Source organism: Dermacentor silvarum, chromosome 6 (assembly GCF_013339745.2).
Source record: "Dermacentor silvarum isolate Dsil-2018 chromosome 6, BIME_Dsil_1.4, whole genome shotgun sequence".
Classification (NCBI taxonomy): Eukaryota; Metazoa; Arthropoda; class Arachnida; order Ixodida; family Ixodidae; genus Dermacentor; species Dermacentor silvarum.
This window is the reverse complement of record NC_051159.1, coordinates 77,751,303-77,812,250: the sequence shown is the minus strand read 5'-3', so window position 1 is coordinate 77,812,250 and position 60,948 is coordinate 77,751,303. Positions and strand designations below refer to the sequence as shown.

At 47.5% G+C, this 60,948-nt stretch overlaps 3 protein-coding genes across 5 annotated transcripts in view; all 3 read left to right on the top strand.

The window, feature by feature from the left end:
- Nucleotides 1–768: 768 nt before the first annotated feature.
- On the top strand, nt 769–22,290 carry LOC119455624 (uncharacterized). Its single transcript, XM_037717043.2, has 6 exons — nt 769–1,035; nt 5,510–5,601; nt 10,979–11,148; nt 15,079–15,137; nt 17,450–17,515; nt 22,123–22,290. Exons 2-6 carry the CDS (start codon nt 5,512–5,514, stop codon nt 22,245–22,247), a joined length of 510 nt encoding a protein of 169 aa, XP_037572971.1. The 5' UTR covers nt 769–1,035; nt 5,510–5,511; the 3' UTR covers nt 22,248–22,290.
- Nucleotides 22,291–27,978: 5,688 nt separating this feature from the next.
- On the top strand, nt 27,979–30,627 carry LOC119455074 (larval/pupal cuticle protein H1C-like). Its single transcript, XM_037716582.2, has 3 exons — nt 27,979–28,491; nt 29,049–30,061; nt 30,418–30,627. The coding sequence occupies exons 1-3, from the start codon at nt 28,489–28,491 to the stop codon at nt 30,587–30,589; spliced, it is 1,188 nt and encodes a 395-aa protein (XP_037572510.1). The 5' UTR covers nt 27,979–28,488; the 3' UTR covers nt 30,590–30,627.
- A 28,490-nt stretch (nt 30,628–59,117) lies between these two features.
- The window catches only part of LOC119455623 (uncharacterized), a 66,181-nt gene continuing 64,350 nt past the window's right edge, over nt 59,118–60,948 (top strand). For all 3 annotated transcript variants that reach the window (XM_049668914.1, XM_049668913.1, XM_037717041.2), the window contains exons 1-2: nt 59,118–59,289; nt 60,621–60,679. In XM_049668914.1, coding sequence (XP_049524871.1) covers nt 59,138–59,289; nt 60,621–60,679 — 211 coding nt within the window. In that variant the 5' untranslated portion in view covers nt 59,118–59,137. The remainder of the gene's footprint in view (nt 59,290–60,620; nt 60,680–60,948) is intronic.

The window sequence follows — 60,948 nt, the reverse complement described above, 5'->3', positions numbered from 1 at the left end:
TTCGTAGTTCAAATCAAACATGTAGCTCTCGCCTCACGTAAACAATAAAATGGCATGGAATGCGGTTATAATATTATATCTGCGGGCACCCAGAAGTTTCTTCTAAAGATGCTTTCTTTTGTCAGCGCTGCTGTGTGTTTAAAATGCTGGGCACGTATTTACAAAAAAAAAAAAAAGATCTTATGCTAAAACTGTTCCTAAGAACAGGTGTCAGCCAACCGCGATGTCGGACACACTAGCCGCTGCAGCTGGCCAATGATAAAGGGCACTTTTGAGCGAGAAGTTTTGTGAATTTCACAAAGCTTCTCGTCCCCTATTCACAAAGCGTAATTACGTTAGTTAAGTTCGGAAGAAAGAAAACGGGCCAATAGCGACAGCGAACGTACTATTATCGAAGGCAGCGGACCAGTCAGGGAAAGTTCTGACGAACGAAAAGCTTCGCGAATCGGGTCCTTCGTTCGTAAGTGCGCTTTGTCATTGGCCGGCCGCCTGCACTAATTCGCTGGAATTTGCTCTTAGGAAAAATTATAGCGCAAGAACGTTTTTTGTGAATGCGGGCGGTAATAAGCTTTAACAGCCAAGCGGGAACGTTGATGGCAGCCATTTGTTTGCTGGCAGCGTAGCGTCCGAGTAAATGCGGTATAACCTCCACTGTCGTTCTAACCGCCCCTAGTAGACTTCTTATAGAGGTGATAAACAAATGCAAACAGCGGGAGGGTAGCGGGCCCGCCGTCATTGTAGCGTGCATGAAATCTCTCTCGCGCTCAAGAAGGTGCGGCCTTGGTCCGGTGTCGGCCGGGGCCGCTTCCCGGAAAAATATGCACCCCGCCTCGCCCGTGTCCCTTCTCCATCCAAAATATGTGCGTGCGCGTTGTATGTACCCACGAGAAACGCCATCCGTCAGGCGAGAACAAGAAAAACGAAATGGACACCGCGGTGATAAGCGTCCGTGGCTGGTGAATGCGACTCGCCAGTCCGAAACCGACGCGCACGCCGTAAGGTCGACGCTTGCTTGAGCGCGAGAACTTCCTCCAGGTGAGTCCTTGCTTTGCTTATTGGCCAGGGGAACGTGGCCGTATAATAGCCGTAACGGTAAGCGAAGACGTCGACCTAAAATGTGTGAAATGGTGCTTAGCAGTGCAATGAATTAAACATCAGAGTTACCCTCAGGGCAAGCTGTAGTTATGTCGTTTAAAGCACGAGTAGATGTTGCTTAGTAGGAGCGGTGAATGCATGCCCATGAGGACGGAACACACAGAAAAAGAGTGACAGGCATGAAAACTCCTCCCCATGCAGTGAGTTTGCAATGCAGGTTAGAGGACAGCATGTGGCCTATGACTCATCCAGAAGCTCCTGTTTATGCAGATGCGGCCTTAGAGCATAAAACGTTAGGTCATCTGTTTTGTCGCGAGTAAGTAGAGTTCTTGTACAGGACGTGACGGCGTCTAGAACACGCTGGCGTTTTCAGTAAAAGTACCAAAGTCGATGAAAAAGAAAATGAGTTGAGGTCTGCAGAGACTTAGACGAATTGATGAGACTCACGAATTTTCAACTTGCGGTGGGTGTGGTTGTCCCAGGACATAGGTAAATCGTCGGAACTGTTGATTTTGTGTTTGCCTGTGTTATCTGGGGTTGGCGGAGCGAGTCAAGCTGCCAAAATGTAGCTTTTCTTCGTATTTATTATCACTAAGGTGCATTTTATTGTGTTCCCGATGTGGTAAATAAGCCGAATCAAAGTCGAATTCGGAGAGCCCATTGTTTTGCAGTGATCCTGTATTGGGTGCTAAGATGGTGCTGATTAAATATTCTTGATTGTATGATTCCGAGACCATGATAATCCAACATCTTTTGCAAAAATGCACCATGATTTGCGTGACTAGACAGCGACATAGATGACTGCTCAGGAGGGAAAGTGCGCCACGACTGTACATGCTTCACAGCTCCACAGATGATGGCCCTCGTTTAAATGGCTAGTTTGTAGCGCCACTCTTGGACACCACGATAAGATTTACGCTATATCAGATTCATCACTATAGTCACATTGGTTCAAGCTACTCTCTGTTTTTCGAACGATTTGGACAGATTTTACGTTCAGAGTTGTTGCAATGCCACATTACCCCGCATGCTAGGTGCCATAAGGCATTCTGGCTTGCAAGAGGCAGCGAAACTCTATGCTACCCCGACCTCTGTTAGAATAATGTGGAGCACCCATGACATGTTTTCCATTTAAAGAAAGGTAACGGGCTATATTATCTTACAAGCATAGGAAGGAAAGGCTGATACTACGCACTTCCTTGGCGAGCATGTTTAGGACATTTCGTGATAATTTGAGAGTTTCACTACAGAGGAGCAAAGCGTTGATCATCTTTAGTGCACGTTGAAGTGCAGGTAGGAAGATCTTTAGAAAGACTGCGTAGCAAAGAAAAAAAATATAATATCAGAATATTTAGAACGTGGCTGAGAACCTGCCTTAGGCAGTCACTTTTGATTTGCTTGGTGTGTTCGGTGATCCACCGATGAATCAAGCTCGCATTGTGTAAGCTACTGTAAGGAACTTGGTGAAAAACCACGGAAAACTCACTTGTGCGTTAAAAGCAGAAATGGCGCATAAGTTAACGTACCGGGTCATCTGCGCGCCTAGTTCATTACTCCCTTGGTCAAGAGTTTTATATTTGGAGAAGATGGAGAAATAATGGAGAAGATGGTAGACTGTCGACTGGAATGGTGGTGTGAATAAACAAGTGTGCTTTCGAACTACATGACAGGCTTTCGACAAAAACGGTGTACAATGGATGCGCAGTATTAGACATTGTCACATGCCTTGAACATGAAAGTATGTGTAGAAATGTGATAATCGCAGTATTCTTAGACATTCAGCGAGCATTCGAAACTATAAGTCACATACACGTTCTTGCTGGTATGTTAGAGCTTGGTCTACACATCCTAACACTGCGGTAGATATCAAATTTCTTAAGCGAAAGAAATATATTTATGGTCTAAAGGACAATTGAAGGAGGGAGTAGTTATCACAGCATCCCGCAAGGCATTCCCTAGGGAACTGTTCTCAGTACGTTTTTATTCAACTGCGTCATGGCAGCCGTACCACAAAAACTACCTTCTGGCCTGCAGTACTTTCTGTACACAGATGAGATTTGCATATGGGCCTAAGGATCTCCTACAGAAGACATTAAAACAACGCTGCAAGAGGGTCTTGATATAATCAACATCTTTTTAAGATAAAGAGACCTGAGTATCTTATGCGCAAAGAATGCCGTACTTCCTTTCACTAGACGACAGCTGAATAATTTCAAACTTATGCTTGAAGGGCAAGCTTTGATATTCGTGAAAGAGCATAAATATCTTGGCGTTCTTCATGACCGCCAGTTGTCCCGGACATCACACGTCCACACAATTGAAAAGCAGACGAATACTCTCATAAACGTACTTCGCCGATTCACGGGCACAGCAGGGGGGGGGGGGGGGTGATCAGTATCTTCACTATTGCAAGTGTGTAACGCACTCATAAAGCAATAAATTGCTTATTCGACACCTATTCTTCATGGTCTATGGGAAAATCCCAAGGAAACGTCTTCAACGTATACTGGGAAGGGGGCTGAGAGTGTGTATTGGGGTCCCGTCCCCCAGGCTATATCAAGTTCTCTAGTAATTGCTAGAGCTCGTCACCCACCATTTTCAGTCATACGAATGGTTGAAACATGCCGACATGTTTATCGCATCGTAATTCAACACCAGAAGCATTCATTAAACCTAGCGCTTAGAGAACGAAAGAAAAGCAAAATTCACAATGTTGCGGAAGAACATAGAGCATTATTACCAAGATTTGAATTATGTAAAGTGGATTTTAGTTACCATATCATTGAAGCTTAACCAGTCCTAAAATAGAATTATCGATCGAGGGGATTATATCTAAGACGGACATGTTCATAGTAGCCGCACAGCAACTGGCACTATTCCCAATTTACTCATTATATCCGCACTGCATACACATGCATACAGACGGTTCATGTCATAAAAAGTTACAGGCCTGCGCGGCACACGCAGCACAGTCACAGCGTAAGCTGGTTGAGCGGCGCATTAGTAGCTCCAATTTCGGCACCACGCACAACAGGGTCTTCGCGGCAAAGTGTCTTCTCCTCGATTTTTACGAGAACGATCTGAACTGTCCGCCCGGCGTCGACGGCGAGCTGCGTCTTGTAATGCTCTCTGCACAGCAGTCTGCTGAGCCCGATGATGCCTGGTTGTAGCCGCGCACGTAGCTCTACGATTCTCTTCTTCAGCAGCGGTTCGTACCTTGCGAGGAGACGCCATAACGTGTACCGAAGAGGTACCCGGAATACGTGGCGCACATCTAACATCGGGATAGCGTTGATTGCAGTGCCTCGTCTGAATCGCATCGCGTCTGAATTGCATCTCGTCGCACGCGGCGGCTGCAGGCACGTTAACTAGATGGCGCCACCATACTGTCGGAGGCTCGGGTCATCTGCGCCTGCACGCCTAGGCAGGCGCACAGGCGCAGAGGCACAGGGCGCGTATAAAGGGAACATTTCTTTTGCCTGACAGCAAGCGCTTGCGTGGCTCAGTAGTAAAGTATCCGACTGCCGCGCAGCGGGACTGGGTTCGATCCCGGTGGAGAGCGGGTACTTTTTCGATATTTGATAGACCCATGTAAAAATCTATCAATTGGGTGAAATCTAAGAGAAAACAGAAGATTACAAACATCTGCGGCTTGGTAATGCATTTACACGACACTTTTTATACCGGATAAAACGTGCATCTAGTCCGCAGTGTTCTTGTGGCCCTCCAGATGAAGATGTACATCATCTCTACCTTGATTGCACAAGGTAATTTGTTTCTTTTAGATAGAAGACCATTTACTCAAGAAATTACTTGGTTCATGGCCAACAGCAGAACTTCAGAAACGAGCACTTCTTGCTGTGAAAACGTTTTTTTGAAGTCACAAACATTTTGGGGAAATATTAAATTTCAGTCTAACCTAACAAGCTAAATGAGTGAAAAAATTGTGTTCAAAATTGATTCATGTGGTCATCGTGTTTTTTTTTTTTGCACTATCTGTAATTACTTGTGTTCCGTTTTTTGGGGTGTATTTACTTGTGTTCTGGCCATTCAAAATATTTGACTTTACATATGCACTTGTGTACTGCTCATACATAAAACTTCGTGATTTATGGACTGTTGGACTGGATTGTATGTATACATCTGGTGTTCTACTGAGTGCGATATTTTGTGAAATTATTCAGTCTTTTTGCGCATATTTGTTTCTCTCGCTAAGTTCCTTCGCTAAGGAGGAGCCGGTGCCACCATAAAGGCGCCAACCTCTCCTATTAATCATTTTAATTAAAAAAAGCGGTGAAGGGTTCTAAAATTTAGGCTCTTACATTCGCAACTGGCTTGGTGTGGCTACAGTAGAAACAAGCGCTGCGTTTTTGTCGCTATTCGCACATTGTTTTCTTTTTGACCCCATTTGCAGCCATGGCTTCGACGAAACCCTACTTCTGTGCCCTGATCGTACTACTGGGAGCAAGCGGCGTGTTCTGCTCGCCCTTGAAGGATTTCTTTGAGGTACGCTACCAGACTGGTACGCTAACAGTGCTACACAAACGAACAGCCTTCGTATCAGACAAGCTTTCGGCTGACCAACGGGCATAAAAAGACGACCTGAAGTCCAGAAGCCGTGATTGCGTAAATATTGCTTCAGGACCACTCGAGCTAGTGCGTTTTGATCGAACGGCCGCAATCGTCGCATCGAATGAGTACGCAAATGACACAACTTCTCTGCTTTAATAGGTACCAAGTTTTTTTCATACCCCTTCCATGTGTTACAATTTAAATTTAAGTCTGGAATTTTACGTGCCAGAACTACGATTTGATTATGAGGTAAACATTGTTGGGATTTCAAGTTTTTGTGGGTTTCTTAATCGCAAGCGTTGACGTTCGGCCTTGTTGGTAAGACATAGTACTTAGAACTGTTCAAGCGCACTGATAACGAAAAGAAGTGTCTGTCCTATTGCTTGTCCTCGTTGTCAATGGGCCTAAACAATTCTCTCTAAATTTTGGGTCACACTTGTGCGTAAGTGCTGATTTCAAGGCATCCCAAAAATTTCACCTGCTATCCATACAACCCCTGGTTAGCTCACTGAGTGTGCTTTGATCGTGGATGAAAGAGAAAGGATGGAGTCAGTGATGGCAGTCCGACGCAAAACACTTGCTCAGATTACGCAAAGAGCTATACGGGGTAGAGAGAGCTATACGCAGTAGGGATAGTAGTTTTATCGGCTGCATAAACTTGGACACATTCGCTTACTAACTGAATTAACAAGCGATGGTGTCAGCGCGCACAAGCAAACATGAATAGATCACACTCGATGACCGCAGAAAACCACTGTGAAAACGCTGGCATGCGCAAGCGCCGCAGCTAGCGAAGGTTCGTGCGGTCTATCGCTTCAACGGAAACTGAGCGGCGAAAGCACAGCGCACACAAAGGTCAACTAGCGCCGTGTGGAGATCGCTTTCAAGATACGGTGAGCGCGACAGCCCGCACCGACGCAAAGTACAAGTGCGTATTTGTTGACAGAGTAGAAGCTGCCCCCCCCCCCCCCCCTTCCTCCCGCGCTGCCTTGCCGCTTTCCTTCTTTCGCGTGGGAGATTGAGTCGCCAGTTCCCCTTGCGCCCGGTTGCCCCTTGCGCCCGGGCCGCAGCACAGCGTCGCCCCCCCCCCCCCCTCCCTCCCACCCATAGCCCCACGGCTTTCGTGCGGCGGAAAAGTGGCGTTTGCTCTCCGCCGTGCGTTCGCTCTCCGTGAAAGCACGCGTCCGCCGCGCGCTTTCACTCGCACATACAGCGCGCGGCGGCGACGATTTTATCGCCCTTGGACTTCATACGGGACCTCACGGTGGCGACGCCGACGGCGACGCCGACGGCAGAAATCCGCTTGAAGTGTCCAAATAATTCCTATCGCAATAAAAGTTGGGCGTAGTGCGCCGTGGGTCTGCCATTCAGCGCTACAAGCGTAAAAGCTCATGCGTGACATTAGCGAAGACCAGGAAGTTGTCTATGCAAAGAAGGTAAAAGGGTATATATATATATATATATATATATATATATATATATATATATATATATTGTGAGACGACGCCCGGGACGAAGGCAGAGCTCTTGTATTGTCACACAGCGCGAGACAGCCCACGAACACCAACCCGACAAAATGATGATGATTATGAGGGTGGGTATATACACATGAAGACGATGATGAACTGCACAGTTAGCGCTCACACTAACCCCCCCTCACGAAAGCGGCCGGTAAGGCAGCGAGTCAAATCGGTGGAAACGCCGAAGATACGACTGCAGGCGAGAGACGTGAACAATTTCAGTGCTGCGGCAATGGCGGTCAGTAACCGAGGTAACAGGAGCTACGCGATAGTTCACGGCAGATGTTCTTTCAAGCACGGTATATGGGCGGCGATACCTGTGAAGAAATTTTTCACAGAGCCCGGGCACTCGAACAGGTGCCCACAGGAGCACTTCGTCGCCTGGGCGGAACGAAATGACACGACGGGTTGCATCACAACGGACTTTCCTCTTGTCCTGAATGGTCGCGGTGTGGGCGCGCGCAATTTCGCGGCAGTGGGCGACGCGGGCGGCGAACTGCTCTGGTATAGATGTGGATAGAACAGAAGGCCTGAAGAGAAAGGTGGTGTCCAAAACAAAAGACGGTGCACGGCCGTACACGAGGAAAAAGGGGCTGTAGTTTGTCGTGCGTTGAACGGCAGTATTATATGCAAACGTGACGAAAGTAAGTATAGTGTCCCAGTTTGGGTGGTCGGTTTTCACATACATGGAGATCATGTCGGACTGAGTTCGATGGAAACGCTCGGTAAGACCATTGGTCTGGGGATGGTACGCAGAGGTGGTCTTATGGATGGATTTTGAGGCTTGCAATATATATATATATATATATATATATATATATATATATATAATTTGCACTTTTTTTCAGAATATTGTTGTAAATGCAGATGATACCTCGCACATCGGCATACAAACACGACTGGTGCATAGCTTACATCGTGCCACGTATAGTGTGGGTCATCTTGCATGGCTGTTTCTGCTGCGAGAAGAGCTCCCGCATAAGAATAAAAGCACTTCCTGAAATGTTTCTGGATTCTGTCATTCGATGTTTGTCGGCGTTGTTGTTGCTACTTTTGTTGTTGCGAACATGTCAGCGAAAGACGATGTGGGTCACGGGCCGAATTCACACGGCTTTTTTGTTTGTAAATGTTGCTTTCTATTGGCTGGTCTCCTTCGCTAGTAATGGACCCGACGTTACGATTGGCTGGAATTTGCTCTTAAAGGGGTTGAGATACCAAAATTTGAGGCTAGAGAAAGCATGCTGTAGGCTTCCTCTGTATGCAAGGACACTCAACATGAAGTGTTGAACACAGCAAACGTTTAAAATATGTCTTGATTTGTTTCCGAAGAGTGCCTAAGTGCTAGTTCTCATGATTGAGACCAATCGCTGGCGCGATTGACTCCGACGTCACTGTGTTGGAAGCGTAACGAAAGTTTTAGTGACGTCTTATCACATTAGTGAGGTACAATTAGCGGAGACCCACAGCCCCGGGCAAGCCTTGAGAGCCTCGAGTCTAAGTGCAGTGAGCCGCATCGGACGCAGACGTAGAGTCGGAATCGGATCTGCCGCAGCTATCCATGGTAACTGTCGGTGTCGTTTTGTTGGCCTGCGCTGGTACAGAATGTATGTGTGAGAGCAGACGATGCAGCAGTGCGTGCGTCACAGCTTTGTGGTCCCACGTGACCAAGCTTCCTAGACAGTGACGCCACTGTACGACTCAGCGCCCAGATACCGAAAGCGAAAATCGTTCACATAAAGAATGCTATATTAAATTATTTGCCGAGAATATAAGAATGTTAGAGCGTGTATCATGCTTCCTGTAGCAATAAGAAACGTTTGAAACAAAGAACGCGCAAGCCACAAACTTGATGTCTCAATCCCTTTAAGGAACTATTTTAGTGGAATAACATTTTTGCGTGTACCGGCACACGCGATGTATTGGACACTCAGGTATCACGTGTGGAGTTAGTACGTGTAATAAGAGAACGTCTATTTCATTGTTTACATCTTCCAGATAAATTTCTTGGCTGTTTACAAACCGGGCAACAACTTTATATTTTTAGCATGATTAGCTAATACGTACCATGATATGCCAACACAGACATACATCAAGTATAGGTCATGCGATGCGGCTGTAGTCTTCGGGCGATCTAGCGGACGTTACATCGACCATTCACTCTGTTCATTCAGTGATACGCTTTCTATTTTCTCAGTAATTGATAACCTTCGGGGCTTATAGATGGTCACACTTTAGCCCCCATATTCTATGACGTCCCTCCACTAGCCCTCTCCTTCGACTCGAGGAAGTGGATGGCAGCGCCGCCCTTCGACAGAAGTGGTCACTGCTATTCATTAACGCTCCACGCAATTCTTGCAAAGCGTACCGTCTTTTTCAGTCGAGGGGCGGTGCTGTGCCCAACTTGTGTGAGTGGAGGAAGAGGTTCGAATGGTGGATCGTTAGAGAATACCGGGGTACGATACTTATGTAAAGAGACTTGTAACCGTTGAAGGACGGTGTACAAGGATTGTTTAGCCAGTACATCTTTTATGAGGTCATCTTTGCGCAGTACCAGCTGACGCGCAGCACACTGCACTGGGCCAAGTGCTCACGAATAATTCTGCACCTATTGACGCTTATGAACAACCGCAAGTTCAAAGAAGTCTCTCATTATGCCAGCATGTTATATTATTGCGATAGCAATTATATGGACACTCAAAAGCAGATTTCTGCCGTCGGCGTCGCCGTCGCCGTCGCCGTCGCCGTGAGGTTCCGTATGACGTCAATGGAGATGAAATCGTCGCCGCGCGCCGCCGAACGCTGTATGTGCGAGTGAAAGAGCGCGAGGGACGCGCGCTTTCACGGGGAGTGAACGCACGGCGGAGAACAAACGCGCATTCTGCGCTGTGCTCCCTTAAGGGCTGCAGAAGTAGGCGTCTCTTTCCTCCTCTACAATCACTATATATGTAGAGTAAACGTACCTTCTTCCGACCCGCGAAAGGCTGTGGGGGAGGGGGGTGAGGGGCAGGGAAGGGAGGCGACATTTAGCTGCGGCACCAAGTGCCTATTTATATCAGAGGCTCCGGCAACAGTCACCAACGCCGCACTCATTTTGAGCGAACGCGGGCAAAACGCCGGCGGCGTCGACAACAGTTCTGCGTGTTGCCGGTGCTGCTGCATGTCCAAGTTTATACAGCTGATAAAGCTGCTATCATTGCTCCGTATAGCTCTCTTCAAATTTGCTATCGCAATTGATGCTTCGCCTTTCAGGTGAAACTGCGACAACTTTTTTTTTTTATGCCGGATATATGCTCTTTTATCACAACCTGGTAGGAAAACCCTAGGTTGCAGAGGGTGAAACCAATCAGTATTGTTTTTAGAACATTTTCTTGGGCGAGTTGGTTCATAGGTGAGCAGAAAAACAGAAGCGCGAAAGAAACAAAGACGAGATGAGAACACTATACTGGAGCTTACTTTTAACTGAGGTTGACTGAAGCTATGGTATTTATAGGTACAGCACGAGACCAGCATGGACTATCACATTCATGATAACGCTGTCAAATATCAAAGGCACCATGACCCCCCCCCCCCCAACGAGTTTCTTCGGTAAACCTCAGTTGGAAGTAAGCGCCAGTCCTGTGTACTCGTATAGTCCTTATTTATTTCGCGCTTCTGTTTTTCTTATCAGTATACGTAGTTAAATTAGTAATCAGTTCAATCAATGCCTGCGCCTTGTTCAAGTGTCATAATTGATGCCACATCTTGTTTTATGCTGCCGCTTTTTCTCCCACGTCTTGCTATAACGGGCGCAGAGTGTACGCAAGGATCCGCTGACCACGTACCAGTGCTATCGCAACGGCAGCAGTCTGGAGGACCCATCGGCCATCAAGCTGAGCGTCTCGTGGAGCGGTAGTGGCCTTCCCGACCACAAGGTCGACTGCATCGTCTCCTTCAGCTTGCCCGGTAGCGAAGGCAAGAAGACGTGAGTTCACGCCTTCCTGTCTGACAAGCATTCAAGGGGCGTGTGTTGTTGCAACACAGAAAGAAACGCTAGACTCGCCCACTGAAGCCGTTTCTCTGAGGCACAGTTCTGGCAATATAGAAGTGAATGGCTTCCGTCGGTTGCAAAAATTTCAAATGAAGTGAAGCGCATCTTTGTCTACTATCACGCTGGAATAAAACGCGGACACAGGAAAATGAACTTAAGCTAAAAGTAACTTTTGACATTTATTCACACAGACATACTATTGGCGTTCGAGAGCTCTTAGCGACCGGGTAAACTCAATGATCACTCGTTCCACTTTCAATTATTTTAAGTAATCAAGCGTGTAAAGTGGTTTTCTCTACTTCTTATTGTTCGCGTGTCATTCCAGAAGGATAGTAGGTATTTGGACATGTCTGCAGCGCCATTAATTAAGTATGGACTGGCTGCGTCAGTAAAAGGAAGCTAATAGTCGGGAGCGCGAACTAAGGACGCGCAAGCATGCACATGCCGCACTCGAGCACCTGCACGCATGCGCGCGATACTGAAACCATAGAAAGTCTAGCATAATCAAGGCACTAATATTACTGATGTATAATCCAGGCTTCGGACTAGTTCGTCAGAGATTTGTTAACATTGCTAAAAGTGCATCGACATGCGAAGATTACAACATAAAACCCATCTAATCGGTGCCCAAGACACTATCAGCATGAAAAGTTTATTTTCTAGGTCATCGATAACCAACTTCTGCCCTGCTCATCGCCGTGGCTGTCTTCCTTTACGTCACGAAGATGTATTTCCTTCTATTGCACTCGCCATAAAAAAATTATTATCACACCATCATTTTGTTTGTTTGCTTAGGTTGAAGTGGCAGAGACCAGCAAGTTTATAATTGCATGCTTGCCATTTCACGCTTTCATCGCTCCCTCTTCATCATCGAGATACTTACTCCAATATTCTAGAGTGTTCCTCCATTCAACACTCCTACTTGACACAATGAATGAATGGATGGATAGCTGCGCATACCCTTTGAAACGGGATAGTGGCAGATACCAGCAAGTTTATTATTTTAACAGCGAAGCTGTTTAGGCCAACCGTAATTTGTGGCTCGTATCAAGAAACTATCAAGAAATAAAAGAAAATAAAATTTCGCGCCGAGGCGGGATTCGAACCTGCGAACCCATGATCCCAAGGCGAGCGTCGTAACCACTACGATTTACAGCCACTTTTTTTTTCTTTATTACATGGGAGCAGACTCTTCAGCAACACAAGAAACAAGGCGCTACAGGTACATAATCAAAAGTCAGGCAAGCATGTGCACGCGTCCAATAAAGGCATCCAGTCCGGCGCTGTTTCTTGAGCAGCGTACACACTACGAACGTAGGAATATGTGTGGCAGGCGCTGAACCACCGCGAAGCACTCGGTCGTTTTTTTCGGAAATCTTCTGCCTAGGATATACAGCCATGCTTGTAGATCATGCATTTATGCGAACCATATGATTGCCTTCGAGCGTCGTCGTCTTCATTCCACAGCTGGAGTATTCTTGACGCCAAGAATACTCCAGCCATTTTTCTCCATTGTCCACCCATCGTAGATTCGTTTAACTTTGTTTGTTATTCTTAAAGTCCAAGGCCTCCGGCAGACCAACTACATCTTCATTTACCTCTGGATGGATACTGCGACATCGTTGCAAAATATACCACCTATGGTTTCCGCGCTATTTTTCACACACCGCGAATGTATAGTCGCCATCGGTAAATTTTTCTCCGTTAACAACATACTCAGAGATACTACAGCATCTGCGACTTGAGAGGCAGACACTGCCGGGGCCCGCTAAGGGTCTTAATAAATCAGAAGAGTCTCACCTCCATCGGCTACAAACTATGTCATTTAATAATCCATCTAGGCTTCACGCCATAGTGCAAATTTTGTGGCGCAGTGCAAATTTTGTGGGCGAAAGGCCGACTTATACAATATGGTATGGACTTGTCATAAAAATAGCAGTATTGCCATAATAAATCAGATAACGTGGAAGGACTGGGAGGCGGCCCTGTCTAGCTCGGACCTCGAGGAGCAACGAGCCCTTATCGAAATAGCACGCGCAGCGGCTTTTGCCAACGGTGTCCCGGACTAGGGACCTCACCATGTCTTTCCGTAACCCAAGGTTTTCTTTCTTATTTTCTATAAAAGTTTTTATCGTCATCATCCTATAAAACCGTGTTCTCAAGTACCCTAATTTGGCTTCAAACAGTAGTGCACTGCCCATTTGCACTGTTCTAAACTTTTCTGTTTTAATTCTTTGCTTTTTATCATATTTCTACCACTGGGTTCTTCCCCATTGCACAAATATAGGATGCGGCTTCTGCCGCTCCAACTATACGTTTAACTTCCTATTCCTTGCCACAATCCATGCCGTTAACGACATATTTACTCGCATGGTTCTTGTTTTCACGTTGTTTCAGTCGACGTTGTCATTATATAGGTATGCACATTAAAGTAGATGGCAGACATTAAGTGGATGGGTGATAGTTAACTTCATTGACGTGGTCACAGCGCTTCACTGATACTTCAGAAGAAATATTTATAGAAAATTTTGCAGCCATAGCCCTAATGCACCAAGCTTTTTGTTCGTAAGAACTGCTTGTTATTGGCTAGTCGCCAGTCGTAATTATATGGTTGCTATTGTGATTGGTCAGCTCCGGTTTTTACGAATCGCTCTATAGCGTACGAACTGCTTTGCAAATACCACCCCAGGTGAGTCCCGGCGTCGCGGCACTGGTGTGAAAGTGTCTTTTCAAGCAGCTCCTTGACGTAGGAGTCACAGAGCAAGACAGCAGCGCAGCAACTTCTCAAGTCGAGAGACGACTCTGTGGAGCCGATGAAAAGCTCCAATTCGCAGTCTGTTTGTGAATACGATGGCAAGCACAGCGACGGCTTTGTGGGCTGATCGCTTGTCTCGGAATCGAAAAGTCGTGGATTTGAATTTTGGCATGGATGACTGCAGCATATTTTAGATTTGCGCGTTTACATCGTGATCGACGACGCACCGCGGCGATGCATGCATGCGCTATGCAGCTTCGCAACCCTTTAGCCCGCCACCCTCACCCTCTTCCTCGAAACGCGGGCCCTATATACAAAGAAGTTGTTACGCTAGAAATCTTCATAAGCACATATGCCAGCCAAGTGTGATGTTGAACATATTAGCGAAGCCGCCATCCCCACGAAAAAAAAAAAAATGCTTGCGAAGGGTAACCTTGGTTGAATTAGGCGCCGTGTTCCAAAGAGACATACAACGGAAATCATAGACCTTCTAGCCCGATGCAGAAGTAGACACTCAGGAATTGGTTACGAAGTCGCCTATCCGCGCATTTAAGTGCGGCAATCCTGCAACAACTTGTCACCCAGTGTGTGTGAGACTTATCCCAATTATTTGAACGTCCTTTTAGCCCGCCGGCCGGTTGCTCTTTATTGGCTTCGGCGTGCCTTGACGCCTCATGCGGGACGGCGTTTTGCCTGCGGTCTTGTTTTACATTCCATATTCATGAGGATAAGCGACGAACGCGCCTGCACAAGAGAAGTAATTAAACTCAGTTTATTACGAATAACATTTTGAAACACGTTGCTTGTTGCAAACGTCTCGTCATGTGGGTTGCTTCTAGGATATTCATTCTGAACAATTTATGAACTCGGAAAGGTATCGTTATATAGGTAATGAAAAGTTGTTGAATGTATTGTTATTGATAAACCACGTCAGCATGAAAAAAAAGAAAAAAAAGAAAAAAGAAAGGGAAAGGCAATGTAATGTATTATATCGTACTTGCTGCGAAGCGGACAACGCGAACAGCGTTATGAAAATTTTATAAGCCATCTGTTTTGAGAGTGAAGTGCATTACGTCAACACTGTACACCATTTATTTCTATTCCCGCAGGTTTCACGTATCGGCGGAGTACGTGCCACAAAAAGACTACGTCATACTAACCGCAGGTGGTAAGTCAGTTTTGCGCTTACACGCAGTGGCTCTATGTTCTCTAATGTTGCTGCGAATTTTCGCCGTATCTACAGTGCTGGTGATCCTGCTTCCAGTGCTAGCTAAAAAGAGAAAACTGCCTCGAGCGTCCAGTCGCGCGGCAATTTTAGGTGTATTCGCGGGCTTCTTTCACGCTTCTTTCATAAAAGCACTTTTATGTCGCACGTATTGAGCAACAGAAAGCTGTATCGGGAGTTCTTGACGTTGCTCTACAATTTTCTCATTGACACTTTTTATGTAATTGTAATATTTGAGAAGTTGAATAAATTATTAAGCCTAATTATTGAATTAGGCGGAATGAAAAAAAAAGTAAGAGGATTTCCAAGCGACCGCAAACAACAGTAACGTCCAGCAACGTAGCATTTGCATATTTTTAAAGTTTGATCCATGATAAGTGAAAGACCCTGTATACATTAGCACTGATGTGCGTGACCTCAGTGCTGTCTCAGTGCTAAGACAGCGTGGCCCCGATGTAATCAGGAAGGGGGGTACACTGAATTCTCTTAGGCCGTTTGTGTTGAACGTTAACTTATGCTTGCATTTTTTTGTTCACAAGACCTCTTTCGGTCAGATATGTATAGAGTGTCCCAGCTAACGCTAGCCAAACTGCTAAAAAAGAAAAAAAAAAAATCGACAGAGACACTTAAGGCTGCATACGTGTGGCATTTCGAAAGTATTATACCATTTCTAGACCTCGGAACGTCATGAACGCGTTAATATTATGCATCATGATATGGCACCGCCTCCTTGCCATTTTCTTCATCACGTGGTCAATGTCGTACGCACTAGGTCCCACCTTTAGTCAGATACAGGGCTGTGACGTGACGTGTGCAATCACGTACGCACTAGGCACACCTTTAGTAAGTGAGAATCGTGGAGCCACGTACCGTGGCGTCGTTGTAGCGCGTTGCATCGCGCGTGTTGCATCGCGGAGGCCAGTGTTCGATTCCCACTCAGACCGCAATGTACAAAGTTTCTTTTCAAAGCCTTCGATGTAATTTGTTTACGTGAACCCCCTGAGATATGTGACGTCAATACGAGCATTTTCTGACGTTTTTGTAGCGTCAGCTACACTGGCCTAGCCAGGCCCGTTTCGCGCGGCACATCAAGAGCCGTGCTGCGCATGCGCAAGGATCAGTGATGTCACACGGCTTGCGCACCGGAGCCACCGGAGCCGGCACCTCTCGCGCACTCCGCCGCGCGCGACTCACCGCCGCCGGTCTGCGCATTCCAGAGGAGTGACATCGTAGCCATGATCGTAGTGACGTCGTAGTCGCCGTCTGACACTGCGCTGGAGCCGCTGCGCTTCTGACTGGCGTTTGCCAGTGTGGTATAGCCATGGAGAAGGAGAGCGCAAATGCTGCTCAACAGCGCAGAAGAACGGAGAAGCTTGACTCATCGGATCCCGAAGTAGTTGCCTGGCAATTAGCGGTTGAGCGTAGGAGGAATGAACAGAAGAAGGCTAAACGTGCTGCGGAGACACTGGAGCAAAGGGACGAACGTCTAGCAAAGCGGCGTCGCCAGGAGGCTGAGCGACGTGCCCGACCACCCCTGCAGCAACAACAAAACGCCGTCGTTGACGTCAAGGCTCGCCGATCGACTGAATATACTGTGAAACTCAGCGAAAGCGCTAGTGCGACTCGGACCTTCAGCTGAACCTTTGCTAACGCTACGTATATCCTGGCATAGCCGAGCTAAGCCACTGCAACAATTTTTTTTTACTCTTTGTGGCGTCGGCCATTTTTGGTACCATCTTTCGGTGACGCCATCGAATTTTCGCGTAATGGGGCTTATGACGCCCCCCCCCCCCCCCCCCCCCCTTTCGCGCTAAAACAACAACAACATGGTGCAGGATAGAATTGAAAGACCTACGGTGTTGGTGCACCGAAAATCATAGGTCTTATAATCGCACCTTGAACCTCGTGTTAAATGCGTAAGCATTACAAACGAGTTTCATATAAATAAATTGAAAGAAGTGCAGGCGCACGTAGCAAAGCTAAGACAAACATTTAATGTCGATTTCACGACCGCGGTCCGGCTTTCATCAAGAGTCATGATGAAGGCCGGACCCCGGCCGGAACGCGGCATTAAATGTTTGTTCTAGCTTTTGTACGTGCGCCTGCACTTCCTTGATATTATTAAACATCAGATTCGAACTACTGCCTTTGTATATATATATATATATATATATATATATATATATATATATATATATATATAAGCAATACTCTAGGGCGCGTTACTCAGCTTTTCTATTTGTTGTCCCTTCCAGAAAAAAATGTGAATCTTCACCTTCTCGACGCACCGTACAACGGGAAGGCCTACTTTTTCAAGCAAGGTAAGTGGCTTTAAACTAGGATAATATCCCAGTTATTTTAGAAGTTGCGTGTGCAAACTTGCGCCCTTAGTCTGAAGAAGCTGGCTTAACTTCGCTTGTCATTTATACACTAATAAACACAAATCACTTGCACGTGAATAGAAGTGGCAACCAGCTGGCGTTTCCAGGGGATCCTAAACTAATACGTTACAAATTGCGCTTATCCTCTCCCATTAAGCCAGTTCCTTCGATTAAACTTAGGATGATAACTGAATTATAACTCTAGCCCTTCTGCTGCAGATCGAAATAAAGCCAGAGTGGCAGTAAATGACAGTGTCTGAATACTTGATCTAATTATTTAACAATATTGCAAAAGGTTACGCCTTCAATTTACAGTGGCGACAAGTACACAAATACTGAAGCTTGCGAAGTTTTTCGAAGCCAGGACAAGACAAGCATAATTACAGGGGTACTTAGTAATGTTTGCTATCACATCTTGTAATTTTTTTGTCGCATCTTGCTCATAATTAGGGTTCAGCGTTTCTCGTTTTTATTTTTCAAAAAATTCGGCGTAGCTTTTCTTTCGTTTTATTTCTAACCGAAAACACGTGTTTTTTTTCGGGGAATACATTTTCGCAGATGAACTCTCACAGGCATTTCTTGGTGAAATTGTTCACTCATTTTGTTGGTACTGTGAAGCCTAGCCTGCACTAGAACTGCAGTTTCTGCAGTTCTACTTTGTAATTGAATCCAACACAGTGTAACAGCTTTCGAGAAGCACTCTCGCAAGGGCACAACGCCATACGGCGATGCGCATTAAGAGTTGGTGCATTTGATATTCGGTCACGAATATAATGATACTTTACTTGTAATATTGTGTGGATGCGAAGCTCCAACGAATATTACAGAAAATAATGACTAGCTACACACGACTCCGCATTACCATAAGTAAACTTGACCGAATCATGATCATCCAGCGCAGTTGCCGCAACGCAGAGCTGCAAGGTCCCCGGCAAGAATCCCCCGACTTCACTGCGTACATTTTTCTGTTCTATCTGAGTACGCTTACATTTTGTCTGTTTAAACCAAGAACAGTGAACCATACTCGTAACCGAGTGTTCCGCATGGGAGAAATGGACATCGACGCTCCTCGCACAACCATTTTTTTTATGCTTAACGCTTTGTCAAGCGGCAGCTACAGGCTGGGATGTTACATGTCCTCAACAACCGATACACTGTAAAGCATTCTTCATCGGACCAGGGCAGCACGTCATGAATTAACAAGTACTTATCGATTTCCTCTGCGGATGCCCAATTATTTTACAGAGAAGACAGCGTAAGCCGTGCGCTATCTCATTACGATCGCGCGCGCGCAGAAAGAAAGGTGCACTGAATGTCCACTTAAACATTCGCCACACGTCCTGTGCACAATAGATTGCTTATTCCGCAATTTAATGGTAGGTATTTGCTTATTCAAGATCAGTGCTCTACGAATCTGCGCAAACATCAGGTATTCCGCATGGGTATTTGTTTGCAAGGGCGAGTGCCTGCCCCAAATAGGCACTGAAGAACGCCGTTCTACTTCGCGCATCGACATGATTTCTTAATTGGTAGCTCTGGCACGGCACAGCGTGCGCTCTCCATCCGCAGCCAATCAAGGACTGGTTCGCTCAGTGTTCCAGTAGCGAGGACTGGTTGTCATTCGTCGGTGCCTTCTCTGCCATATCGTTTGCTATCAACATTGGTCGACTATAGTTCTTATAAGAACCGTCTTCATTAACTGAGAGCTCTGTGAATCCGGGCTCATTTAGTGAATGCACGAAGCTTTCGGCATGTACATTTATTTTCTGAACAGCCAACATCTACATTGCGCTTATTTTAGTTGCGTTAGCTATAACATTGGCTACGTTAGCAACATTACGTTACATTATTTAGCCCGATGGTATAAGGCTCTTCGACCAACTATTGGCTCATCTTGGGTGCACAAAGCTTTGTGATTCAGGGATCGAATTCAATAAGCTGCGTACGAAATTTCTTAGCTTTTTCTTACGCGTCTCATATATAATGCTAATCGCATTACCGTCGACATTCACCGTGAGATGGGTTCTGCCGGAATCTTTCTTACTCCTGTTACTTTGCCTTGGCCACTGATCTCCTTAAATATAACCCTGTAGGGGAGGTCAGTTGCATTAGATTTGTCCTTAAAAATAAATCAGAGCCTTTGTTGGGCTTTTCTGTTTTTCTTTACTTCGACTACCACATTGCTGGGCCATTAGGTACGTGCCCTTTGTATGTGCTACTGAGTATGTACTTATTCTTCGCCAACCGTCAGAATAGACCCCATCTTGCGTGTACCTTAGTTCTGAACAACACAAACTGTATGTGTGCTGTGTTAGCGACTCTTAGTGGCAGTGTTTCGCGCTCGTACAAAGCGCAGCAAAATTCAAGTAGGGAGAGGACGGAGTGCTGACTATCAATTGATACTCCTCCCGCATTTACGAAGTGAAGCCCTTTGAAGTAACCCTTTCCTTTACGCTGAAGGACCGCTAACCTAAAGGAGTTAGCCGCTGACACACGGTACCGTGCGTGGTGTCTTTTACGTTTTCAGTAAGCGACGCTGCTAAACACATGGCGCTGCGTATAATTACTGAAGCTGACAAAACGTTAAAGATAGTGAATCTCGTCAATGCAAAGTAAAAAGAAGAAAGGGTGATTCAACCATATCCTAGTGTTGTTACAGTATTAGATAGTTTTAGGGTGGGCGTCCGTTGTTGTGCACTCTGCTCACATTTCCCTTGTTCAAGCACTAAGGAGAACTGTAACGTTTTAATTACCAATTTGTAATCTTTTTATGCATTTGCAATAAAACCAATTATGATTCTGAAACCGATTCTGCCATTGATTTCGCATTTCCATAAGAGCGTTTCTCAGACGCCAAAAGCACACATTCGCTCGCAGCGAAGGCTCAACTGGATCAAAGCACACAGGACGCCAGAAACCCGGAAACATCACGCTACCAACAATTGAAGGTTTATTACACGTTACTGATATATATAAAAGAGAAAATTTATGGACTAAAGTATATTATCGCACAGCATGAAGGAAAAAGAAAAGCTCAAATAGTACAACCTAGGAACTGTACGTGCCAATAAATAAATCGTGTATATATATATATATATATATATATATATATATATATATATGATTGCGCAAGCTGTCAGTCTGCGTCGTCGTCAAAAATTATGCATATATATATATATATATATATATATATATATATGCATAATTTTTTTGACGACGACGCAGACTGCCAGCTCGCGCAATAATAAACACTGTCATTATTCTTTTCGGTTTCTAGTGTAATCTTTCTCGTCAACTGAACCCTTGAGAGCGCTTGCGTGCCAGAAAACAAATGAGTGATGCCGAGTGCTATACGTACGCTGCACGCGAGGACACAACTTGGCGCCCAGACCTCTCGAAGCGGCTGATTTGGCGACCTCCTTGTTTGACTCATCCACCTAACTTTCGAAGAAGGGACAGAAGCGTTTTTTTAAGAGCATGTCCCCCAGTGCCCGTGCTATTTAGAGACAATAGAGCACTTAAGACACACGGAGAATAAACTTACGCCTTTGGTTATTTTAAGGCGAAAGCCTTAGATCTCTATGTTTCAAGCTCGCATTGTGAGGTACAGAAAGTCACGTACCCAAGGAAGGCCAGAAGCGAACCAAAGCATGTCCAGCCGTGCATAAGAGATGATTAATGATCAGCAAAGTTATTGAATTATTGATTAGTGATTGAATTAAGGTGGATTATGGTGGATTAAGGTCAATTAAGGTGGATTAAGGTGTATTAGGGTACATTAAGGTGGATGAAGACGGATTACGGTGGATTAAGATGCATTAGTGCGGATTAGGATGGATTAAGGTAGATTAAGGTGTGTTAAGGTGCATTAAGGAGGATGGTGGTAGATTAAGGTGGATTAAGTTTGATAAAGGTGGATTAAGGTGGACTGACTGACTGACTGACTGAAAAACTTTATTGGCCGAAGTATTGGCAAGGAGGGTGTGGACCGATCCTTAAGGGACGTTCCTTATAAACAGTAGGTGGGCTCCTCATTACAGCAGCCCATTGGCTATAGCCGTGGGTTGGGCACGCACGACCAGGGTCTTCTGGCTCGCCAGGTCGGAGCAGACGAGCAGGGCCGCCTCCCAGTACTCCCTGGTAGGGTTGGGTATAGGGGGAAGGTGTGGGATGGATTGGATGTTCAAGCAGGGTCGAAATGCTTTAGGACTGCCGGGCACAGCAGTGTTTTAGTATAGAGGCGAAGGAGTAAACGCTCCTCCGCATTCGTGAGGCCCTTACAGGGCTTAGGAAAGATTACGTGGCCGCATTGGTAATGTTGGGTTATTTCCTTAAAGGTAAAAGCCGGATTGGCTTCGGAGTCCGCAAGGTGGATGAAGGAGGATTATGGTGAATTAGGATGGATTAAGGAGGATTAAGGTGTATTAGGATGAATTGCAGTAGGCTTTACAAGGCTTTCGCTTTCACAGCTCTTAGGCGATAGCTAAGGACACCTGCGAATTTTTCAGAGTTTGCTTACCTTCTCGCAATCTTTTGTCCACTTCCAGTTGACACCTCGACCGGAGACGAAAGCTTCAAGATCTACGACATCAGCGCGACGTGCGAGAACGCACATGCCTTGCGCAAAATCATCTGCACCGAACCGTGCGGCCTGCAAAATACTGCGCAATAAAGCTTTTCTCTGTACCGACTGTATACTATCGGAGCATATGGCATAGGTTGCGTCAAGACTGACTTCATCCTGCTAAAGGTGTTCGCCCATGGCTGATCACTTCAAGTGCACGTTTTCCTATGAAGGCTTTGTCTTGTTGAAAGGCAAATAGGATGTTAGTACCTCGTAAACAGGAGACACATGTCTGCTTCAGGCTGTCTGAATGTAAGGTAGTTAGTTAAACTAACGTTTGCGCCCGTTGTCACCTCGCCTAATAGCTTGAGCAGTTCTAAAATTTTTGTTACTCCTTTAGAAGAGTTATTGACTCGCTGATGGGGAGTATTATGAAAACATTCTGTAGTTGAAGATAAATCTACTAGTTTATTGTTTTTAAGCTTCAGGCCTTTACTATCCGGCCTAAAGTCAATAAAACACAAGAAATTAACGTGCTTCGATCATAGCATCCTTCGTTCGTCACGACTTTACGTTGACTGAGAGATTTGAGTGAAATAATGTTCGAGTGATAGCACAGTTAAAAAGCAGCTTAAGAGTGAGTGACTGAGTAAAAAACGTGTTAGTGAGTGAGCGAGTGTGTGAGAACTCACTCATTGAAATGTTTCAATGCGCACCCATTGAAATGTTTCAATGAGTGAGTGAGTCAGAAAGGATCTGAGTCGTTTGCTTACACCGGCTTAGGATTGAAGAGTGATGCTGGCATTTCGCCACCTATAGCTCATGTGATGTGCAAGAACATATCATAAAACTCACTGCTCATAACGAAAATAATAAGTAATATTGTCAACCCCGCGTTCAAGAGGAACAGGAGCGAACACGACACCTTTTTTACGCGGTAGCGTTAAGGGCCCCGTGTCGTAGAAAATCTGGTGTCGGCGTCGGCGGCGTTGTCCGTATCAGAAAAATCATCCCGAACCAAGCATCCCGAACCACCCAGGCCCTCCACGTGGCGCATAGGCGTTGCTGAACTTGTTCAAAGTAAAATGCGTCAGAAAATTCATAAAGCACAACTCACACACAACCTACAGATATGATAGGGTCGAATTGTAATTTGAATATACGAGAAAAGATAATTCTGTTACGCGGAAACTAAAACACAAGCCCCTTTTTTCTTGTTTACGGGGGCATGAACCATTCATGAGTCACTGCTTGTAGCCTCTGCCTTACGGAGGTATGAGCAATCGTTCTGCCCTGCACTGCCGCCCGCAGTGCAGGGCAGACCATTGTTTCATATCGGGCCTCGTGCCACAGAAAATCTGGTGTCGATGTCGGCGTTAACGGGGCCCGATAACGCTATCGCGTTCCACTCTCAAAGGCGAAGCTTAAGCGTCCTCTAAGTATTTAATCATAGCTCTTCGTCAGCAGATAAAGCTAACACAACCGAAACTATTATGCCGATATCCTCGCTTTTGCATGCTTCGCTGAAGGACACCCTCCTTGGTACGCTATTGAGGCAACAGTTTGGGAATATTCATAGCAGGTCTGCCATTGTATGCTAGTACGGGACTGTATTGACACAGAGCAGGCCAGAACCAGCCTATTATGCTTTGTCAAACAAGTCAAGACTTCGTTCCTTCTAAGCATGAAATCAATGTATGAATTGTAATGTAAACGCATTCGTAAGTTTCACGACTCAGCTTTCACTTTCTTCAAGCAGTGCTTCTGCAAGGTGCACACAAATTTTTTTGAGCCACATTTTTTAAAGGCATAGACACGAAACATAGCTTAAATATGTACGAAGCCGTCTATGGCAAAATATAGATAACCCAAGGCGTGGCCGATCAGACTTTCACTTGCACATGTACATGTGCTATGAGGCCGCTTCTCCAGCTTACACTTTAACTGTGCTGCGTGTGCCGCGCAGGCCTGTGACGTTTCTGCCGATATTACTTTTGAATTCAGGTGTTTGGATTGAGGATGGCAAAAATTGGTGTGCGCTGCGCGTTGCAAAAGCAGCGCAATCGGGCAAAATGTTTCATTTTTCTGCTTATGTTATCTTTAAGCAGTGTCAAAGCCAAGACAGATTCGTTTATTATCCATATGGTACGTTTTTGTTGAAGGAAACCTCCCAAGCGAAGTACCTGTAACGGGCTTAAAATTTAGCAGTGTAGACATACGCCTATTTTTACGTGAAAAGAATATTCTGCGGAGTGATCCTGCAGTTTGTGTAAATACATAATATGCAAGAAATACGTGTAAACATTCTGCAGATATACAGGTGGCACGTCAAGAACTTGAGAGTTAAAATTGTGCAGATAACCTGGAATATTGGTCGTGTTTCCGTCTGTGCGGTACATGATTGTGCATTTATTGATCGCGAATCAACCCGGATCACACACCAACAAACAATACCGAATTTAATGAAAGTACATCTTGACAATCCAGCTTCAGTTTTCAAAGTGGCGATCCGAGTTTAGTCTACCACAAGTCAGTGTCACAAAATGATTACAGAGGCGTAATCAGCTGCACAAAAGGGACTGCTGTTACGCTCGAAGGGAAGCAGTCTACCTTCACTTGAGTGTTCCGCAAAGTGCACATTCAGCTCTATTCTTCAACGCAGCGCTACGGTCATCAGGCCAGTATTCACGAATTCCTCATAGGTAAGAAAGCTTTCACAAATACGTAAGATGTACAAGGCAGGTACGTAATATAAGCTTGGTGAATTCGGGCCAGTCATTTTCGCGTATCCTACTGTTCAGGCTGTGAGGACACTTTAGAAGTACGGATTGCTAAAACTGGAGTCACATTTACGAAGCGTTTCATTAGTAAAAATCGCTTATGACTAGCACGTCACCTCGGAGAGAGAGAGAGAGAGAGAGAGAGAATCAACTTTTATTGGTGCCAGCAATTCACGAGGGCGGACGCAGCCTCCCTCCACCTAGCAGACGCCCGAGATCCCCTGGGTCTCAGCGGCTGTCTCGGCTAGCTGGACGGCCCAGACCGGGTCTTGCTGGTCTGAGCTGAGCAGCAGGGTCTCCCACTGCTGCCGGTTTTGAATTTTGCGGCCCTCCAAACTCGGAGAAAATTGTGTGCGCTTTATCTCGATGGCTACACCCTCTTCTTTGCTGATTGCTCCAACGTACGACGTGCTTTGTGGACCTTGGCCTTCAAGTCAAAGCCATATGGCAGGGAAAGTGGAGCAGTAAGTTAAAAGTGGCATGCGTTGCATAATTGTTCATTAGTTTCACTGAATAGCAAAGTCACTTCTATTTTTCATGGGCGAAAATTTCTCTCTACAGCGCTCCCGTAAACATGAGAGAACGTGGATAGATGGAAAAACATAGATGACATGCGGTGTACTTGCGCCCACCGTGAGGTTTTCCTGAAAAGCGAGCAAATAAACGTATAGGAGAATGTCCGTAAATGAGATTCAAATAGTATAAACAATTTAACAACGTAAACGCTTTGGATAGGTGGCCATTATTAACAAGGGATAACAAATTGATTGTTCTAATGCGTAACTGCTCGAGGAACGTGTCGCCGACATCCAGGTCACACTGAACAACCAATGAATGTTTGGCAAATGTCTTTTAAACAAGTGCTAATGACTTTCTGGATAACATTTGGGCAACACGCTGTCATACCAAACAACATGTTTAACAATAGGATCGTGGTTCTCCCACGTTTCTCAAGAGGTGGCGTTCCTCTACCATTGCTAACATAGTTATATAGTTACTTTTTATCAGGAGAAAATGTGCGCATCTATACAGAACAATCGCGAATGAACAATTTACATAGCTGGAAACCATAAAATAGACATACATGCCGACTTCAACACAATTCAGCAGGTAACTGTCATCATCAGCGTGAAGACCGTCACAAATCAGGCGCTGCAAACTGTAACATATTTTAAGAAAATGAAGGAAGCAAACAAAAACATATATGAATTTGGGTCTTTAGGGCATGCTCCGATGAAAAGAGCCTCCTACCCCCCCCCTCCCCTGCCTCAACCAATCACACACAAAAAAACACCGACGAATCATAGGGTGCATTGCAAGGTGCGCCACAGAAAGAAAATGTATGCTGAGGGAACGCAGTCGAATATCGTTTCTAGTTAGGTTTGTCGGTTGTTCAACGTCACAGGGGAACCGCGCAAGAATCTGTCAAATACGGATAGAGGCACAAAATACTCCCATTGATGTGTGTGCCTTCTTTGAGCCCCTCCTTGCCTTCGTCAGGCTCCTGCTCTGTTGCCCCGTAATGAGAAAACACATATACGCACGTGTTGGCAACGCTGTCGCTCGTTTCCGTTACCACGAATGTCATGCTGGGTAACATTATTGCAGTAGCTGTAGTAGTAGTTGATCTAGCCGATGCTCTTGTACAGGGTGGAAGGATGTTTAGTAGCGCAAATTCTGGCCAGCACATTTGACTGTTTGGAATCATGGTGACCGGCTGCTGTGAAACGTGTCACGCAGAGCACAACGCAAAATTCGTAGGCTGTGTTCTAATACTTGCAGTAGACAGCAAAGTAGACGGTTAAGCAGACAGCGGACATTTTAAGTCTGGTTCAAATTCCCACAAAGACGTCAAAGAACACACCTTCGCGAAGACATCATCAAAGTCAATAAGGATGCAGGCTATACTTTCCTGTCCAAACACGAAGGCGGCTGAGCAGGGCGCTTGGAAACTCGACGGGAAGGTCGTCTGCGCTGTGGACGCTAAACGCTAAGGATGCTAAACGTTGCTGTGCACAACTAGCGACATTTTCCGAGTAAATTTAACTGCTGTAGAAGTAGACAGTTAATTAAAAAAGATCGAGAAGTGTGCGAGTGCTGCTTCGAACCCCTCATTTTCACACACACACACACACACACACACACACACACACACACACACACACACACACACACACACACACACACACACACACACACACACACACACACACACACACACACACACACACACACACACACACACACACACACACACACACACACACACACACACACACACACACACACACACACACACACACACACACACACACACACACACACACACACACACACACACACACACACACACACACACGCGCACACGCACACGCACAAAATGAGATGCTTAAATTGTGCTACTTGTTGAATTAAAGGTACTCCAAACTTTTAATAACTCCACTATAATTGAGTCAAACTCAATGAAGTGGAGGCATTGATGTTGAACGGCAGCTCGGCTCTGCCCCATCGTCTTTTTCTCCTTTGGACGTTTCAAAGACATTCTCCAACCTTCCACAAAACGACACCACAAGCTCCTTCACCGAATGCAATTCCATCGATTACGGCGGCGACCTTAATTTGCAATGCAGTAGTAAGTTCATTTGAAATCAGAAGTTTTCAGTGCAGTGCCCAACGAAGAAGAATCTAGGCCGCGATCAGTACGTGCAATGCGGTGACTGGTAGCGCACTGACGAAAAATACCGAAGGCAAGAATAAATAAAAATTACACAGCCCAGGCTATTGTGCAGGAAGAGCTGTACCTGGTGCGACTGGGGTCACTCGTGCATCTCAATTACATTTATTACTCTCATGCCTGCGACGATTCTACGTCTCACAAGTCGTAGCGCTTTTGTGAATAACTTTACGTGGAGCTTAGTACCAACGCGACGAAACGTGACTGCTTTCTCGTATAGCTTTCCCTGACATGCGAAATTACTCTTGTATAACACGCACTCAAGCAGCTTAATAGAAAAAAAAAGAAGGGCGAAATAAAAAAAAAAAGAGAGAGAAAGGCAGAAGACGCGCATCTTACGACGCAGTTTGATCTACTTTCCGTCAGCGGGTGCATCGGGAAACCTGTTTTGTGCGCGCTTCGGTAAACCTTCAGTTGTCGCCCTGCCCGGCTTCTCACTTTTGTTTCTTACGTATTCCGCCGTTTTCGAACTAAATTATATTCCCAGCACAACTGAGGATACATATAGAGAGCAGCGATAGACCGTGCCGATACAGGGTGTCAAGGCCGAGGCGTGGCACTGCCTCCCCACTATGGTTGCGTGGGTCATCACTTCATTCTGCCTCACCTTTAAGTGAGGAGGATATAACATTTGGGAAGTAGCGGAATGCGTTTCTGGCCGCTTTTGTAAAACACCCGTAAATTGCGATGTATTCTCTCTCTCTCTTTTTGTCCTTTGTCCCCTTGTAATTCTGTTCGGCCACCGCTAGAGCGCCGCCGGTGAACAGATGCATATAAAAAGGAGACCGAACGGTGGTAAAATCAGCAGTTGGAGCGTCAGCAGCTGAAAAAGACCATGGTAAGAAGCACCAGCGCGTCTCTACTAAGAATCTTGCATGGCATCATGAGAGAGCTTTAAAGGGATTTGTGCTTACAGCGAACCCGAAGCCAAACGTGTGGTGAACGTGCAAGACCGTCGTTCAGATTTAGTCGTACGCTCGTTACACTGTTTACGCACATATTTACCATATCTAACTTCCTTCTCATCAATACCCCCTTATAAAGCCTGTGACCTGAAATCGGTTTTGGGTGCCTGAAGGTGGACGCATAGTCATACAGCTGCCAGTCGCTTAGACACAGAACAAGTTTGTAGTGAATACTTAGAGACGCAAAAAAAGCAAACGTTGATCGTTTATAACTATACAGGGCAATTATAACGTGTTATGGTAGCCGAAATATGTGGGCTCCAATAATTTCCTCATTCATTAACTCTAGCACAAATATAGGAACAAATGGAACCTCAGATCTCTACTATCAAATCTTCAGGAAAAGCTGTCCACATTTAGGCAGAACCTTGTGCTTTGTTGTTATATACGAGTGTGATGTTTAGACCACCACTTTGTATTCATTGCCCAGATCCGTGCCTGCATTGTCCTGGCTCTGGCCACCAGCGCCTTCGCCGGCTACACCGGCGGCTACGGCCTCGGCCTTTCCCACTACGGCCTTGCTCACGGCATCGGCTACTCTGGTCTTGGCCTCGGCTACAGCTACGCCCCAGCTGCCAGCTACGCCGTCGCCGCCCCAGCTGTTACCCGCACTGTGTCCACCTACCACGCTGCTCCAGCCGTGACCGCTGTTCACGCTGCCCCAGCCGTCGCCACCTACGCCGCTGCCCCAGCCGTGGCCACCACTGTTGCCCACGCCGCTCCAGTCGCCACCTACGCTGCCGCCCCAGTCGCCACTTATGCTGCTGCCCCAGCTGTGACCACTGTTTCCCACGCCGCTCCAGTCGCCACCTACGCTGCTGCTCCAGCTGTGACCACTGTTTCCCACGCCGCTCCAGTCGCCAGCTACGCCACCTACGCTGCCGCTCCAGTCGCCACCTACGCTGCTGCCCCAGCTGTGACCACTGTTTCCCACGCCGCTCCAGTCGCCACCTACGCTGCTGCCCCAGCTGTGACCACTGTTTCCCACGCCGCTCCAGTCGCCACCTACGCTGCTGCTCCAGCTGTGACCACTGTTTCCCACGCCGCTCCAGTCGCCACCTACGCTGCTGCCCCAGCTGTGACCACTGTTTCCCACGCCGCTCCAGTCGCCACCTACGCTGCCGCCCCAGCTGTGACCACTGTCGCTCACGCCGCTCCAGTCGCCACCTACGCCGCTGCTCCAGCCGTCGCCACCATTGCCCACGCTGCTCCAGCTGTGGCCACCACCACCGTCCACCACGCTGCCCCAGTCGCCACCGCTGTTGCCACCCCAGCCTTCGCTTCCTACCACGCCGCCCCAGTCTACGGCTACGGTGTTGGCTCCCTCGGCTACGGCGCTGGCCACTACGGTTTCGGTCACGGTCTCCTCGGCTACGGCCTGAACTACGGCTATGGTCCTCGGCAGCGCCTACGACTACACCGCTCTCCTCCGCAGGAAGAAGTGTAAGTACTTCATTCACATTGAAATATGTTGCTTGAGACAGCCTAAGGTTAAATTAAAAGAGCAAAAATCCAGCTCAATGCAAAAAAAAAAAAAAAAAAAAAAAATCACCGGCTGAATTTGCTATGCTATGAGTCCATCTTGGCTGTGCCAATTCCAGTTTTCTTTCTGTCTTTAATATGGAGTTACGAACTATTTGAAAGGCTACATTCCAAACTTCAATTTGGACCAGTGGCTACAGCATGCTGCGCATGTAAGAAATGGCCAAAATTAGCTTATAACTGATCATTTGAATTACATGGTATTATGTGCATTAGGAGAACAATGTTCTAATCCATATTCATTTGTTTCTTTCCAGAAATCTCCTTTGTAGGAAGCAGCATAGTCATCGTCAGAAGTTAGTAGATTTAACAAATTTAGGCCCCGTCTTCTTTTGTACCCTTTCATCGTGGCACAAGAGAAAGGCGACAATAAAATTAACCAATTTTGAATTTGCACTACTGTCCACCATGTTTCTTTCAGTATTATAGCCATTTTTTATTGTTTCATTGTTTCAGCGTTGCTATATTCATTGTTTAAAACCCTGCTCACACGTTTATATTTTCATTGCAGTTAAAGCTTACGGAAGGGTGGAGTTACAGTCCTCTCGCAAGGGTGCATCGAAACGAAGCATTAGACCAAACTTACCATCACAGCGCTGGTACACCATGGTGTTTCAGAGGCTATGGTAAGGCGCGGCTAAGCACCAGGGTAGTGGGTTGGACTCCCAGGTGGATATCGACGATGTGAAGTAGGGAAGCGAGTTGCTACTGAGATCTAACCAGAGGCCTTGCTGATCGTAATCAATTCAGAACTCTGTAACAGACGTAACTGTAGAAAGGTAAACTAACCTCTCTCTAAATACTAAACCACAGACTCGTCAGGTTTCAGCTAAAGACACATATACGTAGCAAGCTGTCAGGCACACCATGTCGTTGCAATATCAGGCAATAATCTCTGTCCGCAGGGAGGTGTATTATTGCGATAGCAATTATATGGACACTCCAAGCGGATTTCTGCCGTCGACGTAGCCGTCGCCATGAGGTTCCGTATAGACGAGAAAACGCTCGCCAGACGGCGCTACTGCGCCTCCTGACACGCCCAATGTGGAAATGTCAAGCAGCGCCGTCGCGCCGTGGCGCAGTGTCCGCTTTGTTTGCATTGTTTCGCCCGCGCTTTCCTTCGCTGCTCGTGCTTACGGGGCTCCATTTCCGACGGCGGCAGATCGTCTGCTTGCGGAACAGCGATGCAAAGACTGCAATGCGGTTTCAAGAAGGTTGCCGACGCCGACAGCTTTTTTCATGGCGGCAACCTCAAGAAAGGGGAGCGTCTGCTTCCAGCACGTATGAAGTTGAACAAATTGTTGACAGGGATGTGACAGTGAAAGCCAAGTGCGTGTCGCAGGTGTCCGACAAGATCGTATACGACGTCGAGTTTGAAGTATATATACCGAGTTCAGTAGTTTAGTCACTTTTATTTCTTTATGATGCAGTCAGAAAGCGGACAGGCATGCTTGCAGAGATGTGCAGAGACGGTGATGATTGCCGTTGGTTTCGTTGGCAGCTGGGCGTGAACGCACGGCTTCTCTCATTTTGGCTCCCAGGGAGTGTCATTAGCACTGTGAGCACGGAAAGAACACATGCATTAGGCACCAATAAGCATGTCACTATATGAACGAGAATTACCTTGGGACCAGCAGCACGAGCGCAAGCATTAGCGATACATGCCTCATCAAAGCAAATCTATAGTATATCGTCGGGCGAATGCCTCCGCCGCAGCTAAAGTAAGCTCGTACCAAAGGCCGGCTACTATACGAAACGAAGATTCTTGGCAGGAAGAGTGAAGTAGGAAGTACGTGGAAGGTGGCAGTTATCTTGAAGCATGTTTGGATATTGTGGACCTAGAAAGCATGGCCAAGCAACAAACATAACACGCACGTCTCGAGCGGCTGCTTTCCGATCTGCCGCTTACCGACGCATGCGACGACCGCGGCTTGCATTAAATACGGATTGCTACCACACAAAAGGCAAGTATAGCGCGCGGCCCCTTTCATTACCTGCACAACTAGTAATTTAAGTTGCAGCGTTTGGAAAAGGGAAATAACTTTTGAGCTCGTCCTTGCCGATCGCGAGTGACTACACAGTACAATCAATCTAAATTCGGCAGTATTACGTGACAAAACCACGAGCCCTCGCGCCATACAGGACACGGGCGCGCGCGCTGGCACAGCGACGACCTTCGACACTTCTATCCGTCCGCTAGGGGAGCATTCGGCACTGGTGCCGCGCGGGCAAACTTTAGGTTGCCTCGTCTATGAGTCCCCGTCGATGAAACGTCGCCGCGCGCCGAAATCTGATGTAATGAAGGCGCGACGATGCGACGGGCATCGACCGCACGGCGCAAGCGTTTCTTCCTTCGAAGCTGCGCCCCCCACCCTCCCTCCCCGCGCTGCCTTACCGCTTTGTTGCTTTCGCGTGGGAGATAGAGTCAAGTTCCCCTTAATTGCGGCGATGCCCCGCCTCCCTCCCTCCCAAATCGTCGCCGCGCGCCGATATGCTTTTCGCTATGGCGCGCGGCGACGATTTTATCACCCTGCTACACGGAACCTCACGGTGATGGCGACGGTGACGCCGATGAAAGCTATCGCAATAAAAAGGGTGTTCTTGCGCACCCATCGACAGCCGAATCGAGCTGCAACGTAGCGGCGAAACAACTATGCATTTACCGCAAAGCCAGCGGGGGAGGCGCTTACCAAGCTAACGCGGCGACGACGCTGTACGAGGCATATTGCTACGCGACGGCCATTCGCGAATTCTTACTTGACTCGTGCAGTGCTTCTCGTTTGTCGAAAATCTGTAGAACTTCATGTTTTCGAGACTGTTGTGGCAATCGCAGGAGGTTGAGACGTCGATCGAGAAAGGAGCATTCGGCACTGGTGCCGCGCGGGCAAACTTTAGGTTGCCTCGTCTATAGAGTCCAACGGCGATGAAATCGTCGCCGCGCGCCGAATGCTGTATGTGCGAATGAAAGCGCGCGACGGATGCGCGCTTTCACGGGGATCGAACGCACGGCAGAGCGCAAACGCGACTTCTTCCGTTGCGCGAAAGGCCATGGGGGGGACGGGAGGGAGGGAGGGGAGGCGACGTTGAGCTGCGACACCAAATGCGTATTTATATAAAAACGTTGCGAGGCGAGAAGGTGGTAGCGACTTCCTACGCTGCTCGACGAGTGTCCCCTTCTGATTTCTCCAGGCCATGTGTCTCCCAGAGAGGGCTGGCCTTAGTGCAGCCCTCTTGGTAACCAAGCTTCACGCCCTCCGCGCCAGTGGCACCGATGTCTCGTTGCACTGGATCCCTGCACCCGTGGGAATCCCGGGCATTGAAGAGGCGGATGCCTTGGCAAAGGAGGCACACGGCATGGACATGGCGATCAGCCCGGCAGTCATTGCCTCAGACTACTCCAGGAGCACCTTGCAGTGACTGCTGCTGAGCTGTCACCCCGACGCACGCGTGGCGAGGCGGAGTCCCCCGACACGGCTGCCGGACCGGGGACTGACAAGGAGGGAGGGATCCCTCCTGCTACGCTATACGGATTGGCTGCTGCTGGACAGCCTCCCGGAGCTTCCGCCTGGGTAGAACTGACTCACCAGCCTGCACACAGTGCGGGGCAGATGAAATACTGGAGCACCTCCTATGTTTCTGCCCCGCACTCAACCAACACCGAGCCACCATGGTGGCTCAACTACGCCGCATGGGCCTGCCTTCAGCCTCCAGCACGGACCTGCTGTTCCCAGTCCGCTGCCCCAGCAGGGTATTCAAGGTCGTACTCTGCTACCTTGCCGATTCGATGCTGGCTGACCGACTGTAAGGGCACACAGCCCGAGACGATGACGACTACCCTCTCCCTGCCCTTCTTCCACCTTTACTACTTTCTATCCCCCTTTCTCCGCCCCTCAGATGCTGAGCCGTGCTCCCTATATGGGCTGCATAAACATGCATCTGTTCTCTTTTCCTCAACCTCTACTACTACTACTACTACTACTGATCTCATCGAAAACCTACGCGCCGCCCCCAGAGGCACCGCCAACAGTCACTAACGCCGCGCGCGTTCGGTGCGAACGCGGGCAAAACGCCGACAGCGTCGACAACAGTTCTGCGCGTTGCTGGTATGCTGTCTGTCGCTGTGAATCTTTATTTTCGAGCTTTTTTGCTCTACAGTATCATGTCATTATGCAAGCACACACATACGCACATTTTATTATTTCTACTTTTTGATTTTCAGACATCTATCATTGTTGCACAAGTCAAATGTTACAAAGTTACACAGGTTTTGTCACATGGCGTTTGCCAAGCTTTATAAGGAAGCACGTTCCAAGCCTTACAGTGCACACGCCCAGAAGGGCAGGAATGCTTAGTTACTCCGTCATCTATAACCGTGGCTGACGTTGCTATTGTCCGCACGTTCTCTCTCTTGCGACTCTGTCGTTCTTAATAATTCTATCAATTCACTGGTGGCGATGCTACACACGGATATTGTTTTGTGCCTGTCTGAGGGGGTTTGATTTTTACAGCGAAGCTGTATACCTCTACCAGCCAAGGAAATCTTTGTGTCGTTGGCGTAAGCAAAAAAGTTGTCGCAGTTTCACCTGAAAGGCGAAGCATCAATTGCGATAGCAAACTTGTAGAGAGCTATACGGAGTAATGATATTAGCTTTATCAGCGGTATAAACTTGGACATGCAGCAGCATCGGCAGCACGCAGAACTGTTGTCGACGCCATCGGCGTTTTGCCCGCGTTAGCTCAAAATGCGTGCGGCGTTGGTGACTGTTGCCGGAGCCTCTGATATAAATAGGCACTTGGTGCCGCAGCTAAACGTCGCCTCCCTTCCCTCCCCCTCCCCCACGGCCTCTCGAGCGTCTGAAGAAGGCACGTTTGCTCTACATATATGGTGATTGTAAAGGAGAAAAGAGACGCCTACTTCAGCAGCCCTTAAGCGAGCACGGCGCAGAACGCGCGTTTGTTCTCCGCCGTGCGTTCACTCCCTGTGAAAGACGCGCCCCTCGCGCCCTTTCACTCGCACATACAGCGTTCGGCGCGCGGCGATAGTGGTAAGTGGTTCTTGAGGGAAAGGGAAAGGTTGGCGACGATTTCATCTCCAAATGACGTCATACGGAACCTCACGGCGACGGCGACGGCGACGGCAACGGCGACGGCAACGGCGACGGCGACGCCGATGGCAGAAATCTGCTTTTGAGTGTCCATATAATTGCTATCGCAATAAAAACGGCAGGCTATAAACATTTAATAGAAACAGCATATCTCCTTTGAAATCAGGCATACAGCATACAGCTCAGCACTCGTTTTCAAAAGAAAAACCACAAAACCACATGATGGATGACAAGGCGCATTTGCACAATGGGAACACCCTCCGACGCGTTCCGGTAAAGATTAGGTTTGCAGCTGCTTCGAAAGGGGTTGGCGTCGTTCAAAACCCTCGTGTGAAGTGCAAACAGTATAATGTATGCTAATGACGTCTGGGAATAATGCGAAAGACGTTCCTTCTCACGCGTGTGTTTCCCGGTAAAGATTATGGTTGCGTAAGCTACTCCGAGTGGAAAAGTACCCAACAGCATAGAAACCACGTAGTGACATTACTATGGTCTAACAACTCATTCAGTTCATTCCAGGCTACCATGGGTAGACCACGGAAAGTAAGAACGCCAGAAGAACAGCGTGAATATAATGTCGTCGTGAAGTAATAAACAGTATGGTTAAGTACATTTCACTTGTCTCTGGTTTTACTCTTTCTGAGCCACGTGTGTGAGTGAGTGAGTGGGTGAGTGAGTGAGTGAGTGAAATAACCTTTATTAGAGGTCCGGCGAGGACGCGAACTCGACGCGCACCCGGCTAGTTCCACGTTGGGACCGGCAGGTGTAGCCCACCGGCCCGGTCGCGGGCATGCCGGACTTGGGGTATCTCGACCCGCACTCCCAGAGCATGTGTGCTAGAATGGAGGTCTGCCCGCAGGACGGGCAGGCGTCGTCGCGATATACGTCTGGGTAAACTTCGTGCAGAACGGCCAGACACGGATATGTGCCGGTCTGTAAAAGTCTAAGCGAAACAGCTTGCGCCCTATTCAATTTGTGGTGATGGGGTGGAAAGACCCTTCTAGACATGTAGAAGAATTTTGTAACCTCGTTGTGAGTAGCGGGAGCATCCCAGCGGCCGTAGGGGGGAGGGGTGTCGGCTCTCCTTACAGAGGAAGTGCGGTCGGTGAGGTCGCGTGCAGCCTCGTGAGCAGACTCATTGAGGTACGGGGGAGCACCCTCGACCGACCCTACGTGAGCGGGAAACCAGTGAATCGAATGATGCGTGAGAGCATCCGGATTGGAGACGCTATGAATACGAGCAGCTTACTCGGCGATGCGACCCTTCTGAAAAGCCCTAACTGCCGTTTTGGAATAGCTGTATATCTCAGACCCACGACCGTCTAGCAGGGCGACGGTGATGGCGGCTTGCTCGGCGACTTCGGGGTCTGAAGTGCGAATTGAAGCGCTATTGTGTGAATTCAAGTGACATCACAATGGGTAATCGTTGTGGGTGTCGTTTACAGCTTCGCTGTCCAGCCACCTTCACAGCGTAGACTGGAGCCACAGTTTTTTTTTATAATGAGGAAAACTGATGAAACTTCTTCCGATGGTTGTCATTAACGTAAATTTAAATAACGTGCTATGTAATATTGAACTAGCTGACCTCCCTCTTGATGCTTTAGCTCAACTTAACTACACACCAACGGAGCTGATGCGAACTGCAATATGAAGGAATACAGGGCAAGCTCGTTTGTAAACCTTCGTGCTGAGACACAACACTGGAAAAAAACGAGGCACGAAGCGCTCGTCTTGTTTCATTCTCTGTTTTTCGGACTCATGATTACTGGCTCTTGTTTTTTAATCGAACTGACTTGAGAGCAGAAATTTTCTTAATTACATTCCCCGGCACGTACGATGATGCACGATGTAGGAACATATTGACGCGAAATAAGTTGGCGCGTGGTGACACTGGCCCCTTGAGGCGAGAACGACGAAGTTCGTGGTTGCGCGCGCGCTCTCCGAGGTCCAGCCATTATTAAAGGCTGACGTGTTTTTTGCCTATCTGTTGCTGGTCAACCATTCTAGCTGTACTAGCTGGGTGACATTTCTGGTGGAGGTGCTGGGTACGGTCAATGTTAAGATCTCCGGAGCGCACCCCAGACCTAAGCCCGGCGAGTAGTTCGGCCGAGCTTACCCCTGTGCACGTACGTACCAGCCGACGTCTCCAAGGACTCCAGCCACAGCACGGTTTGCTACCCGAACGGAGTAGAATGACGAACCAACCACCTCCTGCCGCTACTGCAGCATCGCACGTGGTCGTCAATCAGATCCGGGCGCCGAATCATTTCCACGGGAGTGCTTCAGAGGACGCCGACGACTGGCTTGACCATTTTGACCGGGTCGCCAACGTCAACGACTGGACACACGAGCGTAAGCTTCGCTACGTGTACTTCGCTCTTGAAGATTCCGCTAAAATATGGTTTGAGAACCACGAGGCGACACTGACGTTATGGGAAGAATTTCGTCGGCAGTTCCTCAATGCCTTCGCCAGGGCGGACAGGAAGGAGAGGGCGGAGTTAGCAATGGAGTCGAGAATTCAAGGCCCGAATGAGCGAGTGACGGCGTACGTCGAAGACATGAATCGCCTCTTCAGACGTGCGGACCCCTCTATGACTGAAGCAAAGAAGGTGCGCCACCTAATGCGCGGCGTAAAAGAGGACATCTTTGCTGGCCTCATTCGAAATCCGCCGACGACAGTGGCAGAGTTCCACGACGAAGCCACCACCATGGAAAAGGCCCTTCAACAGCGGGCCAGGCAATACAACCGCGACGCCGTGATTTCAAGGGAGCTGTCTGCCGTTACCCTAGGCAACGACGTCGGCGCCTTGCGAGAACTCATCAGGGCTGTCATCAAGGAGGAACTGCAGAAGATGCAGACGACCGCTGCCTCTGTGGGACAACTTTCCATTGCGGAAATGGTGCGCGCCGAGGTCCGACAGGCCGTCCATGTGCCTGAACAGTACGAGGCACCACAGCAGAGAACGCGCCCTGAACTGAGTTACGCAGAAGCAGTACGCCGTCCACCACCCTCAAGTGCGTATAGCATGGTGCACCCCGCTCAGCAATTGGACGTTAGCTTCAGGCCTCGCAGCACACCGCACATGGCCGAAGCAAGAATTAGGAAGAGCGACGTCTGGCGCACCGCTGACTACAAGCCCCTTTGTTACCATTGTGGCGAAGCCGGGCACATCTACAGAATGTGTCCGTATCGTCATGTGGGGCTCCGAGGATTCGCCCCAAACGCACCTCGTCCACGACCTGGTGAGCGGCCGCCGGAAATAGAGAGTTTCGTCGCGAATCGTCGCAATGGTGATCAACGATGGCACGAGCCCCGTTCGTCGTCTCCTGCTCGTTACAGGTCACCATCACCAAGCCAAGCCTTCTCTCGCGGCGCTCTCAGACGCCGCTCGCCTAGCCCGGCTGCTCGGGAAAACTGAGTTCAGCGACCTCCGGAGGTGAGGCCGCTGACGACGACTGTGCGCAAGATCCTCCACTACGACGACAACGACGAAAACAGAACGACGCAGACGTACAGACGCAGTCAAACACCGTGCGAGAGGTAATAACGTCGAACATTCCCGTCACCGTAGACGACGAAGAAATAACAGCGTTAATCGACACTGGAGCGGACACCTCAGTTATGAGCCTGGACCTTGCCTGCAAGCTGAAGAAAGTTTCTACCGAGTGGACTGGGTCGCAGATTCGCACTGCAGGAGGCCATCTGCTAACCCCGGTAGGAAGATGCACAGCGCGAGTGAGCATTCGTGGATTTATGTACCTCGGAGATTTCGTTATCCTCCCAAGCTGTTCGAGGGACCTAATTCTGGGAATGGACTTTCTGCAGGCTAATGGAGCCGTCATAAACTTACAAAAGTCGCTGGTAACGTTTTCAACGGCGCAGGCCTTAGCAGGGAGCAGCACTGACGACACGTATGTCAACGCCTTGAGGATTGTCGACGAGAACATCACGGTGCCGCCAAGGAGTAGCGTATTGACCCTCGTAACCTGCGACGCATTCGACGACTATGAGGGTATTGCCGAGGCAAATATCCCGCTGTTGCTCGAAAGACACATCTGCATCGCCCGGGGCCTTGTTCGAATACAGAATAAGTGCTCGCAAGTTTTGTTGACAAACTTCAGCCATGAGTATCAGCACGTCCCACAAGGTACAGCTGTGGCCTTTCTGAACGACATTGCTGACTTCTCCGATGTGGGCACGTTACAGGTGACTTCACCGGATGCAACAACTCACGCCAACCTGAGTACCCGCGTCCACATCAATGCTGACTTAGCAGATGCACAGAAGGATCAGCTACTGGACCTAGTGACAGAATTCTCTGGCTGTTTTTCCACAGAATCTAAAGTCCAGCGCACCTCCATTACGCAACACCGGATAGTTACAGAGGAGTCGGCGCGGCCTGTTCGTCAGCACCCGTACCGCGTGTCACCTATGGAGCGGGAGGCGATTAAGCGTCAAGTTGAAGAAATGCTCAATGATGACGTCATCCAGCCGTCGACAAGTCCGTGGGCGTCGCCTGTCGTACTCGTAAAAAAGAAAGACAACACGCTCCGCTTCTGCGTTGACTACAGACGGCTTAACCGAGTCACCAAACGCGACGTTTACCCCCTGCCACGGATCGATGACGCTTTGGACCGTCTGCGTCATGCTGAGTTCTTTACTTCGTTAGACCTAAAGTCAGGGTACTGGCAAATCGAAGTGGACGAGCGTGACCGTGAAAAAACCGCCTTCGTGACTCCCGACGGGCTATACGAATTTAAAGTCCTGCCTTTCGGTCTCCGTTCCGCTCCTGCTACGTTTCAACGAATGATGGACACTGTACTCGTCGGACTAAAGTGGCAGACGTGTCTAGTGTACCTAGACGACGTTGTTGTGTTTTCCAGCACGTTCGATGAACATCTCACCCGACTACGAAGTGTCCTTACCGCAATACGCAAGGCAAACCTCACCATCAAGCCTGAAAAATGTTACTTTGGCTTCCGGGAACTCAAGTTTTTAGGCCACGTGGTCAGCTCCCAAGGAGTACGACCAGACCCAGAAAAGCTAGCTGCCGTTGCCGAGTTTCCTCACCCTAAAGACAAGAAGGCTGTTCAGCGGTTCCTGGGCCTCTGCGCTTACTTGCGCCGTTTCGTTGAAGGCTTCTCGAGGATTGCTGAACCTCTCACGAGACTGACGCGACAAGATGTGCCCTTTGCCTGGACGGAAGACCAAGAGCAGGCCTTCACCGAATTGCGCAAACGCCTTCAATCCGCTCCAGTGCTGGCGCATTTTGATGACACCGCGGCAACTGAAATTCACACAGACGCAAGCAACGTAGGACTCGGGGCTACTCTGGTTCAATGGCAAGACGGAGCAGAACGTGTAATTGCGTACGCGAGCCGTAGTCTCACAAAAGCAGAAGCTAATTATTCAACCACCGAAAAAGAATGTTTAGCAGTCGTGTGGGCCATCAGCAAGTTCCGACCTTACTTATACGGCCGGCCATTTCGAGCGATCAGTGACCACCATTCGCTCTGTTGGCTTGCCAATCTACGAGACCCGTCTGGTCGCCTCGCTCGTTGGAGCCTCCGCCTCCAGGAATACGACATGACTGTTGTCTACAGATCGGGCCGTAAGCATAGCGACGCTGACTGCTTGTCACGTTCTCCTATTCCCTTGACACCCTCCGACTTGGAGCTAGATATGCCGTTTCTTGGTGTCGTCGACGTGGTGCGCATGGCTGACTACCAACGTGCAGACTCTGAACTGCTTCCAGTCATCCGACATCTCGAGGGAGCCGACGTTGTTGTCCCACGCCCACTTTCACGAGGATTGACATCGTACTGCCTGCGGAACAATGTCCTGTACAAGAAAAATTTCGAGAACAGCCAAGAAACGTTTCTTCTCGTCGTTCCGACGGCGCTGCGCCAGGAAGTTTTACAGGCGTGTCATGACGATCCCTGTGCCGGCCACTTAGGCTTCGCGAGGACATTAGCGCGCATACGGCAGAAATACTATTGGCCACACCTATTTTCGTCGGTTCAGCGCTATGTGCGAACGTGCCGTGACTGTCAGAGGCGTAAAGTGCCACCCGTCAAGCCTGCCGGCCTCCTTCAGCCTTTGGATCCGCCTCCGGCGCCGTTCCAACAAGTGGGAATGGACCTTCTTGGTCCGTTCCCCACGTCTTCCTTGCAAAACAAGTGGATAATCGTGGCAACCGATTATTTAACTCGCTATGCGGAGACAAAAGCTGTGCCGCGGGGAACTGCTGCTGAAGTCGCCAGCTTCTTCGTCCACAACATCGTGCTTCGTCACGGTGCACCCGCTGTGCTCATTACTGATCGCGGTGCAGCGTTTACAGCGGAGTTGTTGCAACAAGTCGTCACGCTGACGCATACTGACCACCGAAGGACCACAGTCTATCATCCCCAGACTAACGGCTTAACAGAGCGCCTGAACAGAACATTGGCCGACATGCTATCCATGTACATTGATGTGGAACACAAGACATGGGATGAAATTTTGCCATACGTGACGTTTGCTTACAATACCGCTGTGCAAGAGACCACCGAGTTTACACCATTCGAGCTCGTTTACGGACGTCGAGTTACAACCCCCTTAGACGCCATGCTCCCGGTAGACCACGGAACCACAAGGAATGACACCACTGAAGAGTTCGTCGAAAAAGCAGAGGAAGCTCGCCAGCTTGCTCGGAATCGCATCCGCACCCAGCAGAATACCGACGCCTGCCGTTGCAACCGGACCCGACGGAACGTCCAGTACTCACCAGGCGACCGCGTGTGGGTGTGGACACCTATCCGACACCGTGGGCTCTCGGAGAAATTGTTGCGCCGCTATTTCGGCCCCTACGAAGTCGTACGCCGGCTCAGTGATGTGAACTATGAGGTGGTGCCTCAAAGCTCTGACCCTAGTTCAAACCGACGCCGTCCCCGTGCTGAAGTCGTCCACGTAGTACGGATGAAGCCGTACTACGCACGCGAGGGATAAGCAACTCTCACAAACCGCTTCAGCATTGTGTACATTCCTGTATGTCTATTTTTTTTTCATGTTGCTACCCTTGCCCATATTGCTCGCCCCATGCCCTTGAAGCGACCGGGTCGGTCGCTTTAGAAAGGGGAGCAATGACGCGAAATAAGTTGGCGCGTGGTGACACTGGCCCCTTGAGGCGAGAACGACGAAGTTCGTGGTTGCGCGCGCGCTCTCCGAGGTCCAGCCATTATTAAAGGCTGACGTGTTTTTTGCCTATCTGTTGCTGGTCAACCATTCTAGCTGTACTAGCTGGGTGACAATATTATGGCCGTACGTGAAAAATAAGTACGTGCAGTCGGTGTGATGTCATTGCTTTAGCTTGGAAAAATGACAGCCTATAAGCCCAAAAAATGCAAGTTAAATTTCGAAGTTACCATGTCTGACTTCCTACTTACAGCAACATAATCGCGGGTCGACAGACATCCTACAGTGCTCGCTTTGACTTCTAATTTAAATGTGTCGGTTGTAATGTGGTCTGGTTTGGCAAGAAGAGCAGTTGATCCTTTAAACAGATCACTTGTACTTAACCAATTACATGTCATTCATTACTCGCATAATCGTCACTTAATGCATTTGTTCGTAGTTTTGTAATTTGTTAATTACTTTCTTTACTCGGTAATGCTCGCTGTAATTGAATTACTTTTTCAGTGAACAATTATATGTAACCAGTTAGTTCATTGACGCGACAAGCTGCAAGAGGCGTAGTAGTTTTGAGCATTTGAATTTGGCGTAACTTTCGCTTATCTTGCTGCACGAAAAATACACTGATCATACCCATATATACACTGATGGTTCAACCACCATAGACGGTTCTGCAGGATCAGTGTTTTTTCCTGCGAAAGTCTCCACCTTGAAGTTCAAGACATCACACCAGACGACATCGACAGCCGCGGAGCTTACTGCTCTTCGTAGCGCACTTCGCATAGTTCGTGACGAACCACCTAAGAAATGGAGTGTTTTCAGTGACTCCAAGGCAGCGCTACATTGCTTGCTTTCCGCCTTACACTGTGGACCCTACGAACAGCTATTCCTCGAAATCCGAGAGTTCCTTCATCGCCTCGTCGAGCAAGGACACGACGTAACCTTTCAGTGGCTCCCTAGCCACTGAGGCGTAATGGGCAACGAATATGCCGATAAAGCTGCTCGATCTGATCATGAAGACGGCGCGCAGTAACCAATCCCACTGTCAAGAACAGTTGCAGCAGCGAAACTTCGAATGCTTGCAAACGATGCCGCACAATCGTTGTGAAACACACCTAAACTTTTTAGAGCGCAAACAACAGACAAGGCACAAAAAGGGAGGTGAAACACAGGGCAGGCCCTTTTGTGCCTTGTCTGTTGTTTGCGCTCTAAAAAGTTTATCAAGTATGCACCAACTAGGCCCACAGAAAGTTCTTCTAAACACACCTAGTTTGCAGTACACACGTCTGCATCGACTGGACCCCTGCCTTCGACTTCGACCTCCACCTGGACAATCCCGACCCGAAACAACGGTACTTTGCCGATTGTGGCTTGGTGTCGCATTTACGACCCACCGCGGTGGCTTAGCGGCTATAGTTTTACGCTGCTAAGCACAGGGCCACGGCGGCCGCATTTCGAAGAGGGCGAAATGCAAAATTGCCCGTGTCCCGTTCGTTGAGGGCATGGTTAAGATCCCCCTGGTGGTCAAAATTAATCCGGAGTCCCTCAATACGGCGTGCATCATAATCCCATTGTGGTTCTGGCACGTAAACCCGAGAATTCATTCATGAATTCATATTCGAACCGCTGCTGCTATGGCTCGATAGCGATGGCTGACGCCAGGAAATCATCTGCGGACGACTTTTTAAAAAAAATTTCCATTGACCCTACACGGAACGTTTTCTCGTAGCCCCCGCAACAATAGCGAAGCACAACACTTCATAGAGGACCCAGACGCAAGTTTCGCGGCAGTGAGTAATCATATTATTTTGCGCAAGGTGTTCGTACGTTACGACACCATCCCATCTGGCGGTTTTCATTGTCTCTGTTAGTCTATGCTCATGTCTTCACAAAAAAGTAGGGAAAAAAAAACAAACGATGGAAGATGACCGACGATAACTTTGAAAAGTTATTGTTAGTGGAAAAACACAACGTGCGAAGGGCTGACAAGGGTTCTCTGAAATATTCAGCCAGACCAGGTCGTTTTATTTGCTGATTTTGATCAATGTGAACAAAAGTTGGGAGAAAGATAGCGTAAAATAACCGTAACGTAAAAGCGACCAATTGCCTTTTAGTAATTGCTCCCATTATTTTCCTGGGGCTGTAATTGGTCACTGTAATCAATTGCATTTTTGAATATAATGATTGCAATTTTAATCATTTTTATTTTTCTGTAATGTTTACAAGTATGCAAGCTTTTATATATAAGCTGCTACCTTCGAGGGTTTCCGGCCACATGCAGTGAGGGTGCACAAAGGACTCAACAATTAAAAAAGAGAGAGATGGTTGAGAACAATGCTTATACCTTTAATATGTTTACTATTTCATCACTTCAAAATGCCTAGTATGAGACTGGTTACATTCAATGTGCCTGGCGAAAGCGCCGATATGCGACATTTCTCTTCTCTTCGTTTTTTGAGGATACAGGGCCGAGTAAATGTTTTTGAACCTTTTAAGGACAATTCATCTTTTTAAATTTATTCTATGTATGTGCCGTAGAGCCCGAACAATAAACGCGTTTAACTAAAAGGTATATAAATCACCTTACGGCCACCGACCATCCGCGTATGGCATCGACGGAAGACGCCGACAGACACCTCCGGATGAAATTGACTGCGACTGAGAATGAGTAGTACGTTTATCCGACGAAAGTTCTAGCTTTAACGTTCTCAAAGAAACAACTTCGGGGATCTTGGGACCTTCTCAGAAGGGGAGCGGGCGCTTTAACTCTTTCCGTACCGCGCCCATTGGGCATGGTTAGCCCTCTATCGACGGTTTGCGACGCCGCTTTCGAGACCTTCCGCGCCGCTCACAGACTATACTGTGCTATCGTACGTGAAGGATGAAAACTATATTTTAGTTTCCTAAGCAGTTTGCTTTTTTCAAGTGAGGCGGTGATTTTTAAACGCACTCCGAAATTGTGCGATCGTCAAAGGAGAACGAAAAAATTACCGCCCGTTATCGATGGTTTGAAACGCCGCTCTTGAGACTTCCGCGCCACTCACGGACAAACTTCGCCATCAGACGTGAAAGAGAAGAAACAATATTTTTGTTTTCTAAGCAGTTCGCTTTCATCCCGCGAAGGGGTAATCTTTAAACGCGCTCCGAAGTTTCGCAATCGTCAAAGCAGAACGCAAAATGTCCGGCTACGGAAACGGCGCGCGCGCTTCGGGATATGGCAGATATCGCGATTCCGCTCCTTCTGTGGCTAATCTTATCGATACATCGATTACCAGCGAGTCAGCGGACGCTGACTTTTCGTCGCACTTTGAGTCTGAAAGAAACGACGATGCAAACCAGCCCGGAACATAGGCGACCGCAGCCCGACACGCCCTACTGTAGCGCTTGCACTTAAATTTTTGTTGCGAATTACCTGTTCAATGAAAAATTTTGATCTTCTCGGAGATAGTGTCTAATAGACGACAATAAATTTTGTATATCTTATAATTTTTGTAAAATTTTTTTCCTTAGTAGATACAAGCGTGTCTTTACAAACTTTGTTCAATTTTATAGCACAACCTTGATTTTAACAACTTATATCTTTTTATGTCATAAATTTCGTTAATAAAACGTTTATACGTAAAAAGTGCATTCATTTTGCTTTCTGTTTATGTATTACATAAAACAATGAGTGCAGTGGTTTCTTCGAAAAAAAAAAAACATCAGCCGTAACACAAAAAAACACCTATATTCCCCATGGTAGGGAAAGAGTTAATGGCGCTACAGCCTTAAGAATAATCTTCTCTCTCTATGGTATCCTAGTTTGAAGTATGCCTCACTATGGAAGCAGCAGACTTGTACACGATACATGAAAAGGCAACCGAGTACAATTACAAATACTTCATTTCAAGACGTAGGCGGAAAGTTTTCATGTTTCTAGGGGGAGGGGATGGCTGGGCCCACCAGCTTTCCGAAACCTACCCATATATATATATATATATATATATATATATATATATATATATATACCCTTTGCTAACCATTTTCTATTTCTCGCTGTATAGCGAAAGCACTTATATCGATACTCCAGACAAATTGTCGCTGTTGTCGCCGTGATGTTCCGTATTAAACCCAAAAGCCCTATATATGAGCGACCCACAGTATATATATACTATGGGTGCGCGAAAAAGCACGAAACAGTGAGCAGAAAAGAATAGCGGCTTGATGGGCATTATCTTCCCACGCGCTCAAAATTCGGGTCAGTTGTAGGTCATATACGTGTAATGAAACGCGAATGGGAAGCGGAGCACGCGAATGGGAAGGAGAGCACGCGTCTTCTCCTCTAGCCTTGCCGTAGCTGTGAATGACTGTGCGTGGCTGACGCTTATGCGGCCCGCGTGCCATAACTAATTGTTGGCGATCATTGGTGGGAGCAATGATGAAGGGCGAGCAGGGATGGCTGCTAACTTCATGCGCGCTTCTTTCTTGCCGGGCTGTCATTACGCGCCCCTAGTGCTGCAGAGTTAAGGGGCAGAGGTCATTCCAGATCACTGACAGAGGCCGTCTGTAGTGGACATAAAAATAGGCAGGTAATGATGATGAATCTAATTTTCGGAGTTGCGGTTCGCCTCCGCTGCCGGTGTTCTTCATAATTCTTGCGTTGTGAAAGCGAGTGCTCGAGGTCATCCAGTGAGGTATTTACAGGTTTACTTGGTCCGTGCATTACACTATGCTTCCCATTTTAATTTTAGGTGAATGTTTACTACAATTGATATGGCCACTATAGCTAACGTATAGAATCGTGTAAGAGCCGCACTTTTCTGTCGCGATTTTGACGGACGTTTCATAGGACCGGACCATTTGAGCTCATTTTTCCAACTACGAGTATGAAATCCGTCGTAAACCTCCGCGATCGCCTCCTCTCGACATCCAGTAGCGACGCGCGAACGTACACTACGCGCGACAATTCGCTGTTGAGCCGGATCAGAATCAGCGCACGGAACGCGATTGCTTCTCGGTTGGATGCCTTTCTTTTTTTTAATGCTGGCTGTTAAGTTGGGGGTGTGGCCCTTACACGGGTGCGATCCTTCCACGGATTTACACGGTAAGAATCTTCCTTCGTAGTATTGCCTTTTACTTCGCTATCACTAATACTGCTTCGCCTTCCCGGCCAAACTGCACTCTTTTTTTTTAGTACTTTGAGTCCGTGTATAACGCTGCAGCGCATGACTTCTAGACTTTTATTTATTCTGATTTTGAGTGAATCCGGCTTGGCATCATTTCGGCTACCGACTGAATGGTGTTTCCGCGAACACTTTCAAAAAATGTCGCAGTTTCGTCCGAAACGGGTGCGCCAGCCACAACACACCACTTGCTATGGACATGTCCTGGCCTATCCTCACTGCGAAGAATCTATCTTGCTGGGCTGCAGAGCTCAGTCGTCATAGTCAATGACTTGATCTTTCCTAGAGGGACCCCTCATCACCGCAAAGCTATATATGACAGCTTGCTCATCTACCTTATAAGAAGCCAAACCATTGACCTAATCTAGGCACCTCACCGGAAAAACCACTGGGGTTGCCTTTTCATACATGTACAATTTTCTATTTTTTATTATTTAAACATCTTTCTCTCTCTTTCTCTCGCCTGAAAGGCGAAGCATTAATTGCGATAGCAAATTAGTAGAGAGCTATAAGGAGTAGGGATAGTAGTTCTATCGGCTGCATAAACTTGACACATTCGAATTAACAAGAGTGGTGCCAGTGCGCACAAGCATACATGAATAAATCACACTCGATGACCGCAGACAACCACTGTCAAAACGCTGGCGTGGGGAAGCGCGGCCACCCCAGCGAGCGAAGGTTCGTGCTGTCTATCGCTTCAACGGAAACTGAGCGGTGAATGCACAGCGCATACAAAGGTGAGAGCCGTGTGGAGATCGCTTAAAAGATACAGGGTGCGCGCGACAACACCGACAGTCCGTACCGGTGCAAAGTACAAAACCAGATTTGTTGGCAAAGTAGAAGCCGCCTCCCCCCCCCCCCCCCCTGCCCCCCGCTCCCTCCCTTCTTGCTGCATTGTTCCTTTCGCATTGTTCCTTTCGCATGGGAGATTGCGTCGCCAGTTCCCCTTGCGCCCTGTCGCACGATACGCATTTGGTGCCGCAGCACAACATTGACCTCCCCCCCTCCCTCCCTCCTATACCTCCCCGGCCTCTCGCGCGACGGAAGTCGCTTTTGTTCTCCGCCGTGCGTTCGCTCTCCGTAATAGCGCGCGTACCCCGCGTGCCTTCACTCGCACATATGGCGCGCGGCGCCAATTTTATCACCCTTGGACTTTACATGGAACCTCACGGTGACGGCGACGGCAACGCCGACGGCAGAAATCCGCTTGAAGTGTTCATATAATTGCTATCGCAATAAAATGTTTCAAGATTGCCTGTGGCAGATAGCGCAATTCTAGTTCATGAACTCGTGTACTGGAAGAGGCGGACATCACTTGTACAAAAAAAAAAAAAATGTCACAGTTTCGCCGTAAGGGCGAAGCAATGAATGCGATAGCAACACAGCAATGTCAAACGAAGTAAGGTGAGCGGCTTTGGTAGCAATATGAATTGTAGTAAACATAAGCTGATTAAGTAAGCAGGTGTGCTGCGGCGTAAGTAGACCGACATGAAGAGAGACTCGATGACCACGAGATGGCGCGTGTGAAACGGTGGTGTTGATGAGAAGCGCTTCCCGTGGGCAGCGCGTGCGAAGGGACACACCTGCACTGCCGAACCGGGCAGCATTGCATGTGTAGCGTGCGTTGGAAAATGTGGCCCGACTATTACTAACTGAATGAACAAGCGTGGTGTGAGCGCGCACAAACAAACATGAATAGATCACACCGAATGACTGCAGACAACGACTGTCAAAACGCTGGCAGCAAGCGCATACGCCGCAGCGGGCGAAGGTACGTGCGGTCTATGGCTTCAACGGAAACTGAGCGGCGAGTGCACAGCTCATAGAAAGGTCAGAGCCGTGTGGAGATAAGAGACGGTGCGGGCGAGCGACGAGCGCGGTTGTTGGCAGAGTAAAAGTGCGCGAAGATTTAATCTATACGGAACCTCACGGCGACGGCGACGGCAGAAATCCGGTTGAAGTGTCCATATAATTGCTATCGCAATAAAAATTGAAATGCATAATCGACTAAGTTTTTAGCTAATTACCTTATGACCCATGTTGCAATATACAAATTCCAGCCGTGGAGTTCGGATCCACTTGGAACTAATTCTCAGGCTAACACCAGTGTTGAGATATTAATTCTCTAACTTTGCGGCGAAATGCATTGGCGTGCCAGTCACTTTCTTAAAAAAAAAAACGTCGTTTTATGCATCGAAACACAAAAGTATGAATAGATATATAAATTATGGGGTTTCACGTGCCAAAACCACGATCTGATTACGAGGCACGCCGTATAGTGCAGGACTCTGGAATAATTTAAACCACCTGGGGTTCTTAAGGTGCACCTAAATATAAGTATACGGGTGTTCTAGCATTTCGCCCCCATCAAAATGCAGCCGCCGAGGGCGTGATTTCATCCCGCGACCTCATGCTTAGCAGTTCAACACCATAGCCACTAAGCAACCACGGCTGTTTAGCACAAAAGTAACTGGAACGCCAATGCATGTCTCCGCAATGTTCGGGAATTAATATCTCGAAACTGGTGCCATACTGAGAATCAGTTCCTAGTGCATCCGCCTTGCGAACTCCACGGCTAGAATTTGTCAATTACAACATGAGCCATAAGTTATTATGTTAAAAACCTAATTGGTGAATTTTTGTTGATTAGTCGAATATTTATTTCAATTTTTCGTCAAGTAATGTCCGCCTCTTCGAGTAGACCAGCTCATGAACTATAATTGTGCTATCTGCCATACGCACCCTTTAAAAAGCTTTTGAAAGTGTTTGCTGAAACACCCGTATTTCTGACATCTGCATGCAAGAGGCCATGTTTCCATCCCTAATGCGTAAATGTTATAAATAATTATAAGAGCTTTTTTTCTTTTATTGCGATAGCAATTATATGAACACTCCAAAGCAGATTTCTGCCGTGGGCGTCGCCGTCGCCGTTGCCGTCGCCGTGAGGTTCCGTATGACGTCAATGGAGATGAAATCGTCGCCGCGCGCCGCCGAACGCTGTTTGTGCAAGTGAAAGGGCGCGAGGGACGCGCGCTTTCACGGGGAGTGAACGCACGGCGGAGAACCAACGCGCGTTCTGCGCCGTGCTCCTTAAGGGCTGCTGAAGTAGGCGTCTCTTTCCTTCTTTACAATCACCATATATGTAGAGCAAACGCGCCTTCTTTCGACGCGCGAAAGGCCGTGGGGGAGGGTGGAGGGGAGGGAAGGGAGGCGACGTTTAGCTGCGGCACCAAGTGCCTATTTATATCAGAGGCTCCGGCAACAGTCACCAACGCCGCACGCATTTTGTGCGAACGCGGGCAAAACGCCGACGGCGTCGACAACAGTGCTGTGTGTTGCCGGTGCTGCTGCATGTCCAAGTTTGAACAGCGGATAAAACTACTATCATTACTCCGTATAGCTCTCTACTAAGTTGCTATCGCAATTGATGCTTCGCCTTTCGGGTGAAACTGCGACAACTTTTTCTTTTGTCGCCAGTCGTTAGCATTTGTCTACTGGAAAGAAAATTAATATTGAGACACAAATCATTCACGTGCTTTTCACTCGCCGTTGATAGAAGACTCTGCCGAAGGGGTCACTGAAGTCTGTAGGTTTTTTACAGGGTCAAAAAAGCACGCAAAGTAATTTGAAGTGAGGTGAACATACATCAACATATTCATTCTCTAGGCATTAACTATCCATTTAGTTGGCTTCCTCCTTCTCATTAAAAATATAATAAACTTTGTTCTGTGTATATATTTAAATAAATTGTGTTTGTCGGAAATAAAAAAAAAAAACGTTAAAATGAGGAAACACGGATGAGGTAGCTGCCGCTGGTGATTGTAATGCGCTTGTACTCCTATTGTCAGGATTTGGCGAAATAAAGCGAAAGTATAAATTAAAAGCCGTGCACGTCCGCGCCAACAATGATGCTGTAAGCTTTTAGCCACAACAAAAGTGAAAATGTATAGTCGACACAAAATAATCATCAAATTATGTGGGTAACAGAACTTCGGTAATGACACTTTAGGGGCGGGGGGGGGGGGGGGAGGGGCTCTGCTCCCCCTGGAAAACTCCGAAGGGGGCTCGAGCCCCGGAGCCCCCCCGTAGTCGGCTCCTATGTTCCAATATGTAATTGAATACATTGACCAATTACGGCTCTACGAAAGTGAGCAATTACTAAAATTTAATCGCTTAACTTTACCCTAACTTCCATACTATTTCTATTCATCATCATCATCATCATCATTATCATCATCCGATGTTTATGTTCACGGCAGGACAAAGGCCTCTCCCTGCGATCTCCAATTACCCCTGTCTTGTGCTAGCGGATTCCAACTTGCGCCTGCAGATTTCCTAACTTCATCACACCACCTAGTTTTCTGCTGTCCGCGACTGCACTTCCCTTCTCTTGGTAACCACTCAATAGCCTGGCAATGGAACAAGAATTCAGGATCGCCAGTCAGCCTCTAGAGTCTGTAAATGAGTACATTTATCTAGGACAATTACTCACAAGGGACCCTGATCATAAGAAGGAAATTAACAGAAGAATAAAATTGGGTTGGAGTGCATACGACAGGTATTGCCAAATTCCGACTAGGAGCTCACAACTGTCGTCGAAAATAAAAGTGCACAATCATTGCATTCGCCCTGTGCTAACATATGGGGCATAAACTATTTCTATTATTACCGTTCAAATAACTAAATAGGATGAGCTGACCTGGCTCTTTTAGTGCACCTTCTGCAACCCTTCCCGAGCTGTGTATCTTCAGTAACAATAACTTTTCAAAGTTACCACGGTCACCTTCCCTCTTTCTTTAAATTATTATTTTTGTGAAACCACGAGCAGTGACTAGCAGTGACATTGAAAATGTCGTTGTTAGTCGCTGCAAGTATGCTCTGGCGCTCTATGTTTGCGCTACGGGAAAGCGGGGTCTTGTAACGTACGAAGAACCTGCGCAAAAGAATATGGTTACTCAATGCCGCCATGCTCGCGTCTGGGTTCTCTATGAAGCGCAGCGCTTCATCGTTGTTATTTATTATTTGATTTGTAGACATATACACAGGAACACATATACACATATACACACATATGTGTATATGTGTGTATATGCGGTGTATATGTGTATACACATATATACACGGTGTATATATATACACCTCTATCGAGCTCTGGAAGCAACCGTTTGAATAGTCCTCCAATATCTAGCGGAGCGGGCCTATATCCAGCGGAGGAAAGAAATACTGAGCGCCCGAGGTCTGCCTGTCTGAAAAATGCGATTTCAAAGATGCTGCTACATGGAAAAACTGCGGGCGTTCTACATTATAGTTACCCCCAAATTAAAGTACTCGACGCTGCGTCGCCTGTTACAGCTTGTCTCGCCAATAAAGTAAGTGGTTACATGTAAGTGGTTACTGAAAAAAAAGTAACTGAATTATGATGGGCATTACCGAGTAAAGTAAAAGCAATCAATAAGTTACAAGACTGCTAAAGGTGTAATTGAATAGAAGCAAATAATTACACGTCTCTCGTTACGCACTAGTGTGGGAAGCGGCGAGGAAGACAAAGTTCATCCCACAACTGAACTCCAAGGCTCTACATCTACAGTTCTCTCAGTACCGCACCCAGGATCTCTGCCATGGGGGGGGGGGGGGGGGGGGGGGGAGGGAGGTTGACAGTTTGCCAATACCATCTAAACAGCACTAGTTTCGATTTCTTAACGGGGAATTGTCAAAAAAATGCGCTTTTTGCGAGTGTGCAGACGATTGCGCGTCTTACATCTTAGTTGCAGTACTCAAATGCGTAAGGAAAGAAAAGGGGTTAAACAAAAGGGGGGGGGGGGGTGAAGTCGGCCTCGGGGGGATTACAACCCCCGAATTCCCCCCCGTCGGTGCGCCACTACTGTTCTCTGGCCGAAACTCTGTTCTCTCGTGAAATTGCGGCCGATTATAAAACTCACTTCAGTCCTCCGGAAGAGTGATTCGTGCTAGCTTGCGTATATTTTTTTTTAATTTTTACGAGCAGCGGATATGCTTTGACGATGATATTGGCTCGAAGAAGCGAGCAAGAAATAAACGCGAAGTGCGTTTAAGTATTAAGAGAACAACGGTGAAAAAAATGTGCTCATTGTGCATGACTTTATTACAGACCATACCGCTCAAAGCCTTCGTCGAAGTACGGAACATCACAGTGACACTAGTGCACGAAAGAAAGTACGCTTGATTTATGTTTTCCGTTCACGCAGTCTTAATGAACAGAACGTGGTACCGGCAAATGCCACGGGAAAGGGGAATGGCGCGGTGAGCCGTACTTACATTTGCCTTGACACGAGGTCATAGAGTTCGAAGAATACTTAAGCAGAAATATTCTAACGCATATGATTATGTATGCTAGTAACATTAGTCATTGCTGCCTAAAGCCCTTTTTTTATAAAGTCGCGGCGGTAGTATATACTTGAGGTGGACGTTGTGAGAAAAACTACAGGGATACCTGTAGCTTTACCGTCATCACTTCAGAAATCACGCCATGTTTTGACAAGCCTACAGCTCTGGAACAGCCAGCAGGTGGCTTTACCAAAACGATCACCACGTTCTACCACAGCTACCATCCAAAGTAGCTTTAGAAGAAAAAGAAACATCAAGAAATACAGCCTCCTAGAGAACTAAAATTACCCTCTAACGTACACGTTTGAGTGCGAAATTTACTTCCCTTATAGGTCAGAGAACAAATCTTGCAGAAGGCTGTTGTAAAAACATGCATTATCAGTCTTTCCTTTATTAGGAAAACCACCACATTCTAATGCAGCGTGTTTTCTATCCGCGTCAATTGAGCGCTGTGTCCGCGATCCTTTGAACTGTGTTGTAAATGAACTTTCTGAGGGCCCTACGACTGAAATACAAACGCCCCAGCTGTTTCCTGAGGATGTAAAAGTGCCGTCGTCGGGGTCATCAGCCACCTCCATGGAATGCGGTTTGTTTTTCATCTGCCCACACAGACTTCCTATATTTGAACAGCAGCAACACTGCACGTACAGTTATTGAGAGTGCAAGTGTCTCACTGGCAATAGAGGTGGAAGCGACGCTGCTAGTTAGAGCTGAACAACTCCTACCACAGGTGAGTATGCACAATGAGCCTCATGAGCCTCGCTAATGAAGCGCAGGAAACGCTTTTGTTAGGCGACCGCTGTACTAACTTCCATAACATTTGCTGATTTTAGGATGAACCGTCCATTTCGAGTGGCTTACCGGTATAAAAAATAATTTAGGGTCTCCAGGAATTGATAAACATTTAAGAGTATTCTTGAAACTTCAAAAAAAGATGTCACAGTTTCGCCTTAAGGGCGAAGCAATGAATGCGATAGCAACACAGCAATGTCATACGAAGTAAGGTGAGCGGCTTTGGTAGCAATATGAATTGCTAGTAAACATGAGCTGATTAAGTAAGCAGGTGTGCTGCGGCGTAAGTAGACCGACATGAAGAGAGACTGGATGACCACGAGAAGGCGCGTGTAAAACGGTGGTGTTGATGAGAAGCGCTTCCCGTAGGCAGCGCGTGCGAAGGGACACACCTGTAGCGCTGCACTGCCGATCCGGGCAGCATTGCATGTGTAGCGTGCGTTGGAAAATGTGGCCTGGCTATTACTAACTGAATGAACAAGCGTGGTGTTAGCGCGCACAAACAAACATGAATAGATCACACTGAATGACTGCAGAAGACTGTCAAAACGCTGGCAGGACGCGCATACGCTGCAGCGGGCGAAGGTACGTGCGGTCTATCGCTTGAACGGAAACTGAGCGGCGAATGCACAGCGCATACAAAGGTCAGAGCCGTGTGGAGATAAGAGACGGTGCGGCGAGCGACGAGCGCGGTTGTTGGCAGAGTAGAAGTGCGCCCCCCCCCCCCTCCCCCCGTTCCCTCCGGCGCTGGCTTCCCGCTTTCTTGCTTGCGCGTGGGAGATTTAGTGCGTTCGCTCTCCGTGATAGCGCGCGTCCCAGCACGCTTCCGCTCGGGCATACGGCGCGCGGCGATTTTATCTATACGGAACCTCACGGCGACGGCGACGGCAAAAATCCGGTTGAAGTGTCCATATAATTGCTATCGCAATAAAAGAAACAATCACCGACGGCTACGATACTCCCTAACTGCGAAATTTGTGCGCAGCTCTGTGCGTGTTTTCATTTGAGAGCCGCGACAGCGGCGCTATACCTTATAGACCGGCCACACATTGGCCGCTTCCAGGAAATGGCAGCTTATGCAATCGTAATCTTTACCGGGAAACGCTTGCGGCGAACGCTATGCGACAAGGCGAGCTTTCTAGTCCTTGTTTTTTTTTCTTCGGGAATCCGTAGACGGCGCGCTCCTCTGGCGCCATCTCGCAGTCGTCGCCGCCCCGTCTTGCACGGCACGCTTTTCTTTTCACGCTGCGCTTCGCGTTCGCTTTTCATCTTTCTCTGTGCTCGTTCGCTCGGTTACGCCGACGCCGACGCTCGCCGCCGGAACGGGCGCCTGAGAGCGGCGCTCTGAAAAATAAATACGGAAACTCCAAATTTACAAGTTCATTTATAGCAGGTGGGAAGGTGCCAAAGAAAGGTTTACGTTAAGGCAAAAAAAGAAAAAAGAAAAGAAAAAACGAAGTTTAAATTACACTCCACATGTACCTGTTAACTCGGCTGAGGGAGGTTTTGTAGATGTTACTATCCGGAAATACATGTTTTGATAAAACTAAATATTATACATCTAAACTGTCAGACAGACAGACAGACAGACATACAGACAGACAGACAGACAGACAGACAGACAGACAGACAGACAGACAGACAGACAGACAGACAGACAGACAGACAGACAGACAGACAGACAGACAGACAGACAGACAGACAGACAGACAGACAGACAGACACAGACAGACAGACAGACAGACAGACAGGCAGGCAGGCAGGCAGGCAGGCAGGCAGGCAGGCAGGCAGGCAGGCAGGCAGGCAGGCAGGCAGGCAGGCAGGCAGGCGGACGGACGGACGGACGGACGGGCGGGCGGACGGACGGACGGACGGACGGACGGACGGACGGACGGACGGACGGACGGACGGACGGACGGACGGACGGACGGACGGACGGACAGACAGACAGACAGACAGACAGACAGACAGACAGACAGACAGACAGACAGACAGACAGACAGACAGACAGACAGACAGACAGACAGACAGACAGACAGACAGACAGACAGACAGACAGACAGACAGACAGACTCCTTGGCTTATGGACGTTAGGTTTTCTAAGGAAATACCACAATTTTTACATGAAGAGGGCCTCAGCGCATTCATTAACACCGCCACTTACGTCACAAGAAAAGCTGTTCGAATTGAAAAAAAAAAGTTATGATTCAAGCCAGACGCATAGACGCATATAGCATAGCGGAGAACATTGCTAGGCTTTGACATTTCTTTCGAATGAACGCCAATATTTGGCTTCTAGGTGATGATAGTTTCTAGGAATACAGCTTAATTATTACATTACTTCTGAAATGGACACCATATAAAATCATATCCTGCAAGGGATGTAGAGGAGGAATGGCGCAGTAATCATGTTACCTCGAACGAAGATTAAGGTCATTCCAGTTTGTTTAATATACAGGTTAATGCAAGTAGTCGCACAGTAATAAAATGTTCATGCTTTGGTACCACATAAGTAAGTAAAACAGAATAATGCACAAATGTGTAAAAAAAAAAAAAACTCAACTGAACGGCCACGTCTCTGCTTGCAAGCGCATGATCCATCGCTTGGTTCTTTCCAGCCATGTCGACGAGATACGCACACGTGGCTTCTCTGATTGCTGCAATTGTGGTGACGGTCGGCGCAACCGATCTGGAGAATTTATTTCAGGCAAGTAACGACCCCCTTCTACACGTGCTTCACCAGCTGCATTAGGGTCACAAATGCTATGAAAAGAGTAAGAGAGAGGGATAGAGGAAGAGTAAGGAGGTGTAGGGACGTCAGCCAGACGCACGGGGTTTCGAAAGTGTTAATAAAATTAAAGAAATAAGAAGAGAGAGGAAGAGATGCCCCAACAATTCGCAGACGCCGGGCTGCCTGCTGGGTTCGCGTACGGAGCCTCCAGTACAAATCATGTCGAACGATAGTTGCTCACGGTGAACGGAAGAGGCAAATCATTTCCAAAAGCGGAACGTACTGTCAGAAAGAGCCTTATTGGTTAAAAAGCGTCTTTACCTTTCGTCTCGTGCCATTCAGATAGTTCTATGGGCAGCAAGCCGAGGGTCTTAAATGCGAAGCAGTATCTTGGCATATTAAGCTTGTTGGGGCCGCATTGTGAAAATGTTCTTTTATTTTCTTTTCTTTTTGCCTTCCATCATTTGCTGGCACGACGTTAGTCGCATCGCAGTATTGATCTATTGATCATTTGCTGGGACGGGTGATAAGAAAGAGATGAATAGAATTGAAGGAAAATAATGCTAACGTAATGCAGCCTTTAATTCGGCGTTGCGATGTTCAGGCCCTCGTCTGGATCACTCGACTGGCACTCGGCACTAATGGCCACGTGGGCACCGCGCAGACCCTTGATTCACGTGATTGTTTTGGGAAGGGAGCGAGGGCAAGCGCTGACGGATGTCGGGCATTTCACCGTTTCATTCGGGGAGGTAAAACACCGACGAAGTGTCCACTTCAACTTGGAGCTTGCGGCGAGAGGCCACGACCGAGATAGTAGGGCAAATCGACAATTGACAAGAACTTTAATTAAGTGTCCCGAGGAAAATGATTCTAGGAAGCCGACGGCTCCCCAATCAATTTGGTGGCTCCGCCCACGACGAGACCGGGAGGTGGTGACTCTCGGCGACGTCGCGGGCCCTCTGGCTAAAGGCGTCAAACTATCCCAGGCGTAGCAGCGGAGTTATTAGAGAGTTTTAGACACCCGTGTTACCCTACGAAGAGATCCTTGCCATAGATTAATACGGTAAGCCGCATGCCTTGCACCAGCTGTATTTCAACAAAGGAAATGACTTTACAGTGTAGTCATGTGCATTAGCGTACGGTAAAACGACATGACCAAATATTTCTATTACTGCGTTATTTGGAGGCCGTCATAGTGCGGAAAGATAGTGAAGTAGGAAATGTACCTAATTTCATCCACTGAGACTGCCACACAGGCGGCCCTTCATCGGCAATGCATGAGAAGAACTTCGGCACCGAGGAGACTTATTTAGTGAACCAAATTGCCGAAGAGGTTCAAAAACAAATGTATTAGTGGGCAGGTAACTTTCTAATTGTGCAGCCACACTGACTTCAACTGTGGTGACGGTCACAAAAGTTCTTAGGACCATACTGGAGCCCAAAACGTTGTTTGAATTATGCGTCTATCAGGACAAACTTTGAGCCGACATTTTCTTGGGTTAATCTGGCGGTGAAAGCCCTCCCATCTGCTCCAGGGCGACGTTTCTAACACAGAGTGTTAAAGTCTTAGACACTTGGTGTTCAACGCAACCAGTTGAGACGATCGACGTATGATGTCCCGAATATATGCAGAGAATACACGATGAAGGTGAGATGACGACATACCAATGCTACCGAAATGGCACCACATTCGAGCCACCTTCAGCGCGTGACTTCACCATCCTGTGGAAAGGCTCGGACAAGCCCGATAATGAAGCAGAACTCGTGTGCACGTTCCAGCTTGCCGGCGACAGTGAGAACCAGAGGTGGCTACCTTTCTTTTTTTCTTTACGTTTCCAGAACACTTGTCTGGGTGCTTCCTTGTCTGGGGCATTCTACTATTTAATAAGAGGGCTCATGTCCACTACATTCACAAGATAACATTTAGCACTAGGCGCCATAGAATGTCCGTACGTGTGCTCAGATTTTTGTGGAAATGAACATGACCAAAAAGTATCTAGGAGGTTTCCTGCTACGGTGTTCCTGTTAGGCCAAATATGGCCTTAGCGACTCAAACACTAGCACACTACTCCCCCCTAAACTAAAACAGCTGAGTTCAGCGGGGAAACTGGTAGCCTGGCGTCAAGGACATCAAATATCGGCAATGTTATGGCGCTCCCTTCGGCGCTGCCGTCCATCCTTCCTTGTTTGTACTAAGCGACCATAATTTCCATGTTCTACTGAGGAATGTTGAAGTTCACCTTAGACAAGAAAGTTTATAGCACCAACACGAACTTGCAGCAATTATACATAAATGCTGCTATTAAGTCTATAGTCGAGTATATAGTCAAATATAAGTAGACGTAATTACCAGAAAATGTTTAAAACTAAGGGGTTCGATCTGCAATTTTCGGGAAACAAGCTTGGCCCATGATTGTCATAATCGGGTAGCGTCTACTTGAAGCTTTGCTAAAAAAAAGAGCCTAACGTAATAACTACACTCTGGATACCAGGCTCTGTGACTGAGTTGTTTCTGACCTCATTACCCCTAGCCTCTTTCAGTTAGGTAGAAGATGGAAGCACAGAACTGTACTGAATTCAGTAAAGTGAGATATGATGTAGAATATTGCGTTCTGTGCGTGCAAATAGATGTGTTCTCCACGCTGTTATTCGCAGGGCACCATTATATCTACCAAGTTTTCGAGAAATGCTATCTTGTGCTTGCTCCGTTTACCGTAGCACCATAAGACCATCGCAGACATTTTAAAGATGATGTAGGACGTAAGTTGTCAATGTGACCAACCAGAACTGCGCATGGAAAATTTCGGTTAAATGTTATGCACGACAATGACGTCGAGGCTCATGGTTGACTCAGATATGGTAACGGGAACAATATTTACAGTGCTTGCGCACTGTTATAAAATCAACAAAAGTCAGAGAAGGGATCATAAACTGAATCTAGACACCCTGCGAAAATTGAAAAAAAGAATATATATATATATATATATATATATATATATCGATATAGAGAGAGACACTCCCAGTAGCACTGCAGTAGAAGCAAGAAAAAATTTACAACAACGTTAATAATTTCTCGGTAGTGGTGTTTAGTAATGTTGCAGCTCTTTGCTCACATAACAATTTCAATCCTTTGCAGGATCGATGTCTCTGCCGAGTACGAATCACAAGGAGACTACGTCATTCTATCAGGAGGCGGTACGTTCGGGCATCGCAGGCATATAGCATATTATTCGTAACAGCTGCTTGGAATGGGGATTAACGTAAATGTGGGAAGCAGGCAGAGCACGTACACATAGGTTGCCGTTTCATTATTTAGTCCTTTTGTGTGTAGAGCAAAAATGTCTGGCAAATGAGTTTAGGTAAGTGAACAGTAGGACGAAAAAAAAAATACCATAGGTTTACTTTCCTTTGTAGTGTTGTAGTTATGCAAGAGAAAAAAAAATATATGCAGGTCCCAGGCACAG

Excerpts from the sequence above, each read along its gene's own strand:
- LOC119455624 (XM_037717043.2), top strand. The coding sequence starts at position 5,512 with ATGGCTTCGACGAAACCCTACTTCTGTGCCCTGATCGTACTACTGGGA. Across the intron at positions 11,149-15,078 it reads GGTAGCGAAGGCAAGAAGAC|GTTTCACGTATCGGCGGAGT; the intron begins GTGAGTTCACGC and ends CTATTCCCGCAG. Across the intron at positions 17,516-22,122 it reads GGCCTACTTTTTCAAGCAAG|TTGACACCTCGACCGGAGAC; the intron begins GTAAGTGGCTTT and ends GTCCACTTCCAG.
- LOC119455074 (XM_037716582.2), top strand. Across the intron at positions 30,062-30,417 it reads TCTCCTCCGCAGGAAGAAGT|AAATCTCCTTTGTAGGAAGC; the intron begins GTAAGTACTTCA and ends GTTTCTTTCCAG.